Source organism: Sus scrofa, chromosome X, assembly GCF_000003025.6.
Source record: "Sus scrofa isolate TJ Tabasco breed Duroc chromosome X, Sscrofa11.1, whole genome shotgun sequence".
Taxonomy (NCBI): domain Eukaryota; kingdom Metazoa; phylum Chordata; class Mammalia; order Artiodactyla; family Suidae; genus Sus; species Sus scrofa.
In genome coordinates, this window is record NC_010461.5 from 5,865,445 (window position 1) to 5,937,533 (window position 72,089).

The window sequence follows — 72,089 nt, forward strand, 5'->3', positions numbered from 1 at the left end:
TAATATACTCATTTATTTTGTAGAGTTCTAGCTTGTGGAGTAGATGTAATCAGACATGTGCAGTGACCTGGTCCCTTGGAGCACTGTGGTACCCAGGCAGGCCCTTTCCCTGTTTTGTTATTCATTCATTCACTGTGTGTGTAGTGTGTGCCCATGTTACAAGTTGAATTGTGTTCCCCCAAAATTCATATGTTGAGATCCTAACCCCCAGTACTTCAGAATGTGATCTTATTTGGAGATAGGTTTGTTTTAGAAGTGATTAGTTAAGTTAGGATGAGGCGATACTGTGGTAGGGGAAAGGGAGGGGGACTCATTTAATATGACAGGCGTCCTTATGAAATGGGAAATTAAGGAGTTCCCATTGTGGCTCAGTGGGTTAAGAACCCGACATAGTGTCTATAAGGATGCGGGTTCGAACCCTGACCTTCCTCAGTGGGCTAAGGATACAGTGATGACACAAGCTGCCAGTGTAGGTCACAGATGTGGCTTGGATCCGGCATTGCTGTGTCTCTACTGATTCAGCCCCTAGCCTAGGAACTTCCATAGGCTGCAGGTGCAGCCCTAAAAAGAAAACAAACAAAAAGGGAAATTTAGACTCAAAGATGTACACACAGGGAGACAACTCTGTGAAGACTGGAGTTCTGCTGCCACAAGCCAAGGAACTACCAGATGCTAGGAGAAAAGCCTGGAACAGCTCCTTCCCTGGTGCCTTCAGAGGGAGCCTGACCCTGCCAACACCTTCATCTCTTGCTTGCTGTCTTCAGAACCGCAGGACCAATCTGTTGTTAAGTACCCCAGTCTGTGGTATTTGGTGTGACAGCCTCAGCAAACTAATGCAGCCTGCTGAGTGCCAGGACCTCCTTCGACTGCTGAACAAGAGCCTTTAGGTCTGCCCTCAGAGTTTAGGTACTGGGGCAATGAGATGGACGTGAGTGAGATGATTTTAAACGGTGTGTTGTAAGTTCTTTGAATTGCTGATCACAGAAGTGTGAGCACATTAAAACCTTAGAGTACCTGTGGGGCCAGTATGCATTCCCATCCTGAAATGAATGGCCACTTGGCATTCAGAATCTCCCATTACAGAACCCCATACCGACAATTCAGTCTCACTTCCACTTTTCTTCCTCGATGCACATTGTCACTATTCGCTATGATTCCTTTTAATCAGCAGTATGTCTCCTGTATTCCTTCCGTGTAATGTAAATTTATATCTTTACAGTAAAATCTATGAAGCCTCACCTAACATATAACCAAGTTACATAGGTAGATTTAGAAAAATAATTGTGTATCATTGGGCCTTTTTTCAGATGTTACAGAGGAGTAGAGACTCATGTGAATGAAAGATAAAGGGAGAGAGTTGGAATGATTTATGGGCCACTAAGCTGGCAGCCTCTATGGGAATGTACTCAGGTGTGTGCTGTAGTGATTAATGAATGGATGAAAGAATATTGTCAGGAAGGTGGAGAAACGAGCTGCCTAGGTGGAGGTGCTCATGGAGCTCCTCGTGGGTTAATCTGAATATGTAAATTTAAATGTGTATTACAGTGCCAGACTGGAGAAAATTGATAAGGTTGTCAACAATACAGATTTTCCTATTGCCTTCCCGATTCTTTACCAGAAAAAAAAAGTTTTATGCATGTAAATAGATAAATAGATAACAGATGGATGGTTGGATGCATGCATGGATGGATGCATCGATGGACTGGTGGGTAGGAGTAGATGGATAGGTAGGTAGGTGGGTAGATGGATGGATGGATGAATGGATGGATAGATAGATAACTGGCTGGCTGTGGATAACTGTGTCCTAGGAAATAAGGTGAAGATATCATCTGAATTAACTAGTCAGCTTTTCTAGCTGTCCTCCTCTAGTCCTGAATTGTCCTTTTCTTCCTGGTGGGAACTTTGCCATTTCGTCCTGACAGTGACACTGATGCTGTTACTGTAGGTGTTTAGCGTCTTTGGGCTCCATCGAGGGAACCTGCCAAACCTCGGGCATTGGGGTGAGGAAACCCCTCTCGGCACACTTGTGAGTGCCCATCTTGTTCAGAGGTTGCCACCAGGCCAAGCTAAATCCCACCAGCAGGTTTTCCAGTCTGCCCAATGCTGTCCTGCCCCATGTTTCAGGGGAATCTGGGTTGGGTGGCAGTACATAAAAATTAATAGTTTTCCCATCACCCATCCAAATGCCCTCTTGAAAGAGTGGAATAGTAGCTGGACCCACATTTCCATGTGGCCACTGCCTGGGAACTGCCAGCTCTCCTCCACTGCACAGGCTCTCTTCCCTCTTTAAGGCACCTGTTGTGACCCCCTAAATCATCCAGTTCAAAACGTAACCCAGATTCTGCTTTTATCCACTCCCTACCCCCTCAGAAATTCATGATTTTTTGGAGTATAGTGGAATTACAATATTATGTTAGTTTCCAGTGTACAGCATAGTGATTTAGTATTTTTGCAGATTATACTTCACTGTAGATTATTTTAAAATAATGGGTATAATTCCCTGTGCTATACAGTATATTCTTGTTGCTTACCTAATTTTCCTCCCATCGGCAACTTTTATTTTTATTTATTTATTTATTTTTATTACTCAATGACTCTATTACATTTGTAGTTGAACAATGATCATCACAATCCAATTTTATAGGATTTCCATCCCACACAACCCTAGTGCACCTTTCCACTCCCCGAACTGTCTCCTTTGGACACCATAAGTTTTTCAAAGTCTGTGAGTCAGTATCTGTTCTGCAAAGTTTATTGTGTCTTTTTTAAGATTCCACATGTCAGTGAAAGCATTTGATGTTGGTGTCTCATTGTATGGCTGACTTCACTTAACATGATAATTTCTAGGTCCATCCATGTTGCTAAAAATTCTGGTATTTCATTCCTTTTAATGGCTGAGTAATATTCCATTGTGTATATGTACCACATCTTTTTTTTTTTTCTCTCTCTCTCATCTTTGTCTTTTGGCCTTTTTTTCTGAGGCTGCTCCCATGGGATGTGGAGATTCCCAGGCTGTGGGTCTAATCGGAGCTACTGGGCTACTAGGAACCTCATGGCTCCTAGTCAGATTCGTTAACCACTGTGCCACAACGGAAACTCCATGTACCACATCTTCTTGATCCACTCCTCTGTCGATGGACATTTAGGTTGTTTCCCTGTCTTGGCCATTGCAAATAGTGCTGCAGTGAACATTGGAGTACATGTGTCTTTTTGAGTCATGGTTTTCTCTGGATAGATGCCCAGGAGTGGGATTGCTGGATCAAATGGTAGTTCTAGTTTTAGTTTTCTGAGGCATCTCCATACTGTTTTCCACAGTGGTTGCACCAATGTACAATCCCACCAACAGTGTACTAGGGTTCCTTTTTCTCCACACCCTCTCCAACACTTATTGTTTGTAGACTTTTTGATGATGGCCATTCTGGCTGGTACCTAATTTTTTTTTTTAGGGCTGCACCCGTGGCATATGGAGGTTCCCAGGCTAGGGGTCGCATCAGAGCTGTAGCCACCTGCCTATACCACAGCCACATCAACACCAGATCCAAGCCACATCTGCAGCCTACACCATAGCTCACAGCATCACCAGATCATAAACCCACTGAGCAAGGTCAGGGATGGAGCCTGCAAACTCATGGATACTAGTTAGATTTCTTTCCACTGAGCCAGGAGGGGAACTCTGCTTATCTATTTTATATATAGTAGTTTGTATCTGTTAATCTCATAGACCTAACTTATCCCTCACCACACGGTTAACCACAAGATTGTTTGCTGTATCTTTGAGTCTGTTTCTGTTTTGCGTATACATTCATGTTATTTTTTCGGATTCTGTGTGTCAGGGATATCATATGGTATTTGTCTTGTCTGTTTCACTAAGCCTAATATTCTTTAGATCCATCTACCTTGCTGCAAATGGCAATATTTCATTTTTATGGCTGAGTGATATTCCACTGTACATGTACCACATTCTTTTTTTTTTTCTTACCCCCCCCCACTTCATAGGGCCACACCTGCGGCATATGGAGGTTCCCAGGCTAGGAGTCTAATGGAGCTACAGCTGCCGGCCTACACCAGAGCCACAGCAACACCAGATCCAAGCCACGTCTGCGACCTACACCACAGCTCACGGCAACACCAGATCCTTAACCCACTGAGCAAGGTCAGGGATCGAACCTGCAACCTCATGGTTCCTAGTCAGATTTGTTTCCCCTGCTCCACAACAGGAACTCCTGTGTACCACACCTTTATCCATTCATCTCTTAATGAGCACTTGAGTTGCTTCCATGTCTTGGCTATTGTAAATAATGTACCTATGAACATTGGGGTGCATGAATCTTTTTGAATTAATGTTTTTTTTCCAAATACATACCCAGGAGTGGAATTGCTAGGTCATATGATGGTTCTATTTTTAATTTTTTGAGGAACCTGCATACTCTTTTCCACAGTGGCTGCACCAATTGACATTCCCACCAACAGTATACAGGGATCCCTTTCCTCCACATCCTCTCCAACATTTATTATTTGCAGAGTTTTTGATGGTAGCCATTTGACAGATGTGAGGTAATACCTCATTATGGTTTTGATATATATTTCTCTAATAATTAATGACATTGGCATTCCCGTCATGGCTCAGGGGTTAGCAAACCCAGCTAGCATCCATGAAGATGCGGGTTCAATCCCTGCCCTTGCTCAGTGGATTAAGGATCCAGTATTGCCATGGGCTGTGGTGTAGGTCACAGATGCAACTCAGATCCTGTATTGCTGTGGCTGTGGTGTAGGCCAGCAGCTACAGCCCTAATTGGACCCCTAGCCTGGGAACCTCCATATGCCACAGGTGTAGCCCTAAAAAAGAGACCAAGAAAAAACATAATTAATGAGGTTAAGCACCAGATTCTGCCTTAAGAGCTGCAATTGATCAAGTATGTCTGGGTCCCCAGAGATTGCATGGACTACTCTGAGATGGAGCCTGGGCAACAGGACTTTTTAAAGGCCCCCTGGGTGATTGGAAAGTACAGCCAAGGCTGAGAGCCCTGTGCTAAAGCCTCATTATACAGAGTGTGCTCCTTGTCTCTCTTCCTCAGAGCATCAGCATCGCTTGGGATGGTTGGAAATGCGGAGCTCTCTGTCCCTCTCCATATCAGAATTTACTTCGTAACAAGAGCCCTGGGGTATCTGTAATGACCTTGAAACACCACCGACAAGGCCCTTTCTTCTCTCTTTGGTAAAGTGATTGGAGTTCTCTTGTGGCTCAGTGGATTCAGGATCAGGTGGGGTCATCGCAGGGGCTCAGGTCACAGTGTGATGTGGGTTAGATCCCTGACCTGGGAACCTCAACATGCTATGGATATGGCAAAAAATAATAATAATAATAAAGAAAGTGCCTTCAGATACCATAGATGACTCCCAGATTAATCTTCCCTGATACTTTATAATACGGTGTTTGTGCTATGCTGATATAAAACTCCTGTGGCTTTTCCATCAGGCTTCCTGCACGTTGTGACTTTGGGAGCTGGGCTTACAACTCTGAATCTACAGGTTTTCTCTGACTCCCAGGTTTATTGAAAATGTGACTTGCAGGTTGCTGTTTTTCTTGTAGCTTCGTATATTTTCTAGGAGAGACAGTTCAGAACCAAGCTGCCACCATATGCCTGTCAGAAGCAGGATTCACTGTCTTGGGCTTTTTAAAGAATTATTTATGATTTATTCCTTCTGGGTTTTTTTCGTTTTCTCTCTTTCTGGAACTCCCGTTATTTAGATATTGGGCCTCCTGGAGTGGTTTCTAACTTTTATGGTTTCTCTCCTGTCCCCCATCTCCTTGTCTTTTTGCTCTAATTTCTAGTAGGTTTCCTTAATTTCACTTTCAGCCGTTAGCTCTTTCTGCGCTTATCCACATCCCCTTGGCACACATGTATTCACGTCTGCCAGGCTGTCCTCCAACTACCGACACCTACAACTCTTGGCTTGGGACCTTCCTACGGTAACAGATTCCGCTATGCTCTTTCACCAGCAGACCATAAACGCTGAGAATTATTCTAACCTGGGAGCAGCCTTCAGCCAAGGATTGATTGGCTTTTTCACTCAGCACATTTCCTTGGAGATACAGCCAAGTCCTTATATCACTCAATAGCCGTTTCCTTTTTGTTGCCTGGTAGTACTCCATATATGGAAGGAATATGGAGTTGGCTTAACCATTCACCTAGTGAAGAATGCTGGGAGCTGTTTCCCGTTTGGGGATATTGCAGATAAAACTTGTGTGAACATTTGCATATGGATCTTTGTGTGAACATAAATTTTATCTCTCTGGGACCAAAGCCCAAGAAGGCAATTGCTGTGTTATTCAGTCTTTGCATGTATCACGGTGCCAGCTTTTGGATGCATCGTCAGTGCTGACCCAGAAGGGTTTGGACTTTGCTTCATAGCAATGGGAATGTGTTCACAAACTTCAGAGCAGATACGATGCAATCAAAGTATTGCTCTATGACAGGTGATAATCACATGCAATCTGGAAACTAAATTGAACGTGAGGCATCTGAGCCACCGCTGCAATCACGAGTAGAAGGATGAAGGACATGACCCAGATGAGCCTCAGTGCGAGTGGACAGGAGAAACAGATCCAAGGGGCAAAGTTCTTTGGAATCTCATAGAGTTCATTCCCCAGCCGGAAAAGGATACCCTTGGAAAATACAACCTTTGCACTTCCTCAAACCCCCAGAGGATATTCGAGGAGAAATAAAAACAAAGCAGAATGGAAAACGAGTTGTGCTTACATTTATTTTTAATTAATGTGTCCCTATAACATTAAAAACAATTCCTTGTAAACAAAACTCTGCCTTAAATAAGAGCCGAGAGAAAAATCTCCACCTCATTTCCTGTCTGCAGCCTCTGTGTACTGCTTTTAATAAAATAAAACATGATGTGCTTCTGTGGGTAAATTATGATTTTCCCCTAATATATTCTAATTCAGACTATTTTCAGAGAGCCTGATCTGGAAATTGCTCCCATATCTATAAAAAGCACATGTATTTTGAGAAATAAAAGATGAGAAACAAGAAGGAAAAAGATACTTTTAAAAAAGTGCTGCAGCCTGTCTGGTTACAATTTGAGCCAAGAATTTGATGTCCTGAGAAAATAATTCCCTCCAACAGTTTTAGAAAAAGAAGAACCCAGATAAAAATAAGCCTGAAGCAAATGGAGGCTGTACAATAATCCACCCCCCCAAAAAAATCTAATTAAAAATATATATTGTCTCACCTGCACATGTTATTTTTGTTACCTTAAAGACAAATTATTATTAAATCTTTTCAAATAATTATCCCATTGTTCACATAGCTCCCTATCTCTTTGTGGTTTCTTATTTCAGAGGTAAAACTGGGAGTGAGGGGTAGGGGTTTGTTTTGTTTTCTTTCTGGTAAAGTTGTTTTCCACAACAAATTCTTCGAGGTAGAGAGCCAACCCACCATTCTCTTTTTCAAACGTGACTGCTCAGGAAAGCCCGCTTCAATAAAGAATAAAAACCAAGCCAAAGACACAAGGAAACAGAAAACTTAAGATACCTTTGCACTCAGTTTTGAGGAGCTGAAGGGTTAGCACCACTGTTAGCATGTGGTCTTCTAAGACAACCACGATCAGCCCCAGTCAGAGAGACTGTGGACTCTGGAATCTAGGTATTGCCTTCTCTGCATTAATCTTTTTCTGCAGTTGCCTCTCTCTCCAGTCTGTGCCTGTGTTCTGCTCCCCAGGGAACTCAGGCAGGGTTTCTGTTCCAAGGCAGTCTTTGACGAGGCCTTAGGCCATTCTCCGTGTTGTGGAGCCATCCCCACAACTCTGGAGCTGCTTCTCATGAGATGCATAAGATGCATCTCAAAGAGTCTGGGCAGGCATTTGGGGGTTTTCTATCATATTTCCTGACGTTGACATGCGCCTTCCAAGGCTGCCCATGGTAGAGAGGTTTTATGGAATCCGACACACAGCAGGGTCCTTAAGCTTGCGGATTCTGAATGTCCCAAATTCTCTTCCACGTGAATATGTTCATTATGGAATCACAGCACATACTCATGTTTTCTGTGTCTGATGACTTGTCTCCCTGAAGTACCACTACAGGTGTTAAAGTGATCAAGCATGCATAACTTCTACCCAAGCAAAGGGGAACAACGTTAATTCCAAGCTTAAGAATGATTGCATACATAACAGCTTTAGAATTTTTTTTTATCCATTAAAGAGGAAAGTATCTTTAAAACCACTCTTTTGGAGTTCCCGTCGTGGCTCAGCAGAAGCAAATCTTGACTAGCATCCATGTTGACAAGGATTTGATCCCTGACCTCACTCAGTGGGTTAAGGATCCATCCAGCATTGCTACCAGCTGTGGTGTAGGTCGCAGATGCGGCTCATATCCTATGTTGCTGTGGCTGTGGTGTAGGCCAGGGACTACAGCTCTGATTGAACCCCTAGACTAGAAACCTCTGTATGCCGCAAGTGCAGCCCTTAAGAAAAAAAAGAAAAAAAAAAAACAACACAGAAACACTCTTTTGTTCAAAATCACATCACATTCACGTTTCTCATACTTGCTGTTTCTTAACTTTTTTTTTTAACCTTAAATTTTTTTCTTCGTTTAATGTTTACATAGATCATGTCCAGTAGTTTATTGGAAAATTGGTATTTAGCCAAGTGCATTTTCAAATGTCAATAAAAATGTGATGGAAGCATATGCTCCATGGTAGCCAGCCTCCAGGATGGGCCCTCGGTGATGCTCATGGAGTTCATGCCCTTAGGTAGTCTGCTCCCACTTGAACTAGGACTGGCTCTACGTGACCAATAGAATCCAGCAGAAATGATAGTGTGTGCTTTCCCAGACTAAGCCATAAAAGGCATCAAAGCTCTCACCTTGGTCTTTTGGATCAGTCACTCTGGAAAATGCCATCCACCATGCGGTGAGGATACTCAAGCAGCATGTGGAGAGGCCATGTAGAGAGGGACTGATTTGCTAGCCAAGGGAGAGAGCTACCAGAGTCCCAGCCTCCATCAAGCCTTCAGATAATCACGGCCCTGCTCAAGAACCAACTACAATGTCATGAGAGAACCAGGGCCAGAATCACTCAGCTAAGTCACTCTCAAATTCCTGATGCATGGAAGCTTGGAGAGATAAGAACTTATTACCATTATTTTAAGCCACTATATTTGGGGTGTGCTGTTACACAGCCGTAGTAATTGGAACACACACATATATACATACCAAACACAGAATATGCAGGAAAGACTTCAACTCCAACAGGAAAAAAAAATTCTTTCCAGAGTGTCAGCCCTTCCAGCAGGGTACTCAGTGGACCAGATAAAATAAATTTTTTATTGATAGTCTTTATCAAAAATAAAACATGGATACTTGGCGCATCACTTAAAATTTTTCTTCTTAGAACTACTGTACCTCTTCCTACAAAGTTCCTTTTCCTGATTATTTTCTGAAAAAGGGAGCAGAGGTGGTCTTTATGCCTCTCCAAAATTGTTCTAGATATGGGGGGCCACAGTCTTTGTGAATTTTGAAATTTTGTGCTAAATAATCTAATTGACCAAAAATTTTAAATTAATGCTTTGTAGAGCATGATTTTATTTTTCATAAAAGAAAGCTTAATAGCTTAATTGGTTTGAGGGAAAATATTGAGATAAAATTTAAAATGCCAAATCATATATTTGCATTGAAGAAGGGTTAAAGTCATGCTTTTCCTTTTCTCTGTGCATATGAAGTTCTGACTAGTTTAAAAGCTGCAATAGAGATAAAATCATACTGGATATACCAAGCGCTCTGGATTTGTAAGAAACAAATTATTTATCTGTATATAGAGTCCTATGAACCAGACTTGCTATATTTTGCTACATATTTCCAATCTTGCTGGGTCTTTGCCAAGATGAAAGTCTTAACTATGTTATCCAATGTCTTTTTAGCCAAATGTATCGAATTATATTCATGGAACCAAATGTATGAGAGCTGACAGATAAGTGGAATAGCTCAGTTCATGAAATTATATGAGCAAATCCAATATTCAGGAGGCCGCTAAAGAGAACACAGCCTGTCATGCACAATAAAATTTAGAACAGAAATTAAGACGGTTCTCCTACTGTAGCAGGGAGTTTCCCAAGCACAGAAAACTGCCTTCTGTATTCCGGGTAATTACCCAAAATATAAAATGTCTATTCAGTAGTCCTTTCTTCAGCCAGACATTTTCTACCCAGAGATACCACCCTCTCATTCCAAAATCAACTCTAATTTCACAAGGAAATACCCTGTAAAAAATAAGGAAGAAAATATAGTCAGTAGCTATCCTACTTTCTTGTGTGTTTTTTGGATTTTATTTTTTATCCTTTATATCAAGGGAAAATAAATGACACAAATTGTCTTTTTTTCCTGTTCTTATTTAGTGAATACTTTCTATAAGCAGAAGGCTGGATATAAGCATTCAACTAGTACTGGTCATTTAATCCACAGTAGCCAATATAGATTATCCTTTTTCACAGTGAGGCTCAGAGAGAGTAAGAAATTCTGCACAGCTCTTATAACTTGTTTATGGAAAGACAGGATTTGAGCCTGTGATATCCCACTCCTTAACCACTACTCTATATACTAGGTTATTTTAACCACTAAGTTCAGCCACCAAAGACAACTATTCTCAGTGGCTTTAAAATAAGCCGTTTGGGGAGTTCCCACTGTGGCTCAGCAGAAACAAATCATGAGGATTCAGGTTCAATCCCTGGCCTCTCTCAGTGGGTTAAGGATCCATCTGGTATTGCCACCAGCTGTGGTGTAGGTCACAGATGAGGTTCGAATCCTGAGTTGCTGTGGCTGTGGTGTAGGTTGGCAGCTGCAGCTCTGATTCGACCCTAGCCTGGGAACCTCCATATGCTGCAGGTGCAGCCCTAAAAAAAAACCAAAACAAAAACAAGCCATTTCGTCATCTAGCCCCATGGGTCATAATAGAGTAGAAATGCAAGAAACCCAGGAATCCCTGTACAGGGATTTTGTACCTTATAAGTTTCCCTCAGACATGCCAGAAACTTGACAAAGATGGGGTGGCACTGCTACACATGATTAATATGTAAAGAAATACATCAAAAAGGGGTTTTCGTGATTTATGAGACAGTAATTGTAAACACAAGTACTTGTCTAATTCAGTTACAGAAGAGATTCTAAAAGCAAGTGTGCCTTTTGAGGAGATGTTGGTAGCCCAGGATTCAGATTTATCGTTGATGTGGTATCAAGTAGCACTGTTCTAGTTCTCTTATTCCAGCATTATGGGTTGTTACGTGTTCTTGATTAGTGTGTATGTGTTCTTGATGAGTCTTAAGATGAGAGACACGCAGTGGGCAGTTAAAAATTGGAATCAATTTCTAAAATGTATATTTATCTATGGAAATCAGTATCTTATATGTAACTAGGGAAAACATAGCAGTTTGTACATTGGAAGGTGAGCTTACCTGGTGAATGGTAGGCTGTCTGCTAGAAATCTGCATAGGTGTGGAGAGGTAGACAATAAGTTCGATTATCTTGTGCTAGCGACTCAGCAGCCCATTACTAGGAAGATTTATAAAAACTCACCATACAGAGAAAATTATATTGAATGTAAGGAGTTAAGTGATTGCTGAGGAATTGTCAAATTATTGAAATGTCACATGGACGAAGGAATTTTGGGTGAGCTCAGAACACCTAAACATAAAACGGGAATTCTGTAACTGCTTGCCAGAGTAAAGCACCTTAGGAGAATAACAGTACTAATGGTGATGATATTAATTTAAAAAACATGCAGAGTTCCCGTTGTGAATCAGTGGTTAACGAACCCACCAAGTATCCACAAGGACGTGGGTTCGATCCCTGGCCTCACTCAGTGAGTTAAAGGATCCAGCATTGCCATGAGCTGTGATGTAGGTCGCAGACACAGCCTGGATCCTGCATTGCTGTGGCTGTGGCATAGGCTGGCAGCTACTGCTTTCATTGGATCCCTAGCCTGGGAACCTCCATATGCCACAGGGCAGCCTTAAAAAAAAAAAAAAAGATAAAAATTATGCTTGAGCAGCCCTCCTAAGCCCCTGCAAAAGTAATGTCCAGTGAACTGGCTAACGATGGAAACAAATGTCCAACATTGATTGGCTTGGCCTCTTGGATTTTTAAAAGCATTTGGGGGAAACAAATTGATCTTCTGATGCTACAGCAATAAATTATGGCCTCACCCTTGAAAAATAAAATAAAATATATCACCTTGGGTTTATATACATTCCTTGAAAAAATTAATTCCTGATAAATCATCACTGGATAATATTTAACTATAATGTAGCACTGCAGTAGTTTTTTTGAGCTCAGTGAGTTGTTTGTTTATTCTAATATACCATCCAGTATCCAAAAATTTAATTTAGAATCTTTTTTTTAAAGTTAAAGCAGTCTCTAAAGAGCATTAATGCAGTTAAGTCATTTTTTAAATGATGAATCTGAAGTTTAGATAAGTTGACTGAATTACCCAAGGTCCTACCTTTATTTTTTTCCTGTCTTTGTCCATTCATTCAGCAAACATAATGAAAGCCAGCAGTCATGCTGTGCAGTGATGATGCTGACTCTGGACAACCTGCATCCCTGTTAGGTTGATGGCAAAATTAATACTATTAGAGTCAGGTCTTCTGACTTCTAGTCACAGGTGTACAGAAAAAACATCAGAGTACTTATATCCACTTGAGTAGGTAAACAGTCTGTCAGTGGAGACTGTCTTAATACATACAGCAACGTCTCCAGCCAAAGCCCCATCCCCATAGCTGTCATTACAGAAGTCTAAAGGAATATGACAGGCACAGGGACGTCCAGTAGTTTCAGAAACACTTAACGACAAGCTCTAGAAAAATAAAAGCCATGCCTCATTTTCTTCAAACTGATAGCACTTGTCATAAAGCCATCAATTCTAAGACTGGGGTTGGGGATGCGGGTTTAAGGACTCAGGGTTGTCACTGCTGGGGCTTTGGTTACTGCTCTGGTGCCAATTCAATCCCTGGCCCAGGAACTTCTGCATGTTGCAGGTGCAGCCCCCCCCTCCAAAAAAAAGAAGGACTAGAGTACATGCTCCGCAAAGATGGCTTGAATGTAGGGGCTCGATGGTGGTCTACTGGTTAGGACTCAGCGCTTTTACCACTGTGACCTGTGTTCAGTCTCTAGTCTGAGAGATCCCACATCCAGCTGCTGCATGCCACCACAGCCAAAAAACAAAGCAAAGCAAACAGAAAAACATTGTTTTGCATGAGTCAAGCAAGTTTGTTTCTGTTGCAGTCCTGCGTCATTCCTCAGGTGCTTTTCTTATTCTTTTTGACGCTATCTTTGAAAGGGAGGAAATGAGGCTAATAATGGGCAAGAGGAAAGGTAAAATGGCCAATATTTGGAGAGATCTACACCTGTCCCAAAACAGGCAAGTAAGAATTGTTGCTAAAATACAGCCACATTGGTGGAATTAGGGCCATCAACAGGTCAGACGTCAAAGGCCAACAGAAGAGGAAGCCCGCACCAAAGCCCAGATCAGGGATGTCGCTGATCTGTGCATGTTTGGGGCTTCCAGGCTGCAAAAGCTAGACCAACACAGAAAACAGATACTGAAGAAAACAGCTGGCGGGTTCATCCTGCTCATTCCAGCTGGGATGCAGAGCCTCACTACCGTTAATGGCATCCCTACTAAAGACCAAGAGGGAAGACACCAGAAGACAGGAGGCTAAAGGATAGCCCTCACAATAATTCAGTAATGCAGTGGATACATATCATGCTAATGCGTCAATGTTTGCTCCTTGCTAACAGAAGCCACTCCTTCATTGGTGGACATTTGTTTCTTTAGCATCCCTGTACTGAGCATCTGTGTTGGTTTAACTCTTTCAGTTTATAAGCCCCTAATGTGCAGAGATTAGCAGCATCTATCAATGGGAGTGCAGATGTTGGGACTATAGAAAATATCAGGTGGATGAGAAAAATAAATTAGACATTGTGGGGGTGAAAAAAAAAGAAGAAGACAAAAGCTCCTTCATGCTGAACACAGCCAAGAAGGGAATTGTGATTAGAAAATAGCATTTAGGAATCTACTCAAAACAGGGACCCAAAGAGTTAAAAATTAGTTTAAGCAAAGAAATATTGAGGGTGTGCAACCCATACCAAACTGGAGTTCTAATAGAAAAGAATGAAAATGAAACAGTGAAGAAAACCTTCTACAGCCCAGATTGTTCCTGAATCATCCTGGAAATCCTTCATTGCTCAACAAACACCTTGGTCTTTTTTTTTTTTTTTTTTTAGGGCCACACCTGCCGCATATGAAGATTCCCAGGCTAGGGGCCCAGTTGGAACTGTAGCCGCTGGCCTAGGCCCTGTGCCACAGCCACAGCAACCTCGGATCCAAGCCACGTCTGCGGCCTCCACCACAGCTCATGGCAACACCGGATCCTTAACCCACTGAGGGAGGCCAGGGATCAAACCCACATCCTCATGGATCTTAGTTGGGTTCACTAACTGCTGAGCCACGACAGGAACTCCAACAAACACCTTGAACAAAATAAATGGGAACTTTGTGAGGGTGAGGCTCCATGTTTCTCTGCATTTTCCTAAATAACCAACTTCTACACGACTCTTCAGAATTTGCAAAGCTTTCTTCACTTACAGTGTCTCACTTAATGCTGTGAGCAGCCTGTGGTGTGAGTACCATTAACCTTATTTCTCTCATGCGAAAACTAAAACTCACAATCCCACAGCTAGAGAAGAACAGAAGAAGGGTGGGTGCCAGTGCTGTGGTTTTAAAAGATGTCCACACATTCTTTTTTTTTTTTTTTTTTTAATGGCCACAGCTACAGCATATGAAAGTTCCCAGGCTAGGGGTCAAATTGGAGCTGCAGCTGCCGGCCTACACCACAGTCACCACAGCCGTGGCAACACTGGATCTGAGCTGCATCTGCAACTTGTGCCACAGCTTAGGTCAATGCCATATCCTTAACCCACTGATTGAGGCCAGGGACTGAACCAACCTCCGCATGAAAACTATGTTGGGTCCTTAACCCAGTGAGCCACAATGGGAACTCCAGATTTGCACACATTCTTTGATACTTCTCCCTTCAAAAGGTGGAACCCAAGTCCCCTTCCCTTGAGTGTGTGACTTTACCAAAGACTAAGTGAAGTGGAGGTTTGTGACTTTCAAGACTCAGTCATAGGAGGTACTGTGGTTTCTCTCTTGCTTTCTTGGACCCCTCACTCGGGGAAGTCAGCTGCCGTGTTGTGAAGATGCTCAGGCTGTCCACTGGACAGGACCATTTGGTGAGGATGAGGCTTTCCGCCAAAAGCCAGAAAGCAGAGGCCTCCTACCAAAAGCCGTGTGAGTGAGCCATCTTGAAAGCAAGTCCTCCAGCCTCAATAAGGTTTTACATGCCTCCAGCCAGAGTTGAAGACTTAACTGTAGTCTCATGAGTGACTGTGTCAGAACCACCTAGCCTCAGTTGCTCCCAAATTCCTACCCCCAGAAACAAGATAATAAATGTTTGTTGTTTTTAGCTGCTAAGGGATGATTTGTTACCCAGCAGTAAGTAACTGATACACCAGGAAATAAATTCAGATGCCTTGACCCCAAAGTCTGTGCCCTTTTATTTCACACCACTACTTTTTTCTGTGACTTATTGTGCAAACACCAAAATATTTTGGCCCATTTGACTTCCCTTTCCCTAACCATCACTTCAATCTTTGCTAATTATGACACATTTTTCTGCGATTATCTAGTTCTTGCATTTTTTTTTTTGTCTTTTTGCATTTTTTCTAGGGCTGCTCCCACAGCATATGGAGGTTCCCAGGCTAGGGGTCGAATCAGAGCTGTAGCCACTGGCCTACGCCACAGCCACAGCAACGCCAGATCCAAGCCGCGTCTGTGACCTATGCCACAGCTCACGGCAATGACGGATCCTTAACCCACTGAGCAAGGCCAGGGATCGAACCTGCAACCTCATGGTTCCTAGTTAGATTCGTTAACCACGACAGGTACTCCATAGTTTTTACATTCTTGCATCCTTTTGTAAGGGCTATGAGAACAGGAGATACACCAGTTTGGGTGACCACGGCATCCCCAAATTTAAATAAATCCACCAAATTTAGTGTTAGTAATAAGTACTCAATAAATTCTCTTAGATGAATGAATGGCCAAAACACCTATGATACAGCTAGTCTACCTCTGGAACTTTGTTTTCATTTCATGCTGAACCAAAAGGGAATAAATTCCATATCCAAGAAGGAGAAGGGATTCTGTTGGAGTCATGATTTTTATTGATCTGAGCTCCCCAGAAGTTCGTTTTACTCTGATAAAATACCTTGAAGAGCAGAATATATTATTGTTTTTCAACAACATGCGCAAATCTCCAAGGCATGCAAAAATAACGAGTATCTTTCTAATCGAAGGGCTCTCGTTCAATCTTCTGTAAGTACTTTTGCTTCCTGTCCTGGACCCAAGTGGAGGTGTGGGGCAGCCGGCTCTCAGGAAGGAGTGGCCAGGCCTGTGGCTGACCTCATCCTACCCCCAGCTGCAGAGGGGGCCAGGAGGCCTCGGTTACAGACAGCATTTTTCTAGGCTAGTTATTTGTTCGCACACGAACTGTAAATCAACACGCATTACTAAGTCGTGACGGCTTTTGACTTTGTGGGAAATGCCTAACCACCCAGATTTTATTTCAAGCCAGAAAAAAAATTAATAATAATGTGTGAGAGAAACAGAATGCAGGAAACATCTATGAGACATGACCAAATTTTTTTAAAAACGCAGGAGTAAATAATGTTGCTGCAGCAATGCCACTTTGATGAAAGAACAAACATTTTTATAGTAACCACCAAAAGGGGATGTGACAGCACATGTGCATTTTTAACCCAATCCGCACTCCTTCCCTCAGCACTGTACCATCTCGTCCAGTGCCCACGAGAACCGTTGGCAGTGATGGAAGTGTTCTGAGGTCACACAGTAGCCACCAGCCCGTGTGGTTACTGAGCACTAGACATGCGGTTAGCATGACAGAGAACTGAATAATTATTGATGTATTGGAGTTCCCGCTATGGCACAACAGCTTCAGGACCTGGTGTTGTCACTGTGGCAGCTCAGGTCACTGCGGAGGTGTGGGTTCAACCCCTGGCCCAGCTTAGTGGGTTTAGGATCTGACATTAGCTACAGCTGTGGCATAGGTCGCAGCCGCAGCTTGGATTCAGTCCCTGGCCTGGCAACTTCCGTATGCCAAGGGTACAGTCAAAAAAATATTAATATATTATTAATGATTGTATTAACTTTAATTAATTTAAATTCAAATTGCCACAAGTGGCTAAAAGCTGTGGTATTGGGCAGAATTATACTGAAAACACTTCCCAGAGAGTCTTGAGATGTGGGCACTCTCAAGCTCAGGGAGTACTTTAGGTTAAGCCAGGCTGAAAATTATTATATTTTGCCAAAGAGAAATAGCAGGAAGCTCCAAAGTCAAAAATCCCAAGCTATTTTTAAAAGCTGTTAGAGAACCCTGTTGTACAGTTTTCTGGAGTCTTGTGGTCAGGTCTCCTCAAGCGAGAAATGCGACAAGAAAGAAAGCCCACCCCCAGGCAGGCCTTCAGCCCAAGTTCCTGTCCAGTCAGACGAGGAGGTCTCCATTCTGCAGTGGGGACCAATGGCACCCACCTTTGGGGCGAAACAGGCAGCAGAGTGAAGCAAAGAACTGCAGCGTGGGAATCATGTTTAATTCACAAGGGGGTTCTGCCTGGAACACAGCAAGCCCTCAGAGGCCCTGACTGAGAGGCCCAGCATGCAGCTTGGCTGTTCTCGCTGTCTCCTTCTGCTCTGGGAGCAAGCCCAACTCGATGCCGTCAAGGAGGCAGCCACCAGCACCTCCCCACCTCTACCTGGCTGCCTGATTTCTCACTGCCGCTCACCGGATCTGACCACCGTTCCTGTGCATGACGTCCATGTCCCGCAGACTTCGCTGGCTCTCTCTGCGTCCCCCTGACTGCTCACACCGCCCAGGGCGAGGCTGGGGAGCGCCTGGGACATTGCCCTCTGCTGGCGGGAGTGTGAACTGACACAACCACCTGGGGAAACCCATCTCTAGGTACCTACCAAAACCAGCCATTCCTACTCCTGGGTAGATACGTACCCAACAGAAACGTGTCCGTGTTTTCACCAAAAGACATGCACTTTAATATCCACCACAGCATTGTTCACAATTCCCTCACACTGAAAACACCACAAACCCCAGCACCAATGGAACTGGGTAAATGGAGTGTAGTTATACAGCAGACCATTACACAGCAGTGAAAACAAATGATCTGCGACCACACGCAGTAACAGCAGTGTGTCTGACATCATGAGGCCTCCAGACACAAAACAGCAGCACCGCTTCCTGTCTGATCGATGCTTCCTGCATTTTGCACCATTTGATGTGTAGAAAGTACAGAAATGAGCACGAGTAAGTCATGCTGTTGAAAGAAGTGGGGGTGGGTAGTGACAGAAGGGGACGGGGGTGGGGGGACTTCCAAGCTGCCAGGAATGTTCTTTTGTTGATCTGGGTGCTGATTAGATGGGTGTGCTCCATTGTAAAAAGTCACTAAGCTGTACCTGAAGATAGAGACACACACTTTTTTTCTGTATGTATTCTCTAATACACACAGAAACTTAGTTTAAACTTATTAAACTAAGTTTAAGAGTTTTTTTGAGTTTAATATTTTTTTAAAATCTCTATCCATCCTCAAAAGTACAACTCAAAACTTACCACTTCCATGATCCAAGAAACTATCCTATAGCAGTCTTCCATTTTTCTCAACATTAAAAAAAAGAAAAACAAATTTCATATTTTTTCAGACATATCCATCTCATTGTATCAATCAGAAAAACCCCACTTTTTAAACCTCCCTAATTTTGGCACAGTACTGGTCACAAAATACATATTTCATAAACTCTTTTAAGCCAAATATATCTTTTCTGCTATTACTTAAAATTGCTTAAATGGCAAAGGCATTTATTATCTCATACTTTCTGTAAATTTTCAAACAGCTGAGTTCAGTTAAGCACACATTTCCTTGCATGTATAAAAATGGAAAACATTGCAACAAAAAAGACTCTGGAATTTTCCATCCATGCAGCTGTTGCTACACAGCGTCTGTGGTGAAACATTCTCTTAATGGCACTCCCGCAATCCCACACAAGAGAGATGATTTCATTCCACTGCAGTCCCATCACTGTACTGGGAAAGGTGTCAGAAGTAATTGACGGGGGAAAAAAAAAAGACTCCCCCAAAATGTGAGGAGAAGCATGAAAACTGTTGCAGCATACTAAATCCAGAATTTGAAGTTTCATGGTAAAGCCTCTATTTGTGAATTTCCAAATGACTAATCAATGTGCTTATTCTTTTTGTTGTTGTTGTTGTTAATGTGCTTATTCTTTCACTCATAGATTTTGAGAATAGAGGATGAGAAAAGTGTGACTCCACCGCAAGTCCTAAGTTTGTGGAGGTTGTTCACAGGAGTCCTCATTGTGATCTAAGTGCAGAGTATGGAGGATTTTCTTTGACATTCGCTGCCAGCAGAGACACAGTGGTGAGGGACTCTTTCCTTCCAACCAAATGATTGCCACAAACAGGGTTGGCCTCGAAATGTTCTTCTGTTTGCTTGATTTCATCAGCCCTGCAGAAAGAGGGCAAAGGAATCTCTGGTTTGCAGAAGTGAGAAAGAGACAGGAGACTGAGGGTTTTCTTAGAACTTTTCCCTTTGCTGTAAATAAACAGTTGCAGGAGTTCCCATTGCGGCGCAGTGGAAATGAATCCAACTAGGAACCATGAGGTTTCGAGTTTGATCCCTGGCCTTGCTCAGTGGGTTAAGATCTAGCCTTGCCGTGAGCTGTGGTGTAGGTTGCAGACATGACTCGGATCCTGCGATCCTGCATGGCTGTGGCTGTGGTGTAGGCCGGCAGCTGTAGCTCTAATTGGACCCCTAGCCTGGGAACCTCCCTATGCCGTGGGTGCAGCCCTAAAAAGCAAAAAATAAATAAACAGTTGCAGATACTCTCCCCATTCCTACAGTCTCATAGCAAAGTTAGGTACCATTGGACATGGAGTAGTCTGACATATTTATACATGTCCAAAGGGAAACCAAAGCAGGACATCAAGTATGTGTCTTCCTCAAAAAGACCCCTCTCGGAGTTCCCATCGTGGCGCAGTGGTTAACGAATCCAACTAGTAACCATGAGGTTCCAGGTTCGATCCCTGGCCTTGCTCAGTAGGTTAAGGATCCAGCATTGCCATGAGCTGTGGTGTAGGTCGCAGACGCGGCTCGGATCCCGAGTTGCTGTGCCTCTGACGTAGGCCATTGGCTACAGCTCTGATTAAACCCCTAGCTTGGGAACCTCCATATGCCGTGGGAGCAGCCCTAGAAAAGGCAAAAAGACAAAAACAAAACAAAAACAAAAACAAAAAAAACCCTCTCGATCTTCTATAGAGTCCTGAGGGCCCTGTAAGAGAGTAAACTCCACGAAATCTAAGAACCTGCCCAGCTAATGCTGTTTGGGGCCGTGTATGTCAGGTTGACCTCTGACTTTTCACTTGGTAGCAGCTACAAAATTCTTTGCTCTTGGATTAATGAACTTCCCAGAAATAGTCATATTTATCCTCTCTGTTCTAAGGAGTGAACCAAAAGCCACACAGACACTCCCTTCCTCTTTCCCTCTCTCTCTTTCTCTCTGAACCAGATATTTCCCTTCAAACAAGTGCATAAAATCACTCAATGTCAAACCTCCTTGCAGCCCAGCAATTCCACTTACATTTACTCAAGAAAACTGAAAGCATATGTCCACAGAAAAACTCGTACACAAATGAATGTTCATAGCAGCCAGAATGTCCAAGCGTCCATCAGCAGATAAATGGATAAATGAAATGCAGCTTAGCCACTTCACGGGGCACATAATTCAGCTGTAAAAAGTCATGAGGTACTGGGATTATGTGGCTGCATGGGTAAACCTTCAGAACGTTATGCTCAGGTAGATACACCAGACGCAGAAGCCACATGTTGTATGATTCCATTTATATGAAATATTTACAATAAGCAAATCTAGAGACAGTATCTTTGTGGTTGCCAGGGGCTGAAGGCAGAGGGAAACAGGAAGTGAGCACTAGTGCATTTGGGGTTTCTTTGGGGGAAGGGTGATGAAAATGTTCTAAAATTGATAGTTGTGATAGTTGCACAACATTGTCAATACAATTGACCCTTGAGCAACACAGGGGTTAGCCGTGCCAGACCTCCACCCAGTCGAAAACCAGGGGATCAACCATGGATCCTATAGCACTGGCGTGCTTCTTTATTGAAAAAAATCCGGGAGTTCCCATTGTGGCTCAGTGGTTAACAAATGCAAGTAGGAACCATGAAGTTTCGGGTTTGATCCCTGGCCTTGCTCAGTGGGTTAAGGATCCAGCATTGCCGTGAGCTGTGGTATAGGTCGCAGACGCAGCTGGGATCCCGCATTGCTGTGGCTCTGGCGTAGGCTGGCGGCTACAGCTCCGATTCGACCCCTAGCCTGGGAACCTCCATATGCCGCAGGAGTGGCCCTAGAAAACATGCAAAAAGACCGAAAAAAAAGAAAAGAAAAAAATCCACATGTAAGTGGACCTGTGCATTTCAAACCCATGTAGTCGAGGATAAACTGTATACTCAGAACTGCTGAAGGGTACATTTTAGAAGGATGCATTTTCTGGTAGGTTTATTATATCTCAGTTTTTCACACTTCATTCAGACAGCCCCTCTGCTGCCAGTTTTCCAGGACCCCCATCCCACCCCGACCCCCGAGGCGAGGGGTGAGGCACCCTCTTCACATCTCTGCAGGCCACCTCTTTCTCAACATGTACTCAGAAATCATTGGCTCACTTCATCTGCCTCTCCCAACAAGACACCTGTCCCTTGAGAGTAGAGGTGGCATTTTCATGGACTCTTGGCCAGGGAAGGCACTCCCTAAGCACGGGTGCAGTGGAGCACTTGAACTAGGAGTCCGTTCATTATATTTTGAGCAAAGAATAACAAGGATGTATGGCTTTGGTGCAAACCCATGGAGTCTCCAAAATGTGAATTCTCCCCCTTGGACAGGCATTCCCTCGGAGCTCCTCTTCACTGGGCTTAGAACAGCCCTGCAGGTTTCCCCCACAAAGCTAGAGGCTTGATCCTCAGTGCATTTTGCTGCGTTTACAGTGACACAGGGCTTGGGACTTTGCACATCTTTCATGCGACATTTTCAGAAGATATCAAAGCAAACAACTGGCAGTTCACACTTGAGATCAGAGATGTGACTTCTTAGGTGGCAGGTTCAGGAGAAAGGCACAGGGTAGGAAGTCCTTGGGCTCCCTTCTGTCATCAGCTGTGTGGCCACAGGGAACAGGATGACTTGTGCTAGAACTCCCAACCTGCACTGGCCACGCAGCCGTACATCTGGGAACCCACACCCAGGTGGCCCCAACTGATAAATCTGTGTCCCCCGACTTGAGCAGCGCCCAAAACTCCTCCTTCCCCAAGAGCGATCCCCTCGCTTGCCACAGTGTCTTCGATTAACCCGAAAGGCATCCAGCCCATTGGTTAAGACGTTTGTTTCCCTTAATACTCCTTTCCAAGTGCTTGTTTTGCTGCCGGTGGTTCCACACTGAGCCGTTAGCCCTGAGCCCTCAGAGTTTCTCTCTTCCCTCATCTTCACCGCCCCCCCTGTACCCCCCCAACACACACACCCTTGTCACCCTTGTTGGCCAAACCAGCATGTCCCTGTCCAGGGCTTTGCACTTGCTGTTCTCTCCGCCTAGAACATGCTCCCCCCCGCCAGCCACAAGCGGGTACCCTTGCTTTATTCAGTGCTCTGCTCGAATGTTGCCTCCCCAGGGAGACCTTCTCTGGCCACCTCTGTGAAGTCCTACCATCCCACCTTCCATGTTTCTCCATCACACTCGGGGCTACCAAACTCGTACAGGGTTTGGGGCTGTAAACTCACTGGGACGCTCCCTTCCTCAAAGGAAAGATAGTGTCCATTGTGAACACGATGAGGTCTCCTGCCCCATCGCAGTTCCCCAATAAATGGTAGGTGAAGGACAGATTGAATGAGAATTTGACTGAGATTAGAAATTACAAGGCCCAAGCTCTGTTCCCAGAAAGCTACGTAGTATTACAAAATCTTCAACTCTAGCATAGATACGTGTTTTTATAATCCCATGAGTGTTACATCATAGGCATCAATTAGAGCTCATTTTGTTGCAAATAGCAGAGATCCCTTGTCCAGGCAGCTTCCACGCTCAAGGGAATTTACGCTCAAGGCTAGTGGGAGGCAAGACTTGAATCTCAGCTCGAAAAGTCAACAGGACAAGGATCTGGTTTTTCTCTCTACTTCTCAGCTCTGCCCAGTCAGCCCTGGTTTCACTTCCACACCAAACCTCTGTCATGGGCCCCACTGCGGGTCGGGCATCCAGGATGCTTCCTCATTCAAGTCCAACAGCAAAGACTCTCCTCTGGCAGTACGCAAGGGCAAGTAAGACTTCCCCTCAAGTCAGGCTAACACCCTTGTGTCCTGTGGACTCTGTCATATATACCAGTCCCTGGATGCATTGCTGGGACCAGCAAGCATAAAAGGAGCTTCAGCTGGAATCCAGCCCACCCACACAGCAGACACAAAAGCAGCGGAGAGCTAAATTCCTCAACAGGAAATCAGGTTTCTGTTGGGCAGAGAAGTGGGAAATCACTGCTGGAAAGACGAACCACAAATGTCCAACACATCATGTATCCATCATGATTTAAAATGTTAAAAACCTAAAGTCGGTGTTAAATGTAGAAGAACAATTTTACTTCTCCAAAATGATTCCTTACCTCAAATTGTAGCTTCCTCAATATTTAAAGGCAGTGGCAATTTTTTATATCTTGATTGTGGTGGCAATTACATGACTGATAAATTGATCAACATGTATAGAACTGTAGCCAAGATTATAGATGTTATGTAAAGATCTGGAGAACAAACATATTTGGCTTTGCCTGAGAAGACTGTGGCGACGCCTCAGGTCTGCCACTGCAGCATGAAAGCAGCCAAAGACAGTATGCAAATGGGTTGGCATGGACATGTTCCAATAAAACTTTATTTACAAAAATAAGCAGTGGGCCACATTGGACCCTACGTATAGTTTAAAGATTCCTGAACTACACACTTGTAAAGGAATGAATTTTATTGCATGTAAATTATACCTCAATAAACAGATAAAGCAGGAAAAAAAATGTGTTGGGGGAAAGCTATAGTCCCTTCAACTTACTTAAAGTAAGATTTTATCAAGAAAACAGAGGTATTTTTATTGTTTGGAAGAGGGATCTGCTGATGGTAGTTGTGCAACAGATGAGCCAGAAGGTTTTCAGAAAGCTACACAAGGAATTTAAACTTGACTTTTGAAGATGATTTTACAGGCTCTCTTGAAAAGTTCCCCAGGAAGTCAGAGTCCTTAACTCTGTCCTTGACGAAGAAAAGCACCTGCAGGCCGCTGTGGCCCGTGTCAGCAGCCCAGAACTGAGCTGCTTTGTTTGGGTTTTATTTAGTGTGATGACTTTAAGACCCACTGTCTTATACATCTCATTTTTTATTGCCTGCTTTTTTTATGGCAAAGCAATCTTTACCAGACAGAGATTGTAAATAAGATCCAGTCGTTTTCTCCCCTTCTCTAAATAATGGCACAAACAAAGCATCTCTGAGGCTGGTAGCCCACCAGAATTGAAAGAGAAATCAAACTCTTGGGAGCCAGAACATGAACGTTCTCAAGAACAAAAAAAACAACAACAAAAAAAAAAAAACACATGTTTTTCAAGCTGGAGAGTTCAAAATCAGCCCTCCTCATCTGGCATTCAAACCCCCAAGGTTGATGTAGGCAAAGTGATGTGCGGTGTTACTGTACGTGTGGAAATGCAGGTTGGGTAGAAGACACACAGACTCGAGCATCTGCATTCTGGTAAGATGTGGAATAGACACAAATCAAAACGTTCATGTCTTCCTTAAGCAGGAGAAACACCCTTTTCAATCAAAGGTAGCTAACGGGCAGATCACCGGAATTTTCCAGAGATGTTCCTCCCTCCAAGCAAATATCAGGCCTTCAGAGGATGGATTTTAAGGGACAGATCAGTCCAAGACTTGACTCCAGAAAGACAAATAAGACACAAGCTGCCCTCTGACAGCTGAGAGCCCAATTAGGAAGACAGATGGACACAAAAGTATTTAAGAAAATGTGTTATGTTATCGCAGAGTCTCTAAATACTTTAACAACTCCAGGCCAATCTCATTTACACGAGGTGGCATTAAACATGCAAGCAATATGATTTCCCTTTGAAGCAATACTAAGAAAATATGATCAAAAGAGTCATGCAAGAGAAAAAAAATGATGCACATAATTCATTTTCCCCCTCGCCTAAGTCTGGTGCTATCATGGAGAGTGGTGTAGAATTTTCTTTATTTATTAAAAAAAAAAAAGCCAATTTAAAACTATTTATTTTTGCTTGTTTTCAATTTGTTTTTGTTGTGTTTTTGCTGAAATATTAGGTTACTATGACCAAAAGGGGTTAGAAGTAAAATAAAAATATTGCAGACTGTCAGAGTTCATTTTAGTAACAGTCCTGGTCTGAGTAACCATCAGAACATTTTACACACAGAATTTCGATACGGTTGTAACAACGAAACCAGGAAGATAGGCTTAAGTTGAAAACATAAAGTCACTTTTTCCGTTGAGTCATTTCCTACAGTCAGACATAAATATCCTCAACATTCTCTGCCCTGGACAGAAAATGGATACATTGAATGAAGAGCTCCTACAATTGACTAGACTCACTGCCAGTTAACTGTGGGACATGACCGCTTTGTGAGGGGCTCTCACGTAGCCAAGATGCCTCAGAAGGTTCTGATCTCAGTGCAGGTCCCCAGGCACCACTGCCCAGAGAGTTTGACTCAGGCGACCCACAGGGCACCAGGAATTGATGCATTTGACGAACGGCACAGTACCCCCTCGTAAGCCAGGAGGGAGCCAGGAGCTGCAGAAGGAGTTTCTGCATGGGTAGCTTAAGACTTGAGGTGACGCTTCACCCAAGGTTCCCAAGCCTCAGCATCAGTGACCCCCTCACAATCCAAGAAGGGCTCCCCTCACAATCCAAGAAGGATCGGGAAAGGACCAGGGTCTGAGAACGTAGACACGGGCAGGAGAGGTGCTGCATGCTGTCTAGTCCGTTTGTCCCCGTTCAGGGAGCAAATCAAAATTTTTAAGAGAAGAGGGTGCATTTGTAGTGAAATTTCAACCATTCTATAACTGCCTTTCCATTAATTGTGTCACTAAGATGTTTCTTTCCTAAAACAACAGCCAGCCGCCTTTATCTGAAGCCATCAGTTTTCCCAAGTCAGCAGAATAAGCGCATCAGTGTTTCTTTTTCTTTGCAAACTAGAATCTCAGCCAGCATGAGGCATGTAGAAGCCCCCTGGCACTGCAGTCATCCATTGTCTCTTGACAGATGAGGGGATCTCAGACCCAGATGCCTAAAAGGAAACAGGACTTAGATATAGTCACTTAACTATGTTATTTGTTGAGTCCATTTATGTGAAACACTATTTTGAAGCAAGCCTTTAATTGTGGTCCATTTGATTTTGAGTGTTCACTCCTAAGTAAAGGACCCTAACGTGCCTAAATAACCTGGCCCAAATAGGAGGTTTGCCAGTTGTCTAGTCCACAAGTTGGCACATTACTGCCTGCTGCCTGCTTTTGTAAAATAATAATACATTTGATTATAACACAGACACGCTCATCCATTCAGGTTTTGTCTGCAGTTGCTTTCCAGCTACAACAGCAGAGTTAGGTAGTTGCCACAGAGACCATATTGCCCTCAAAACCTAACGTGTTTACCATCAGGCCCTTTTCAGAAAAAGTTTGCAAAACCCTTATCTTGTCACCCAAGACCACCACAGTTAGCTGGAACTCAGAGAGATGAAAATGCTGGATGTTGACAACAAAGCCGTGTAAACCTGTGGGAAGAATTGCTGTGCGTGAAAGCAGCAGAGAAATCATGCAGGGAAGATCGATGGAGTTTACTCTCTTTTCAGTATCTTTAGCTTAAAATGAAAAGCACAGTAAACAATGCAAAAATACTGAAGTTCCTGTGCTCGCTATCTCAAGAATTGTCACAGCGTTCTGGGAAAGCACTCACAACTCAACAGAACTGAAATGGAGTGGATACAAATTGCAGGAAATAGACAAAGGAGATAAAGATGGGAAAAGATGTGCAACCTAACTAGTAACTGGTAACAATGTAAATGGTAAAATTAAAAATGTAATGAAATACCACTTCAGTTTGGGAAAAATTGACAGTCATATCCTGTCTTGGTGAAAACATGTGGACCAGGTACCCTTGAGCCCTGATCATTTGAGGGGTGGGAGGAAGGGGTGAATTCTGAAAGGCAGTTGGTAACATCTATTGAAGTGTTCAGGACACAGAACCTTTGACCCCACAATTAAAATTCTTTTTTTTTTTTTTTTTTTTGTCTTTTGTCCTTTTAGGGCCCCACCCGCGGCATACAATTAAAATTCCTGATGTTCACCCTAGCAAAATATTTGCACTTAATCATAAGACTGTACATCAAAAGCCACACTATAGAAATGGCAGCAATTATATAGGATGAAGCAGAAGTAAATGTATCGATGCAGACAGCCCTCCAAGATGATTTTTCACCCCAGAAAAGCAAGTTGCAAGGCAACAGATACACGAAGTTACCACTAAGTTGTAGAAAAATCATATTTTCACATTGCTACAGATTGAATTTTGTCTCCCAAAAAGACATGTTGAAGTCCTAACCCCCCAGTAAGTGTGATCTTATTTGAAAATACTTTTTATCGAGGTCACCGAGTTAAATTGAAGTGACGAGGACGCTCCTCATCCAGTATGACGAGTGTCCTTATGGAAAGGAAAAATTCAGACAGCGAGACAGAGGCGCACAGACGGAAGAAGATGCAAAAACACAAGGAGAAGATGGCCTTGTGGCTGGAGTGGTGCATCCCCCAGCCAGGGAGCACCAAAGGGTGGCAGCAGACCCCAGAAACTGGCAGAGCCAAGGCGAGATCCTCCCCTAGAAGCTTCAGAGGGAGCACAGCGCTGCCAACACCCTGATTTCAGACTTCTGGCTTCCAGAATTTCGAGACAAGAAATGTCTGTTGTTGTAAGCACTCAGATCATGGTACGTTGTTACGACAGGGGCAGGAAACTAATCCCTCATCCAGCACATCTCCCCCAAAACACCTGGTCATACCTGGAGGGTTTCTACACATGGATACTCACATGTGTAAATGGACAGAGAAAGGACTGACAAAGGTATGCGCCAACCAGTGAGGGCTCCCTCTGGGAGGCATCTGCAGGGGACACATCAGGTGGACTTCACAATTCCATACATTATTTGAAAATCTGGCAGCTCATATATGTTAATGTCGTACTTGTTTAAGTGAAAAATTCTTTCTTATAACATGAAGTGGTAAAGGGCCTGCCTGGTGCCTGTCCTTTCTCGTGGATCAGGCCCCCCTTTTCTGGTACTCGCCTCTCCCGTTCCAACCATTTGGCTCCAACAAGGCATCTGCCATTGATTGGTAGGTGGTCTTTGGGACCGAGCCAGGTACACTGGGGCTGATTGGAATCCCTCCCTCTTGGCACAGCTAAAGACGTAGGTCTGGGACACGCTGGCTTCTGTGTCCACTGCTGGGCAGGAGAAGCAGCTTCAGTGGGAGAGAACAAAGCCAGCCTCAGAAGGGAAGCAGAGGTGATGGACAGGGCATGTCTGTGACAACTGGTGGCCTAAAATCCCTCTTTCCAGCTGCTCCAGGAACCAGCTGCACCTCTGTCCTCACTTACTGAGCCAATGCCTTTTGTCACCAATGCAACTAGGAGTTGAGTTCCTGTCACTTGCACTTAGAATAGCCCTACACAGAAAGGAATGAACAAAGCAAAATAAATATACACGATTCTAAACATCTGGTGGGAAAATGTTCAACCTTTCTCATAATCACAGGAATACAAATTCCCTTAAAATGGGCTCTATTTTTTGTTTAATTCAGTGGTATCTGTGCTGGAGGAAGGGGAGGTGTTTGTCCCCTGAACTGCTGTTCTCAACTTCAGGGTGGTGACATGATAGCATACTTTATTCTTTTTAAATATTTTTATATATTTCCTAAATTCTTAACAATGAAAATCTATTACTTCTATGTTGAAAAATTAGTGCCCCCTCCTTCTAGAAAAACTCTTAAAGAAAACAAGTGTGAATCATTTAGGACCCAGACTCTAAGAGAGAGAGAGAGAGATATATATATATATATATATATATATATATATATATTCAAAGAATTCCAGGTATGTGTTCCCTCACAGAGAAAAAATGAGCAAAGGCAAAGGTGACGTCATGGTTCAGAGCATGTTATGTTTGGCTTCTTGGCACACCTTAAATAGAGCATATTTATGAATAGTCTGTATTGAATCTGGCATGCCGTTAGCATGGTTGTCATATATTTCAAGCCCTTTCCTGTATTTGATCCTGAGAGCTTGTGTGGTATCTGCTGTGTTGCTCACCAATATTCAAGGACCCTCCCTGAGGAGGGATTAAACATCCCCACCCAGTTGAGCTCAGGTGTGGCCCTGTGACTTGTTTCCCCCACGAAGAGGAAAAACAGGACATCTCAGGGGGATGCTTGCCCGTGGGGTCTTCCTCGCCCACTTCCCCACCCTCAGTCCCCACGTGACTAGCAGCCACAGAGGCCTCTGGCCAACCGTCAGTAGAAGAGCAAGGAGGCAGCTGGGGCCGTTCCACAGCCTTCCCGCACTAACGCAGTGGAAACCAGGAACGCCACCACGGAGGCTCTTTGGAAAGAAAAGGGAGATTGCGCATACTGGATTGCAAAACATACTGTAACTCTTTGACCTACTGTGCTCTTCTCGTGCTATTTTTACACACGGTAATTACTCTTCTTGATATTTCACTAACTTCGCAAAAGGTCCTAGTGCTCTTGGAGCCTGATGAACAAGCAGGCTAAGGGAAAATCTTGGCTGGATCAGAAGCGTTAACATTTCTAGCACAGCTCACACTAGGCAGTAAATTACACTGCTCTCATCCTCATCGAGCACGAACAAGGCCACATTTCTGTAATGCGTTACCCACCTCACGCCTCCTTCCAGCGCCCGCTCGCAGAAGTAGAGGAGCGTATAATGGGAACCACGCAGGCAGCTCTACGTAATTTTCCCCAGATTCATTTTACTCCAGTTCTAAGAGGAGTTTATAGAATGAAGACTTTTGCCTAATAAAAGCTAACTGAAATCATTTCATTAGATTCAGGCTCAGCTTGCGCCATGTGCCTGTCGGGGCCGGAATGCCTCTGTTGCATCAGGGATAGGCCACTAGAAAGAAACAGTCCCTCAAATGACAGGAAAGGAAGAACATTTTTTCAGTAAAGTCTGATGGAAATCATCTTCAGTGACCTTGTGCGTGAAAGGAATGCACGAAAGAGTGAAATTACTTTCACAAAGTGGGTTGACATCATCGTCATCCAGAGCCAAGGAGTTTTTCATGAGCTGAATTACCTTACAATGAAGCGCACAAACAGACACTCACACACACACGCCCACACACACTCTGACATGCCACTTCAAATGGAGCCCTGTCCACATGCACGGCCACGGCCACAGAGGGACACGGATGAAGAACCGGACGCTCACAAGCATGCACACTTTCTTCATTGGAGCTGCGCACACACCACCTACCGTGGAGTAATACACACACACAGAGGAAATAGCACAAATTTGTGTCATATTGACATGAAATTTGTATATTTTTAAAAATGGCCTGTCTTCCCAAACCGCTAACAGTTGGGGCTGTATTCTACATGTTAATACAAATATGGTGGGGCTGGTCAGTACATTTCTGCTGTCGTATAAAGTTTTCAGCAAACGCAAGTCTTAAATAGGTAAGCCACAGTGTTTTATTGAAACAAAATTTTTCGGTGGTCAGGTCAACCTCATTTAGCACAGTACTGCCATGAAATGCCAACATTGCCTGCGGGGTTAATCTTTGACATGTTAAATGCTATAAATCCCAATTATAGCATGAGATTAGGCAAAACATAGTTACTATCAAAAACATCAAGCCCCCATGTAGATTTTGTAAACCATGTCACATGTGAGAGATTTTGGGGGGTGGTAGGGAATTTGCCTTTTAGTGGTGATGGTAACCAAAAGAGCCCCACTGGCCCATTTGTGGACCATTTGAGCATCCAAAAGAATAATAATGCTGATCAATTATTACGTATGTAACAAGGAAAAAACAACACTTACCAAAAGCAAGCCATGAGGTGATGACCATGCTCAAAAGTTGGGGGCGCAGAGTCAAGCTCCTCTTCCTAGAAGAACTTCAAGAAGACCTCACACACAGTGTCCATGTGTCAACTCAATCTCAATAAAGCTGAGGGGAAAATGAAAAAAATAACTTACAGAAGAAAATATCAAATTAGTCATTCACCATTCTGTAACCACCAACACAATACTTCAAACAGGAATAGTTAGAGGATGCGTGTGCACAGATCTTCCCAGTGAAAACGCTGCCCCCTGCCACCACTGTCTCTCTCCTTACACAGGAAAGAAGGAGCCTACATGACAAAGATATTGTGGTCACAGCTCTCACAACCCACCAAGTTCAGCAAAAGCAACCAAAGGACAACATGACTATTGAATCCCCCTGGGATAACTCCGTGAAAGGGACACACTAACACCTCTGCAGTGTTCTTACCCAAAAAGAGTCCAGCTTGTATGGAATCATGAAGAAGCAAGCAAGTACAGGCCATGGCATGTTTTACAAGACAACCAGTCAGGATCCTTCAGAAACATCAGTGGCATGGAGTTCCCATCGTGGCTCAGTGGAAACAAATCCGACTAGGAACCATGAGGTTGCAGGTTCGATCCCTGGCCTTGCTTAGGGGGTTAAGGATCTGGTGTTGCCGTGAATTGTGGTGTAGGTCGCAGATGCAGCTCGGATCCCACGTTGCTGTGGCTCTGGTGTAGGCTGGCAGCAATAGCTCTGATTCGACCCCTAGCCTGGGAACCTCCATATGCCATGAGTGTGGCCCTAAAAAGACAAAAAAGTAATAATAATAAGATTAAAAAAAGAAACATCAATGGCATAAAAGGAAAACTAAAGGCAGACAGACTGTTCCAGATTAAAGGAAATTACTGCATCATAGCCAAATGCCGGGCATGGTTCTTAACTGGACCTCAGACTCTTTCACAGGTTCTGAAAGCACATTCTGTGCTGACATTGGAAGCCCCTGGCAGCTACTGAAAGGACACAGGTATCAGTGGCCAACAGGTGCGGTGGCCACCTGCTGCTCTGGAGTCTCCCTACGTTAGAGGGACACAGAGCAGGTCTGAGGGCAGGCTACCTTTGTGGTGACATTTGGACAAGGCTGAGACAACCTGTCCAGGAGAGCCCCCTGGCAGTGACCTGCAGGCAACCTCCCCACCCAAAGTGCAGCCGAAACACAGCCCCCAGGCCTGGGACCCATTAGGGTCTATCATTTTAAGGGGAAGTCCTTTGTCTTAGTCCCTTTGGGCTCGTCTAACAACGTACCATAGACTGGGTGGCTTGTAAACAACAGGCATGTATCTCTGTCGGTTCTGGGGGCTGGGATGTCCAAGGTCAAGGGCCAGCAGATTGAGTATCTGAGGAAGGCCTTTCCTGGTTGACAGAAGGCACCTTCTCCCTGTTCCTCATGGGACAGAAGGGGAGAGGAACTCTCTAGACTCTCTCTTATAAGGGCTCTAATCCTGCTCGTGAGGGCTTCACCTTCATGACCTAATTACCTCTCAGAGGCACCAGCTGCAAACACCATTCCCTTGGGAGTGAGAGGTCAGCATAGGAATTTTGGAGGGGGACCCCAATATTCAGCAGAGAGCTTCCCCAGAAGAGCTTAATGCCGTTGCCTCTATGGGATCCTGATAGTGTTTTCTTAGTGGCAGCTGTCTTTAAAATCCCACCAGCAACTTCTAAAAGGCAACAAATGATCTAGAATTTATTAGACTGATAATTTGTACCTCAATTGATATCATTTGCAAAGCAGTTTAATGAGACATGGATTTTTTTTTTTTTTGGTCTTTTTGCCATTTCTTGGGCCGATCCCTTGGCATATGGAGGTTCCCAGGCTAGGGGTGCAATCGGAGCTGTAGCTGCCAGCCTACGCCAGAGCCACAGCAACGCAGGATCCAAGCCGTGTCTGCGACTTACACCACAGCTCACGGCAACGCTGGATTGTTAACCCACTGAGCAAGGGCAGGGATCGAACCTGCAACCCATGGTTCCTAGTTGGATTCGTTAACCACTGCGCCACGACGGGAACTCCAACATGGAATATTTTTAAAGTTCCATATACTTATATTACAAAGTATTTTGTATGTTTTATAATACATATTAAGTATAATTACTATTTATATTGTCATTAATATAATAGAGTTTGTATTTTAGTACTAGTCAAAGGGTAATTTTGGAGTTCCTGTCATAGCTCAGCAGTAGTGAACCTGACTAGTATCCATGAGAACATGGGTTCGATCCCTGACCTCGCTCAGTGGGTTAAGGATCTGGCGTTGCCATGAGCTACTGATGTAGGTGGGAGACTTGGCTCAGATCTGGTGTTACTGTGGCATAGGTGGCGGCTACAGCTCCAATTCAACCCCTAGCCCAGGAACTTCCATATGCCCAGTGTGGCCCTAAAAAGACAAAAAAAAAAAAAGGTAATTTTGATAATGAAATAAAATATGTTGGGAGTTCCTACTGTGGTGCAGCAGGTTAAGGATCTGGCATTGCCACAGCTGTGGCATAGGTTGCAGCTGCAGCTCAGATTCAGTCCCCGGCCCAGGAACTTCCATGTGCCTTGGGTGCAGCCAAAAAAGAAAAATAATATATGTGAAGTTGTAAATTAAGTGTGTATTACATAGTCGAATCCCCTAAATTTCACTTACTTTTCTTCTAGGAGACAGTATAGACTTCGGACAAAGTAGTGAAAAGCAGGAGATGGAATAGGTGCCCCCAAATATGCGTCCTTGAAGGAACCATTCACTGCAATCCCCAAAGGCTGTAAACTCTTAGATCTGAAGTGCACCCCATCGCCAGCCCTAACCTGATCCCCCAGGAATTCCCGGCCACGTAAGCAAGTACTTCACTTGCAGCAAAATGACTTTTACATGCCAGGACCAGAAGGAAAAAGAACAATGAAAATTGAAATTCACCCCAAACAGCGACACTCAGGCCCGATTCACGGATCACACAAGTGAAGGGACATAAACTGTTTCCAGTTTCCCTCAACACTGAAAAGAAGAGCATGAAAGAGGTAATAAACTTCAGTTTATACATTTCCTGGGATTACACTTTCATGGATGATCATTTTATTTCAGAAATACTTCTTTTTTTTTTTTCTTTTTTTTTTTTTTGTCTTTTTGCCATTTTTTTGGGCCACTCCCGCTGCATATGGAGATTCCCAGGCTAGGGGTCGAATCGGAGCTATAGCTGCTGGCCTATGCCACAGCCACAGCAACACGGGATCCGAGCCACGTCTGCTACCTATAGCACAGCTCATGGCAACGCCGGATCGTTAACCCACTGAGCAAGGCCAGGGATCGAACCTGCAACCTCATAGTTCCTAGTCAGATTCATTAACCACTGAGCCACGATGGGAACTCCCAGAAATACTTCTAAGCCTCCCCTGTCAGTAAAAAAAAATATAAACACCTCATTGATGTACCAAACATGGCTGATGGCTCAAAGACCCCAGCCCACCTCCCAAAAAACATGTCTGCACCTGTCACTGGTATTTTTTTGTTTTTAATGTGATCCTGAAAGCTTTTACATTTCGGGGTATTTCCCGATCATATGGAAGTCCATTCTTCTAAATTACATCATACCCTGCTCTCCGTAGAGACAACATTTTAATGGAGTGAGAAAAGCAAATTACTGCTTGTGCATCTCTTGTAAAAAACTCCTTTCGCTTTACCCCCACTTCTGCTCTTTCATGTCTTTAACGTCTGCTGGAGGGAGTCGCTGTTCTTCAGGTGGCCTGGGGGTGAAGGATGTCCTCACACTTGTATTGTGTATCCCAGGTCCTCACTGCCTCTGCAGGAGACATGACTTCCACTTGCTGAGGTCCATGCGGGTACCGCCAGGATGTCCCTGGCGGTACCCAGGAGGCTTTGACACAAGAAGGGCCCCACACATGAGTGGCTATATCTGGGCTTTTTCTTCTCCTTTATTTAAAAAAAAAAAAAAAAGCAAGAAACCCCATAATTTCCAGTTTAGAAATGAGACCACCTTAAGAAAGGTGAATTGTCTCCCTACAAATATTTTCTCCCTCTGTCCAAATCATGAGGCTGAGTCATGGAGCTATTCCACTTAAAAATTAGAAGTCAAGGAGTTCCCGTCGTGGCGAAGTGGTTAACGAATCCGACTAGGAACCATGAGGTTTCGGGTTCGATCCCTGCCCTTGCTCAGTGGGTTAACGATCCGGCGTTGCCGTGAGCTGTGCAGACGCGGCTCGGATCCCGAGTTGCTGTGGCTCTGGCATAGGCTGGCAGCTACAACTCCGATTAGACCCCTAGCCTGGGAACCTCCATATGCCGCGGGAGCGGCCCAAGAAATAGCAAAAAGACAAAAAAAAAAAAAATTATAAGTAAAAACCCCAAGTTACTCAAGCAGGAATCAGCAAACTACACCCATGGGCCAAATCAGCCACACTTGTTTTTGTAAATAAAGTTTTATGGGTATTCAGCCACACCCAATTGTCGTACATAGCCTCAGTGCCTGCAAGGACCAAGTTGAGAATTTTCAGCAGAGATCCTACAGAGCCTACAGTCGTCCGTGTCTGGCCCAGGAAACACTTGCCAAGCCCACCTTTAAAGCCCTATTATCTAACAGAAATATCATGCAAAGCACACATGTAGTTCTAAATGATTTAGTAGCCATATTAAAAATTAAGTGGGAGTTCCCGTCGTGGCGCAGTGGTTAACGAATCCGACTAGGAACCATGAGGTTGCAGGTTCGGGCCCTGGCCTTGCTCAGTGGGTTAATGATCCGGCGTTGCCGTGAGCTGGTGTAGGTGGCAGACGCGGCTCGGATCCTGCGTTGCTGTGGCTCTGGCGTAGGCCGGTGGCTACAGCTCTGATTGGACCCCTAGCCGGGGAACCTCCATATGCCACGAGAGCGGCCCAAGAAATAGCAAAAAGGACAAAAAAAAAAAAAAAAAGAATGGAGTTAAGTTGTAGGACCCAGCTGGCATCACAAAGGATTACTTGGTGTGGGAGAGAAAAAACCTCCTCACATTTGGCAACAGAATGAAGTGTTTGTATGAATAATAAAGGAGACTCATAGGAAAGGAAAAACCAAGGTTTTAAAAAAAAAAAAATTAAGTGAAGTTTTATTGATATGTTATAGCCCAATAGATGCGAAATAGTTTGGTTTCAGCAGATGATCTAATACTAAAGTTAGGAATGAGACGCTTTCCTTTTTTTTCTTTTTCTTTTTTTTTTTTTTTTTTTTTTGTCCATACAAAGTTCTACTTCACGTGATAGTTGAGACTCACCGCAGTTCAGTAGCTTGGTAGTCAGTTGTGACGAGTAGTCACTACCGTTGGTCCCTGGGGGTTAAAGGGCATGCCCCATGAGAGGAGAAAAAGAAGACGACAGTGAGTTGTTCAGTGAAGGCTCCAGCTTGACTCAAAAGACGTGTGTGATAATAGATGTTTGGCTCATTCTAAGTATATCCCCAGTGGTAGTTAGGATACACTTAAATCATCATTTGCTGTGTGTCCAACTTTCTAATATATCTGGCTGTCCTGTATGTTATCTGGCCACCCATGTCTCAGCCCCCTAAATTTCCTGTTTAGTAAAAATTCAAGTGGGCAAAGGAGAGGATTCTGTCCAGTGCCCTTCTACTCTACTCAGGGACCCCAACTCATTATTTCATTGGTTCTGGAAATTGCTGATGTGCACACACTCCCTGGCCTCGGAAACCAACGAATGCTCAATTCATCCTGCCCAGGGGCTGCCAGGGGTCACGCAGAAGGCCAGCCTCCACCCCTCAGCATGAGTCAGCAGTGCCATCACCAACCAGTAGGTCTGCAGGCTGAAACAAGAAGCATTCTTCCTCTTAAGAAGGTTTTGCTTTTAAAAAAAAAAAAAAAAAAAAAAAGTTCCTACAAGGCTCTAGGAACACATGACACAGAAAAGAAAGAGGCCGCACAATGAAGAGTCAAAATAAAAGTGGACTACAGGAGTTCCCGTCATCGCACAGTAGAAATGAATCCGACTAGGAACCGTGAGGTTGCGTGTTCAGTCCCTGGCCTCACTCAGTGGGTTAAGGATCCAGCGCTGCCATGAGCTGTGGTGAAGGTCGCAGACGCGGCTCGGATCTGGCATTGCTGTGGCTGTGGTGTAGGCCGGCAGCTGTAGCTCCGATTTGACCCCTAGCCTGGGAACCTCCATATGCTGCACCCACGACCCTAAAAAGCAAAAAAAAAAAAGTTGACTACAAATAACCTCTGATTTTGGGGGGAAGGCGGGTGGGGAATGGTGACCATCCCCTTTCTGCTCTCGGGAAGGAAGGCCAGCCCTCTGGAAGCACTGAAGTGCAGAACTAAGGAACACAGAGCGAGGTGACCAGAGAGTACTATTAGAACATGAGAGCTGTCTGGGAACCCACACGAAAATCCACGTTGTGAAAGCCAAGCCTCATGTGTTCTGCTGTTTCTACAGTCAAAAAATGTAAAAATTGTTCGCTGCTCTTGAGGCCGTGCTAACAGAGCACAGGGTGAAAACGGGATCGTGTGGAACAGGGTGTCGTCTGGTGAGAGAACGGCTGGGTTTGGCAGCCGGGGACGCCACAGATGAGAGAGTCGCCTAGCAACGATCAGCAGCATGATCAAAGCTGTCTCCACAATTCCAACGAGTAAGCATAGACCCCCAAAAATGAAGGGGAAATGATCTCGTGACGGCCGCAATTATGCATTCTTTCCCTTGCTCATCTTGAAAAATCATTTGGGAGAAACCTTCCCACAGAAAGAACAGAGACCCTTTATGTCATACTTTTTCAATTTCATTTCCTTGCCGAGCTCAAGATTCAAAGCACTTCATCGATCCGCTATTTAAGGACTGCCCAAAAGAAATTTCTATGCAGAATGAAGCTTACCTTTTGGTTGGAACATTTTGTTTAATTGTGTGCACTTTAATGCATCCAAATGAACACTAAAATCCAGGAGAAGACTGAAATAACTCCACTCTGTCTGGAGACCCCAGGATTTTCAGAGTTCTCTGTGTTTCTCCTGTGATTTCAGCTTCCGGCCTCCGTTGCAAGAGAAGGCCTTAGGAGGACTTGAAGGGCATCCAGGATTCTGTGGACACTCATCAGCTTCTCACAGCCTCTCCATTTGGGTCCGTACCATGATCTAGTCTTATTTTCCTGACAGCGTGCCCACTTTATCTTGAGATTCTTTTATCCTACAAACCAGAAATCTCACTCCCAAAGAGAGAGCCCAGAATGCACCGAAAAAAGACAATAGCCTGGATCATGTCCATAGGCTTATAAACTAGTTCTCTCTGTACAGGGAAGACACTAAGTATATAGTTCATCAAATTCTCAAATGTGTAACTGAACATAAAGATTTCTTTCTCTCGTAGGTTAAAAAAAAAAAATAGACTGCCAAGTGTCTGTACTTTCAAGCCAATTTTAAGTTGTGCTCTATGCATTCTAGAATTCCTCAGGAAAGTGAAATACAATCATTACAGAAGTACTGACTGCCTCTGAACTGCACAGTTAAAGATGGTGAAAATGGTCAGTTTCGAGTTATGTATATTTTACTATAATAAAATTTAAAATTGAGGGAGTTCTCATCATGGCGCAGTGGTTAACGAATCCGACTAGAACCATGAGGTTGTGGGTTCGATCCCTGGCCTCCCTCAGTGGGTTAAGGATCTGGCCTTTCCGTGAGCTGCGGTGTAGGTCTCGGACACGGCTCAGATCTCGAATTGCTGTGGCTGTGGCATAGGCCAGCAGCTGCAGCTCCAATTCGACCCCTAGCCTGGGAACCTTCATATGCTGTGGGTGCGGCCCTAGAAAAGACAAAAAGACTAAATAAATAAAAATGAAAAATGAAAATAGAAATAGAAAAAAATAAAATAGAACCAAATAGCCATAGAATGTCACCCGTTACGTTGTGTTGATGGCAAGTCTTGTTCCTGCATTCCTGGCAGCTACCTGACGCCAAATCGGCGTTTCCTCCACGACCTTAAGTTCCAGAAATTGTTCTCTATGCTAAGTACATTTTTTGGCCCAACTGGCCATTCAGTCCTATATGTGAACAGGGCTATAAACTACATATGCTGTTAAAATACAAGATTCTCTAGACTCTTCACATCATAGGCCAGTTATTTTGCCCTTCACTGTGGCCAAACAGAATTCCATCTAAATATTGCCATACTAATATAGTTACATCTTTGAATTCCATGCCCACACTCATATTTCCCCTTCTTTATGGATAATCGTCAATAATTTCTGTGACGGGAAATTGCAGTTGTTATTTTCATAACCAAAATTTTTGGGGGGAGGTGCTTTTTAGGGCTTCACCTGCAGCACATGGAAGTTCCCAGGCTAGGGGTCGAATCAGAGCTACAGCTGCCAGCCTACACCACAGCCACAGCAAGATAGGATCTGAGATGGATCTGTGACCTACACCACAGCTCAAGGCAGAGCTGGATCCTTCACCCACTGAGCGAGGCCAGAGATCAAATCTGCATCCTCATGGATCCTAGTCGGGTTCATTAAATGCTGAGCCATGAGGGAATTCCCCAGTCAAATTCTTTAGTGAAGTTTTTGAGTCCCCCCACCCCCACCCCAGTGAGAGGTCACTTATGAGTAGGTATATTTTGACTTTTTTTAGGTTAGACATTCCATAAAAAGTTTCACTCATTTCCCATCTACGGCAGTGAATGGCTTTGGAGATAGTTTTCAGCTGTGTGCTCTCTTAGGCGGGGTCTGCACAGAGCAGTCTGTGGACTTGGGAGAAAGATGGCGGAGTCCAGAGAGGGTAGGGCGTTGCTGAGCAGAGACCTAATGAGACATGGGGGTGCAGGGGACTAGGACAGGCAGATCCATTCCTGGGGAGGGATGTGGGTCCTCAGCAGACCAGGGAAGAGGGCTTAGCTGGAGAGAGGGGTGCAGGCCGAGGGCCTTAGGTGATACCCAGATGAGAAGTGAGCTGCCACTAGAGGCTTTTAAGCAAGGAGACGTATGGCAGGGTACATAGCAGCCCTAAATACCTGTCCAAGTCCTTACTCCTGGCATCTCAGAAGGTAGCCTTGTTTGATAGAGTTCCCTGGTGGATTATCAGGTTAAGGATCCGGCATTGTCACCACTGTGGCTCTGGTGATTCCTGGCCTGGGAACAGCCACATGCCGCAGGTGCAGCCAAACCAAAAAAAAAAAAAAAAAAAAAAAGGCAAACTTATTTGAAATAAGGCGTTTTGCAGACATAATTAAGTTTGCAGATCTTGAGATGCGATCATCCCTGATTCACGGTAGGCCCTAAGTCCAATGGCTGGGGTCCCTTTGAGAGAGAGAGAGAGAGAGAGAGATTAGAAACAGACCAAAAAATCTCCGTGGAGATGGAGGCAGAGATCAGAGTGGTGGGTCCACAGGCCGGGGTGGCTGGCATCCAGCAGAGCCCAGAGAGGGCCGTGGGAAGGGGTCCCTTCCCAGAACATCCAGAGGAGCCAGTCTCGCCACACTTTAATCCCAGAGCTGTGGGAGAAGGCGTTTCTGCCATTACTACCCTCCTGCCCCTACCCCGGCTTCTGGTCATTTGTTAGGCGGCCCTTGGAAATGAACACAGATTCAGATCATCAGGTTTGCATTTCAGAAACTGCACTGTGGCTTCAGGGGAGGAAAAGAGCTTGAAGTAAAAGGGAGACAAGCTGGGAAGACTCATCATCCAGATGAAAATTGAGAAGACCCAGCCAGCCTGGCTGGGACGTGGAAGCGGAGGTTATGGAGGCAAAGGCCTTCCACAGACTCTCCACCTCGGGATGGGTGATGAGAATCGAGGACTGACCTACCCAGGAGGAGAGAGGGCCCAGAGGGAGATGTTTCCTGGAAAGAAGGGCAGCTGGGCCCCAGAGGTGGCAGCAAAGATGGGTGTGGATGCTGAGAAGACTCCTCATGGCCAAGTTCAGAAATGAATGACTTTCTCCCCCCCTCCGGCAACCATTAGGCAAGGTCATCTTTGGGAGTGTGCAGAGAAGGGGCTGGGGGCCGGCTGGGAGGTTGTGGCCCAGCTGGGACTGGAAGGTGGAGCAGAAAGCTGAAGGGGCTCGCAGCGTTGCTTGCTCTCAGGAGGGCCCAGTCGGGGTTGACGATCGTGATGTGTAATAACGTGAATTCACTTGGTTGTGCAATTTTTCTTTAGCAGCCATCAGCAGCTTGGACATGGACCAAGGACGGCAGATGGCTGGCCTGATTCAAGATCGGGCTTCCGCAAAGAGCAGTACATAACATTTCAGTTTGTTTCCAATATGAGTTGGACTGATCCGACTTCAATAAGTTCTCTACTGTAAACATCGGGTACAAAAAATACTCCCTAATGGATACACTGTGGCACTGTCGTCTGCTGAGCACTGTGATAGCCTGGAGAATGAATGTGTTATAGCCACGCCAAGAGGATCACCGGGCCAGCAATGGTGAGTGACAGATGCAAGACACCCCCCACCACGCCCCCTGCCCCCCCCTCCCATGTACAAGCAGTATGATTCCATGAACACAAAATCCATTCTGCCCAAGGGTGCACATGTGGAGTAAAACTATAGAGAAAAGCAAGGAGATGATTCTCCCTCAAGTCAAAAAGTGGTAACTTCTGATGGGGAAAGGTGGGTGGTGCTGAAGAGGCGGCATTCTCTCTCGGGACTTGAGTGATTACTGGTGGTTCCTTTTCTGCTATTCAGTAAAATACATGTATCTTGAATGCATTTGTAAGTCATAGGTCGTACATCATAATGAAAGAAGGGGAAAATCTCTGGGACTGCAATAGCATTCAACATCATTTTAATTCTCTATAAAATAAAGTTTCCTTAGTATTCTCCTCCCCCCCCACCCCACCCCCGTGGCAAGCATTAGCAATCCAAATCAAATTTTGCTAAAAAAATAAAATAAAATAAGTGAATTATTCATTTGTGGCCTTCAGGCCTGGCTAGGTCCAGGTGCTGAAATGCTACCTAATGGCATCTGTCTCTTTCACAACTTGGCTCCATGTTTCTCAGTGCCTCAGTGCTGTCTTCAGTCTCAAGAACTGATGAAGATGGATTTCTAAACAAACAAATCTCTTTGTTAGGAACTCTAGCCAAAGCCACATCTGGCTATCATCATGGGTCACAGACTCTTACCTAACCACTCACTGTAGCCAAGGAAGGGATATGAAATGCTCTCTGACCAGGCCTGGTCCCCAAGGCTCCCCTTGAAGTTTGCTATCACAGGGCCTGAAAGTGATAGTTGGGTGTTCCCTAAAGAAAATTTGTAAGACAGGGTGGACTTAGGAGCAGACAAAACCCATCACTGTCCACTGCATGCCTTTCCACCTTCGGTGCTCTCACCAAACAGTAATTTCCTTTCACTGCCTGCTCCTGTATTTCAAGCACCTCACACTTCCTTTCCAGCCCTTTCCCAAATAAAAACCAAAGGCAAACAAAATAAACAGAATAGTTCAAGCAAGATCCAAGAAGTTTCCGTTGTGGCACACAGTAGGTCACGGACCCGACGTTGTCTCTGTGAGGATTTGGGTTCGATCCCTGGCCTCACTCAGTGGGTTGAGGCATTGCCACAAGCTGCAACATAGCTTGCAGATACAGCTCAGATCCGGTGTTGCCATGGCTGTGGCATAGGCCAGCAGCTGTACCTCCAGTTTGACCCCAGCCCAAGAACTTCCATGTGCCACAAGCGCAGCCTTAAAAAGAAAAAAAGAGAGACCCAAGAATTTAGAAGGAAGCAAAATTTAGAAAGAATGCATGAAAGAAGCTATTTTTCCCAGCCTTCAGCCTCTCATTAATTACCTACTGGAGCTTTGGGTCAAAGCTTTTTATCAGCCCAGATATATAACTGCTAGCAGCTTATGGACAGTAGATTCCTGCTGGCATGATGCAGTAGATTAGAATGTGACATTCTGCTTGGCAGGACAGTGAAGGGTGCCAGAATGACCAGGCTCCCTCAGCTTTGCCCATCGACCAGCCCTTCTGTCTCAGAGCCTCAGGGGGACAAACAGAGCTCCCTGTGCTCCTTAAAGTGAATAAAGGAGAAGGGTCACTAGTGCCCTGGGAGTGTGCTGCACAAAAAAGATTTCCCCCAGAGGGAAAAGGCAAGCTGCCTACCAGTGACCAAGCCCTCTGGGGCTCCAAGCACCACTCCAAGATAATCACAACCAAGCAGGTCTCCAGAATCACGCCTGTGCTGCCGACACCGCCAAACTGCAAGGTGGATCTGTGCACATTTAAAAGCATCCTGAGAACACTCACTCCTTCCCGCCACCCTCCACTGGAACCAAGTGTTAATAAAAATCCACTGAAACGGAAGCTTCAGCCTCAGGACCTCTTCTTCCTCAGGAAGCCCGTGAGAGCAGAACCTCCACAGCCGGGATAGTTCTTGCCAATTAAAGCAACCAAGAAAGAGAAAAGTCTGTCTCTTTTTAATAATTACCAGTCATCATTTCACAGCAAAAGGCTTTGTGGTTTCTGTCACAGATGATCAGATTAAATTAACATCTTGAAAACCCACATGATTATTCCACAGATACACCTTAGGCTCCCTCGGAGGTGCCAAGCACTCTGACAGTCTCTGGGGGCCCCCCAGAGATACTGCTCCCGCCAAAAAAAAGGTATTCCCAGGAACCGTCGTCTCTAGCAGCATTTTCAGGTGACACGCAGGCGGTGGTGAAGATGGAATATTGGAGTAATCTCTTTTTTAAAATCGCTCATCTCCCGGAAAAGAGAATTAAAAATGCAGCTGTCCCATGGGCACAGGGCCCAGGACTGGCAGTTAACAGCCGCCCTTGCACCACATGGGGAGCTCCCTCCACTCCTCCCCCCACTCCTCAGCGGCGGCGGTGTCCATAGCCCAGGTGCCAAGAGGGCACCGGGCGCCCAGGCCAGGCTGCGGGAGGGAGGTGAGCTCCTTTCCTACCCTCTCTCCCTCTTCCCTCAACCTGTTAGGCCCTCAGAGGCATCGTTCCCCCCCACCCCCCCACCCCCGGACCTCCATTGAAATCCTCACTCCCAGGCACAGGACTCCCCAGCACAGGGCTGTATTTGGAACCTTGGAACCGGAGCCGTTAAAGAGGTGATTAAGTTAAAATGAAGTCATTAGGGTGGCCCTAATCCAACAGGACTAATGTCCTTATAAGAGGAGATGAGGACACAGATGCAGGCATAGGAGAGAGCATGTGAGGACACGCGGAAAAAAAGGCCAGGAACCAGCCAAGGAGAGGCCTCTGGAGAAACCCCTGCTGCTGACACCTTGATCTTGGACCCTGGCCTCTGGGACCCTGAGGAGATAAATTCCTGTTGTTTAAGCCACCTGGCTGTGCTCCTCGGATGTGGCAGTCCTAGCAAAGCCGGTCCACCAGCCTGCGGGCCGAATGCAGGCACTCTCAGGGCTTTAGGAGCACCCCTTTTTACCTCCCAGTTTGCACAGCCTAGGCAGGTACAGTGCAGGAGACGTCCCGCTCTTCAGACTGCAGTGATAGACTCTACTAAACCCAAGCATGTGCAGTGCCCCCCCACCGCACCTCCCCCCAAAAAGCTTACACAGGGCCACCAATCCTGTCTTCTCCCTCTTGGCTCCCCCTTCTCCCTCCCACAGACAAGTCCCCAGAGGGTTGGAAGGATTTTGAGATGTTGCATAACCTGGCTTGGAGGAGCCCATGGAGCTTTTGCTGAATCTGGCTTCACGTGATGCTAACAGATTGTGAACTATACATGTGCCAGTTTCCCCCTCTGCCAGACCATTTTTAAGTTACGTGTGCACAGAATGGCATTTAAAGGCCTTACATTTCTCTCAAAGGAAAGAAAAGAATGAAAAATAGCCCACGAGGCTCACAAAATGTGAGCCAGAGCAGCTGATGCAAAGTTTGGGGTGGGTTTTGTTTGGTTTTTGTTGGGGGGGCAGGGCTTTGCTCCTGGGTTTTGTTGTTTGCTTTGGGCCTGAAAGAAGGGAGCAGGGAAGAGAAGAGAACCAGGTTACAGGCGGGGATTCAAGAAAGTCATTTCTGAACTAGACAGGGAGGGCTCAGGCCTCCTGGAGGCCAACAAGGGTGAGCAAGTTTCCAGGGTCCCCTGAGCAAGCTTTGGGGGTCCCTACTCGATGACCCTGCAGGCAGCACAGCTGCTGGGGCTCAGGACACCCAGCCTCCACCTCAAAACCACCCTCTCTCAGTCTGTGGACATGTGGTTGCTTTTAAAAAAAAAAAAAATGTTTTCTTAAGAAGACTTCCTGTTATGTTCAAGGAAGGCTTGGGCCGTTTTATTATTAAGCAATTTTCTTTTTAAGTTTAAAAAAAAAAAAGCCACATTTCCCCCAGACTAAAATCTGCCTTACTCAAGCATCCATGTCTTAAATCTCCTATTTTCTTAAGCCCTTAATTAAACCTTCCAAGAGCTCGCCCATGTTTAATTTGCATTCTGAAACAGAAAATCTAATGTGTTTTAACGTTGTCTGCTTCAGCCGAAAAGGAAACTGTAAATTTATACAGTCTGGTTTTTAAAAAAAAATTGGCAATTGCATCCTAATGAGTCAATGGGGTTCCAACGCCCAGGTCCTTAGCCTCCCATTCCCCCCCCTTCCTGCCCTCCTCGCCTCCCTTCTCCCTCACCGCCTACTTTTCATCCTCTCCACCCTCCGAGCCCCCCTCCAGCTCTACTTCCCCCCTCCCCCTCCGCCTCCCTTCCCCCTCCCCCTCCGCCTCCTCTTTCAACTCCCTTTCCTCACCGCCCTCTGCTCCCTTCGCCTTCCGCCCCCTTCCCCCTCCGCTCCCTCCCCCTTGCCCTCGCCACCTTCCCGCCGCAACCCCAAGTTCCCGCTTCCTCCTTCCAACTCCCTCCCCCACTCCCACCCCCTTCTCCCCTCTTCCCCTCCCTCCTCCCATCCCCCCTCCCCCAGCCCCTCGCGGGGGGGGGGGGAAACAAGCCAGGAAAGGTCACGTGGCCTCTTCGGCCCGGGGCCTGGGGAGGGGCGGCGGCCGAACCTGTTCTTTGTTAAGAGGTCAGCACCAGCTTCCAGCGCCGCCGGGAAGGAGTTACCGACGACCTTCCAAGAGCGGCGCACTCGCAACCCCGGCCCCTCCCCCACGCCTGACTGCCCGATGCTCTCTAAAGGCTCAGTTCCCAAAACTCTGCTCCGGCTGAACGTTTCCTCCCAGGGATCCTAGGGCCCTCGGGAGGGCGGCGGCTGCGGAGAAACGGGAAAGGGGGGCCGAGGCGTTGGGCTTTGGAGGTGTGGCAGGAAGGTCCGGGGATAGATGGAGGGGGAGCGACAGAGGTAAAGAAAGGGGGAGCTTCTCAGAGGCGGAGAGGCCTGTGGGAGCCCTTGGAGACGGAGGTGGAGGATCTAGGGAAGGGAAAATCAGGCCCCAAATTCCAGGGCTCTCTGTCCTGCGGGTGGATACCACACGGCTTCTCTGCATTTCTGTTGAATGTCAAAAGGATGAAGTTCCCGCCACCCCGTTTGAGAGCCACGCCCGCTACCCAGCCCTATAATTAAACTTCCAGTAGGGCCACGGCGGTGTCTGGGCCCTGGAACCGCGTGCGCTGCGTACCAGACCGGTGAATGGAACCTCCGAAACCGCCGGTACAGTGTAATCTTGATGAGAGAGGATCGCAAAGTTCATTCTTAAGCCACCTGATGAAATCTTGGTCACTTTACTGAGGCTTTACCGCTTACAGTGTTAAAGAATGTTCATGCTTCCTACTATTAAACCCAGCATAGCCAATTTTCTGTCCGAGCAAATAAAAACTCCCAGACAAAACCAAGGGTAACATTTGCGTGCATAACATGTTTTTCTCTGCAGAAAGAAATGTTCCATCCACACATGGGAGGGGAGAGGAGAGGTGCAAAAAAAGTGGGACTCGCGCTGTCCACATAGCTTAGCGCGCTGATTTTGTTACTTAGCTTTAAAAATATTTTTCTAGGTCACTAAATATTTTTCAAAGGCATACTTTTAATGATGGCTTGAAGTTCCCCTGTATGGGATTTTAAATGCCTGAATGTATTAACCCTTCCCCTGTTGCAGAGCATTCTTCTTGTTTAACCCTGAAGAAATACAGCCTCAATTACCTTGTGTGTCATTACACACCTTACCTCCTCAGTGCAAAAACATGAGTACAGTTTCGTCCTGCCATGAATAAGTGTGCTGGCTGCTTGCTTTGGGGTTGTCTGGAATTCCTGTTTGAAGCTTTCCAGTGTTACAGGCAGAAAAAACATTGACCAAGTTTCCAAGCCAAGAGCCGCTTCCGGTCCTCTGAGATCTCAGATCCGAGACGAGGTTGGCCTGAAGGGGGATCAGGGATGCTCCAGATGCCTGAAGCGTCTGAAAATACCCGGGAAGCCCAGTCTTGGAGAAGGAGCCCCGATGGGAAGCTCTCTCTCTCTCAGAACACTGTTTGCCACGTTCCCTGGGATATCCAGCAAAGCTGAAAGGTTCGTGGTGAGGACTGGCAGTTTCCCCTCTGTTGTTTTCCTGTTAAATAGGTAGTTTTTGTGTTTACAGACACATGCACTTGTGTGTGTAAGTGCCTTTTTAGGACCTGCAGCATATGGAGGTTCCCAGGCTAGGGGTCTAATCAGAGCTACAGCTGCCAGCCACAGCCACAGTCACAGCAACTCCAGATCCGAATGGCATCTGCAAAACCTACACCATAGCTCACGGCAGTGCCAGATCCTTAACCCACTGAGGGAAGCCAGGGATCGAACCGGCCTCGTGATAGATGCTAGTCAGTTTCATTTCCGCTGAGCCACAGTGGGAACTCCACGTGCACATTTTAGAGAGAGGGTGGATATCACTGATACTGTATGAATTGAGTGACTTTAAAGACACAAAACTGTGTGGCAGGACAAGGAGGCATCACAGTGAAAAGACATCAGTCCCTGCCTGTTAACGACAGACTTCACACCTGGGAGCCCTCAGGATAACGGGCTGGAATGAGTCCTTCTTTTTGAGCCCATCATCATAAGCTACCTCTTCCCACACTTCAGCGTGGACTCAGAAGAGATGTGAGAACAGTGCACAGCCTTTCATATCACAAAGCAGGATCCCTCCACGTCTGTCTGCATGTGGAGAACTCATTTCAGAGCCATTCTTGTATCTCTACAGAACACACACCTAGTGAGATTTTTGTTCTTTTAATCAACAGTTCTGATATTACAGTGACCAGTCGTGTATATCTATCCGAGAGAAGAGAAGAAATATCTCCGCACAGACTCCTGGATGAATAAAAGCCAAAACTTGGAAACAACCCAAGTGTCCATCAGCAGATAAAAGGATGAACAAGACATGACCCGTCCATACAATGGAATATGAGTCAGCCTTAAAAAGACACGAAGTACTGATTCAAGCTAAAATGTGATGGCACCTCAGAAACAGTATGCTGGGACACAAAAGGCCACCTGTTATTTCTATCAAATAGAAATGTCCAGGAAAGGTTAACCTATAGAGGAGTTTCTGTTGTGGCTCAGTGGTGTCAAACCTGACTGGCATTCATGAGGATGCAGGTTCAATCCCCGGCCTCGCCCAGTGGGTTAAGGATCTGGCTTTGCCATGAGCTGTGGTGTAGGTCCCAGACGCGGCTCAGATCCCACATGGCTGTGGCTGTGATGTAGGCTGGCAGCTACAGCTCCAAATTGACCCCTAGCCTAGGAACTTGGATGTGCCGTGGGTACAGCCCTAAAAGAAAAGATTAACCTATAGAGACCTAAAGAGGCAGGAGGTGGCTTAGAGGTTGTTGCCAGCTGTAGGAGGGGAGGAAGGGGGAGTGGCGGCTAGTGACAACCACGTTTCTTTTGAAGCTGATGGAAATGTTTGAAAACTGAATTTGTAGTGGGAGTTTCCATTTTGCCTCAGCGAGGTACAAACGCAACTAGTATCCATGAGGATGTGGTTTGATCCCTGGCCTCACTCAGTGGGTTAAAGATCTCACATTGAGCTGTGGTGTAGGTCACAGACACAGCTCGGTTCCGGTGTGGCTGTGGCTGTGGCATAGGCTGGCAGCGTCAGCTCTGATTTGACCCCTAGCCTGGGATCGTCCATATGCCTCGGGTGCAGCCCTAAATAAATAATAAAAATAAAAAATAAAACTAGATTTGTAGCCATGGTTTCAAAACTAAATATACTAGGAAATAACGACACTCAATTGTACATTTATCGTGATGGATTTACGTAAGTTGTATCTCATAAAACCATTTTTTAATGCAATGGTACAAGGCAGTTTTTGCAGGTACAGTCTCTAAGTGAAAAGAGGTCTCTAAACACAGACCTTTTAAAGACAGAATACCTTCAAAATAAGCCACCCTGGAGTTCCCTCGTGGTGCAACAGGTTAAGGATCTGGCATTATCACTGCAGTGACTTGGATTTGGTCCCTGGCCGAGCAACTTCCATGTGCTGTGAGCGCAGCAAAATAGTAATGATAAGCCACCCCAACCCTAGCCCTAGCACTTGGTAGATAATCAGCGGCAGACGCTGGCCTTTTCTTGGAGACGTTTCTCTGCCACCCTGCTCCTCGATGGAATCTGGGCCCTCCTCGCTGTGTGAGTACACGTGGGCTCAGTCCTCCTCGTCTTCCGTGCCGGCCTGCGTCCTGCCCTGTGGTGCTGTGCTTGGCCGCCTTTCCCAAACACCCTGCAAGATACCCCAGGAATTGATCTCATTGGCGATTTATGCAGTTAACTCCCACTCCTGAGGCTCAGGTCTTCCTCCGAGGAGACTCACACACTTAGCTGAACTCGTTTGTTCCCTTCTTTCTGGATAAGCCAGCATCACAGTCAGAAGCACGCTGTCCGTGGAACCCAGGACCCACCCACATATTTATGTGTGGGACCAAAGCGCGAGACCAGCCTTACGCTTACATAAGGCCTTTCCTTGTTCCACGCTTTTTTTTTTTTTTTTTTTTTCAGTGCTTGTATTCACAACCAGCTAATTATCTGAGCAACTCTTTGTCCTCTTTCTGGAAAATATTGATCCACGGGGGTCTTAGGCGGTATGTGGAGACCTGTTGGTTGTCACAAATGGATGGGACTCATGGATAGAGACCTCTCAGGCCCCCAGTGGCCCAGGTGCCAGGGCTGAGGAACTCTGATCTCCAGGCTCCAAGTTCCTAGCCGGTGAGGATCCACTAACCAGGTCTTGAGGTTAAAGCAGAAACAGGCTGAAGGAAAGCTCTCCATAAATGATGAACGCGGCCTTGTTCCTGGCTCTTCTTTCTGCTTCTTGACGTGCTCACCTTCTGTCCTCTGAATCCAGTGCAGGCGCTTTAGGTCCCCCGCCAACCTAGCTCATGACTCGAGGCTCGACCATGTTGTCAATATTTGCACTCAGTGGATTTGCACAGGCGTCCATCCGCGGAACTCAGGTTCAAGGGTATTTGTGGTTGCCTGAGAACACCACTCAGTCCCCCTGATTTCAACCAGCTTCCTCCGCAGGGGGGCTGGTCCCCAGGGGAGTGGGGGTCTTTGTTTTGGGGGCCTGAGGTTGCTTCCTTTGGCTTTGGGTTCAAACTGTTCTGAATGAAGGCCCACTCTGCCCACACGCCGTCCATGGCCTGAGGGACAAGGGCCTAGCTCCCCACTCTGCCCGGTGAGTATGCCCGTGTTGTCCCTCTTCCTGCCACTTGGCTCCCATCCGCCCCTGGGCCTCCCTCATGCGGCTCCCTCCTGCCCTGCCTTCTGCTCCTTTGGAAAGTTCCTCATCTCCAGCCCTGCTCCAACTCTCTTGAGAACCCAGAAACTGTCCAAGAGGCAGCACATGGGGCTGCTTCTACTTCTGGCCCCACTCACCCCACACCTAAATCACACATCCCCTGAGCTTTAAAAACACCTACTGCCTGAATCCTACCACAGGGATCGGGTCTTTTTTTGGTCTGGGATGTGACTCAGAATTTTTAAAAGCTCCTTGGGGATTGTCACATCCAAGGCTGGGGTCCCTTTCACCCCCTTGTTCGTTCCCAGTGCACCACTGCTGCATTTCTTTGCTCTGCTCCCTTTGGAACCACTCGCAGAACTCTGGGTTTCTCTCTCTTTTACCTTGTAGGTGACTCTTTGCGGAGGCATTTTCCTAGAAATTAATATTCTAGATTTTGATTCATGGAGGCTTCTCCTAGGGAAGAAATAGTGCCTGATTCTTGCTGGGGGAATGGATTTCGGGAACATTTCCTTTAAAATATGTGTTTGATTAGGTCAGCTCTGCACTGTTGGCATCTGAGACTGGCCCATGCCCTGTGTGCCATAGGTTGATGAGCAGCTTCTCTGGTCTCCACCATCAGATGCCAGCTGCATCCCCAGCCCCGAGCTGTGCAGTCCCAATGTCTGCAGACACTGCCTGTGAACCTGGGGGAGCAAAATCACCCCGGTTGAGAACCGCTGACTTACAAGTATACAGAAGTATGTTTCTGCTCTGCTGATCTTGAACTTCCTTTAAGAAGGTGCTTTTTCAGAGTACCCATTGTGGCTCAGCAGGTTAAGGATCCAACGTTGTCGTCACTGTGAGGATATGGATTCGATGCCTGGCTTTGCCCAGTGGGTTAAGGACCTGGCGTTGCCACAAGCTGCAGCATAGGTCACAGACACAGCTCAGATCTGGCGTTGCTGTGGCTGTGGTGGAGGCCGGCAGCCGCAGCTCCGATTCAACCCCTAGCCCAGGGAGTTGATATGCCGCGGCTGTGGCCCTAAAAAGAAAAAAAATCTTTTTTTTTTTCAAAATGTTTTTCAGTCTTATTTAATTCCAAAACAACTGCGTTTTGCTGAGGTGGGAAAGAGGGGGCCATAGCAGACCCACTGGAAGAGGAACAACCGGGAACAGGGCACACAGTTGAGTGAAATCAGCAGAAGCACGATCTGGGGGTTGTCTCCCCGCCACCCACCAAGGCTCAGGCCTTGCTTTGCAGGAATCCACAGGGCTGGTCATGGGCCCGGGCACCTCCCGAGTTCACTTCTGCCTCCCAGCCAGGCCAAGGCGAGTTCCTCTCTCTGGGCGGCATGTGGTCCTTCCCTCACCAACCCTCGGCTTCCACACACCCTCAGACACCCGAGGGACGCGATGTGGCCAGGTCAGGAACAGTTTGTCACTTCTGCGTGACGGGGCACCATCAGGCACAGTGCCCTCTGAGCTGGTCTCTGTGCAAAGCTGTACCAGGAAAACCAGATAACGACGAAGCGTTTTAAAAAATAAACGGAGCGTCAGTGGCATTTTAAACATTTGCAACATTTCTGGAACTATGTTAGGAATTTCAGAAGCGACTCTGGCCCTTGGCTTCTTCCTCCTGAATTGTTGGCGGGGACGTGCGCCAACCTCGCTCCCTTTCTCGGACTCGTGTGCAGCACCCTGCCGTGTGGACATGTGTCCATGTGTGACTTACACAGAGACTCGCTGCATGAGCCGCAGAATGCAAACGCAGGGGCCTTTGTTCTAAAGCAGGACAAAGGCGGTTTCCTTGCTCCTGCAGTCTCTCTTGACCTGTCTTGGTGTTTCTGCCTCCGGTGTCCCACTTCTCTGGGCACAGCATACTCACAGGGGGGCCCTCACAGGTGCCAGGGCACCGTGACTCAGCAAATGGCACTCAAGCCTGATGACCCCAACCACGCCCCCCCAGCCCACCCCCACCCCCCACCCCCTGGGCAGAGGTAGCAGCTGTCCTGGGCGTGGGCAGGAAGTGGGCGCCACCGAGGGCCCATCCTGAGGAGCCTCCCAGCCCCAGGTCCACACTCCGTTATCCTCAGACTTCACTTCAAAAACACACACTCAGAGATAAAATTATGATGGCTTTCCATATGGCAGCTTCGGGGTATTAGACCCCAAGGCAGGGCCCCATGTAAGCATGGGACCTTGTGCCACTGAAATGTCACATGGCCACATACCTGGCTCTGATTACTCCTAAAGCAGCAGCCAATCTTTTTTAGAACTAAATAAAGGATGAAGAAGACATTTTCCAAGTCACAAGATGATGCAATAACCAGTTGCCCAAATAAGTTTTTTATGAACAGAATTAGCATTGCAAGCACTTTTGTTTTTCTCAGCTGCCAGATTCTTCTCTCACATTGCTAGTCTCTATACAGTGAAAGCGTGCAGGATACATTTAAAAAAAAAAAACAGCTTCCTTTTTTTGTAGTTCCTGCCATGTATTTCTTGATTGATTTGTAAAGCAGCCAAAAAAGAAGGAGGAGTTGTAGTTTGTATTGAGACTGGAATATAGACACTTCACAAAAGCAAGTTATCCGTTGCTCAAAATACAATGAACTCGCTTGCAGGGAGTCTGAAAGGGCCTCCGCAGTGCTGATGAAAGGGGAAAGGGTGACGGTAACAGATTGTCACCAGGCTCAGCCCCTTCTCATCCAGTGTTTTGGTGTTGGAACCTTGAACCTGCTGCGCTGGAATCTGCCCAGCCTCGAGGACCAGAGCCCCAGGGCTGCTGTCTTGGGCATCTGCCTTTGTAACAAACACCCCAGATGGCCTGACACACTCACCCTGGGACAAGAAGCACAGCCCAGCCACAGCGACTGGACTGTCACTACACCCAGAAGCGGGAGGAGCCCCTTGAGCTCGGGCTGCTGGGTGGGGTACCAGGCCACGGACACACTCGTCTGAAGGTGTCCCCACCCGCCATGGAGGCGTGGAGTCACAGAGCAAAATGCCAAGGGCGTGGGCACCCAGCTCCTGGCCCTAAACTCACACCTCCCCGGCCCCCCTGGGTTCAAGGCACACATTCCAGAAGCTCCACCCCAGCGTCACCTCCTGAGCCAGTGCTGAGAAACACAAAGGCTCTTGGTGCTTGCCTGTTTACCGTCCCTACGTGCCACAAGCGAGGAAATGCCAAATGCAAAGACCGTGTGCTCGGGAAAGGCCCTCCTGTCGTCTTAGCAGGTGCCCTTCCTAACTTTAAAAAACCTTCCACCTGCGAAATGTTTGTGTTGGATTTTGGAGACCAGAAACTGCCAATTTGGTCAGTTTTCTTCACTCTTTCTTAGACACGACTCTCTGTAGTTGCAAACATCTTTCGCTGGGGGAGGGGTGGATAATTTGCCCTGGACTCAATGGACATTTGCTTCTGACCGGCCTGAACACCATCTCCCCATCGCGTCGGTTCACCCAGCTTGCGCCCATCGCCTCCAGGACACACACGGGAAGGAGCTGCTCCCTGTTCTGTCAGCACGTTTGTTTGTCAAAGGATCCCATCTAGCGACACTTGGCTCTCATTCCCTGAAATTTTTTGCCCCAGGTGGTGGGTTGCTTTCATTTAAACTTCCAATACACTTTTAAAATACAAGGGCACCAAGAAGTCCTAAATGCAAGCGAGAAAAAGATAGGTGTAGGGCAAAAGAGGAAGAAAATTAGAAGACGGTGCCAATAACTGCTGAGAAGCTTTCATCAATTCTGCAAGACGATGACAACGGTGAACAACCCGGCAAGTGTTTCGGAGAAACGCACAGGAAGCAAAACCCACTGCGAGCCGGTCGGAGCTGGTCTTTCACAGTGTAAACTCCTTCAGGCAGGGGAGTTGTCAGAGCCCTTCTGTAACCCACACACTCCGCACAGACGATGCCTCCATCCCACCCTCCAGCAAAAGACTTCCAGGCAGGTGTAAGGGGACAACACTGCTTTGAAGCAAACCAAACACCCAGGCCGTGCGTGCGGGGAAGGGCAGGAACAAACCGGGCTCTTCCCCAGGGTGGCTGGTCTTCGTTTGTGTCTTTCATCCCCCTGGCTTCTGGTTCTCCATCTTTGAGTCAGCAAAGAGGAAATGTCAGGGAACTCTGCAGGGACACTGCGATAGGGGCAGAGGCAAAAACGCAACATCTCTCCTGCTCTTTACTCAGAAATCTTTGCTTGATGTAAGGAGGCCCCGTTCAAAGCGAAGGACTCTTTGGAGATCCTCCAGATAAGCAAGAGACACAGAGTAAACCAATTCAAGGTCAGGCGGACGGGGTTCTGCTGGGCTGGGTTTGGCAGCACAGCCCCCAGCTCTTGGGTACACGCGGGCGTCTGGTAGCTGGGTGTCTCTGCCCAAGAGTCACTTTGCATAAGGATCGAAGGTGCAGGGGAGCGTCAGCCAAGGACAGCTGCCAAAAATAGCTGGCTTCCAGGGCTGCAGAGGATCTGCAAGAGCAGCGTAAAAGGACCCACGTCACATCAGTCAACCCATCCATGCCAGGCAGGGGGCTAGGTTCTAAAACACCCCTCAGGAAGCGTTTTAGGACGCGTGTTCATCTACTGGAATGCAAAGTGCAGCTGCAGTTCAACCAGCTGAAAGAAAGAAAGGTGCATTTCAGAAACTCAGCATCTCTAGTTGAGAACCACTAGGGTAAGATGACTAGTAGAGCAAACCAGCCCAGTTAGCATCCTGAGACAGCCTGCTCAGAGTCTCTGGGGTGGAGGTGGGGTGCGCGTCACTCAGCCCGGTAGGGACCTGGATCTCTTCCATCTTGGGCTCTGCCGTCCACCAGCCTCTGCATCCTCAAGTCTAACAGGGGAGATGAGAGGCGGTGGCAGGCGAGGGAGCTTCCGGAAGAGCCAGAGAGCACGCCTCTTCCCCCGTTCCCTGGCCAAGACTGTCAGGAGGCCTCTTGCAACTGCAAGGGAGGGGGGAATGCCAGCCGGCTTCATGCCCAGCAGAAACCAGAAACAGTAATGGGGTTTGACGAGGGCACGTATGCTCTGTCACACATAAATGCTTGTAAATGTCCCCTCTCCCTCGAAAGAAATCTCTGGAAAGATACACACCGATCCAGGCATGCAAACAGTTGGGGAGGGCAGCTGGGCGTCTGACAGATGGGAGAGGGCAGGACGGTTGCTTTTCCCTCTCAGACCTCTGAGTTTTATACCACAAGCGTGCATCCCTGTTAAAGAAGAATGGATTCTCACTTCACGTCTCAATAATGAAAATAATGAAAGCTCAATGCACACAACCCCCCAAGTGGACGTAAGTACTTTCGCAGGTGAAGGTAACATGACGTGTGTTCTGGAAGGCCAGACTGTTGTCTTCTGAGGGGATCAAAGACAGAACACTGCAGATGCAGGCAGTGTTCTGAAGAGGTTTTCACCAAAATGGACCGTACCTGCCTTTTCAGCCAGTCTCCCATCTCTTCCAAAGGAAACAGAACCACCTTCTGAAAACTGGGACCAAATCGAGTCTCTGTGAAAACATAGTATTAAAACAGCTCGGAAAGATGTTAGCAGAATTCACGATTGTAAAAACGTCTATTTCACATGAGTTTCCTCTCTTCCAGTTTGAAAGGTTCTTGCTATAATAGGCATTCTTATTAGGATTGCTAAGCATGTCTTGCTTCATGTTCACAAACAGATAAACAATATAGAAAGGTTGTTTTGGAGATTTGCAATTCTTGCTGAAGGAAAATCCCCCACTAGAACTTTCGCACACTTTGTTTCTGGTAGAATCCTAGGAGATAACAGACGTTGTTTATAGATGTGATGTTTTGCTGCTTTTTGCCTTCTTTCCTGATCATCAAAGTCCTTGCCAGAGGTCTCCCCTCCCCCTCCTCCTCAGTGTTTCCAACTCAGTTGCTGGCTACAAAGGAGAAATGCATGGGCTTGTGTTCTCATGGGGCAGAGATGAACAATTCTGTTTGCTCCACCAACAAGACTACTGAAATTGACAAAGTCAGACTTTTCAGTTAAGATTTTTTTTTTTTAAGTTTTTAAATCTCTGAAAACACTGCTGTTTTTGGAGTCAGAAAATAAATTTCAGGGGACTCCTCTTGTGTTCACACTAGATTAAAATTTTAGATCCTTTAGAATATTTCTATCCGTCGACTCTTTCTGCATAACAAACATCTCCAAAATTTAACAACTTAAAACAACCAGTCTTTACTTAGATCGTGATTCTGTGGGTCAGACATTTGAGCTGGATTCAGCTGAGTGGCTGGACCCAGTCTTGGTTGAGCTCAGTCACGAATCTGTTGTTCATTTCCAGACAGGTGAAGACTGGTGCCTCATCAGATGGCTTGTCTCTGCCCCACGTGGTCTGCCCCCCTCCCACAGGCCAGTCAGGGTTCTGAGAGAGAAGCGGAGCCCAAGGCCTTTTAATATCTAGGCCCGGGCCTCACACATTGTCCGTGCTATCACATCTGATTGTCAAAGCAAGTGGCAAGGCCAGGCCAGATTCAGAGGAAGTGAAAGTGACCTATTGATGGGGGCCATTCCAAAGTCATGCTGAGAAGAGGCATGCATACAGGTAGCCGTGAAGGATCAGGGCCATTCTTCTCTTCTGCAATATTATTTGTCTCTACCGTCCTAATCACCTTCTCCTAAACGGATGTTTTTAAAAGTCAACCCTGTAAAGAAGAATGGGGCAAAAGAGCTGAAAAACAGAAATCTCCACTGGATTCCGATGTGACACAAGCTCTGATATCTGAATGGACATTGTTTGTTTTTCGGTTGTGCCCTCGGCCTGCACATTTTCCTGGACAAGGGATCACACCCATGCCACAGCAGCAACCCAAGCCCCTGTCGTGATAATGCCAGATCCTTAACTTACTGTGCCACAGGAGAACGCCTGGGCATTGTTTTTAAACTTTGAAAAGTCCAGCTGTATATCTGTCCTCAAAATATAACCTTGACCATCAGATTCTTTCGTTGCTCCCAAAGCTACCCGTTTCGTTGCTTGGTAAGATAACTACCTGTCTCCTGCAGCCATGGGAAAGTACATCGATGGTTATAGAGATAGTGCTGTTGTGGCAATGGAAAAAAATGTTGATTCGATATAAGGTTTCCATAGCTAAAGCTCATGGATGTTGAACAAAACAGCCTCATTGTTTTTGTATTCCATTCAAAATGGAAAGAGGGGGGAGAGACTTTATTAAATGGAAAAAGAAAAAAAAAAAAGCAGTAAAAGAGAATCCTCAATGCCTTGTTCATGAGTAGGAGGTATTAACCAAGAATAATGAAAGGGAACATAGGCAGCACTGCCCCGGTGAAAACTGAGTGCTTCTGCGACAACTGAAACTGACCCACGCCTAAGAGCCGCTTCCGCCTCCCCCGTCCCACCCCCACCACCCCAGTCCCGCCACTTCTCGGGCTCTCGGATTCACTAGCCACACGTGGTATGATTTTCTAAAGCATCACAGGGGGATAGGAGAGCATTGCAAAAGGATTTCCTTATGTTTGTTTATATTGGCAGCACATTTCCAAGAGGTAAAAATACCCAACCCCCTTCATCCCCAATATGTTTGGTGTTAAAAGAAAAAAAGAAGAAATGCTTTTGGAGGTTGGGAGGGACGATTACACGTGACCAAACCTGTCTTAAAGGCATCACCCATGGAGTAGACTCCAAATGTCTGAGGGAAAGCCAGATACAATGGAGAAATGACATTATGAACCTCTGAACCAGTATGTACTTCCTCCTTTTTCTTTTAATTAATTTAATAAATAATGTATTGCGCACTTAAACTGAAAAAGACATTGGGCTCCTTGCGAGGGAACCATAGAGATTAATAAAACATAGCCCTTTCTCTCGCGATTATAATTTATCAGGAAAGAGAAGCAGTTGCTAAAGAACAGTAACGCAAGTTGAAATAAATAGAGTCCAACCTCATTATTCATGGATTCCCAATAGAATTATTTGTTTAAATCAATACTCGTGGTGTCCTCGCAGTCATTCGAAGACACATACGCAACGGTAAAAATTTTTTAGTTGCTTGACAAGCGTGTTCCCAGCTGAGGCTTTTTTCACAACCTGTTTAGTGCCGGCGTTTTTTTGCCTTTTGTGTTTTGTTGATTTCATCATTTACTATGACTCCCTAGGGCGTTCCTGTTGTGGCTCAGTGGAAACAGATCTGACTAGCATCCATGAGGACACAGATTCGATCCCTGGCCTTGCTCCGTGGATTAAGGATCTGGCATTGCCGTGAGCAGTGGTGTAGGTCGCAGACGCAGCTCAGATCCCACATTGCTGTGGCTGTGGCACAGGGCAGCAGCTGCAGCTCCGGTTCAACCTCTAGCCTGGGAACCTTCATATGCCCCAGGTGCAGCCCTAAAAAGACAAAAAAATATATACGTATATATATAACTCACTAATGTTAATGTGCTGTCTCGTGTCTTAAGTACAAGATGGCTGTGATGTGCCTTACTGGGAAAATACATGTGTTAGATGGGCTTCCTCCACTATAAGCTCTAGTGTTGGCCATGAGTTCAGGGTGAATCCATCAGTGACATTTATTTAATAAGGTATCTCTGTACAGGAAAACGCACAAACCAAGCTTGTGTGCTGATTGGTTGGTGTGATGTTGTGACCGGAGGCTCACAGGAACCTAACCCTGTTTTGCTCCTAGGAGCAGTGGTTCCGTTGTCACTAATTTGATGTTCATGGCCGCCTTGTAGAACATCACCTCTGCAGAGAATGAGAGTCACTGGATTTGTCACAAGAATGCATGAAAGGGTGTGTGTCACGGGGGGACAGCTAAGATGCTCTGGATGTTCAGAGACAGCTTCTGGTTGAAGGAAACTGGAAGGATTCACTGCATGAGGAAACACACGAGCAGACTGAGTCACTTGGGGATTAAAAAATTCGGTTATGCCTGCCTGCAGGGTAGACCAGCAGGAGCAAAATCAGAGGCCGTGGAGAACCCTGGTTTGCGTCCTGCTGAAGAGCATTAGTCCCAAGACCAGACCCTCTATATCCTCATTGCAGGTCTATGACTTGAGGGATCCGTGGTGTGATCTCAGGTAAGTTACTCAGTTTCCAGTGAAGTGGGTGAATAATCGCATCTCTCTCACAAGCTTGCTGTCAGGATTAAAAGCTATTACACCTTAGAGCTCCCATTGTGGCTTCGCGGGCTAAGGACCTGACATAGTCTTTGTGAGGATGTGGGATCGATCCCTGGCCTCACTCAGTTGAGGATCCAGCATTGCTGTGGCTGTGGTATAGGCCTCAGCTGCAGTTCCAATTTGACCTCTAGCCCTAGGCCACAAGCGTGGTCCTAAAACAGAAAAACAACGTCTGTCACACCTTAGTAAATAGCCTGGTGCGTGTTAAGTAGCTATAGCAAATCACTGTTATTGCCGTTATCAGCACTGGGGAGCAAGCGTGGGTTTTTGAACAGGGAACAGACCACATTCAGGTTGTGCTGTAGCCTGAGGCTGGAAGTGGGAAGCAGAAAAGATAGGAAAGGGCGCACGTGGGGACAGAGAGACCAAGAAGAAGGTGGGCCAGAGGGAGGTGAGGGTTCCAGGAGGAAACGGAGCAGAGAGAGTTCATGAGAGCTGGAAGGCGTCAACTCCAAAGAGTCAGAAAGCAGGCCCAGGGCTCTAGCTTTGGTTTCCTCCTCCATCGGGCCTTGGTTCCGTGAGAGCATTTAGATGGTGAAAATTCTGGGAGCCCTTGACTGACCAGGTGAGCACTTTCCGTCTGAGTACTGGCTGTGATGCAATCATTGAAAAGTGATATAACACTTCGGCAGGGTGGACATGGACCCGTTTCAGTAAAGAAGAGGGAAAGGGGGCCGTTGCGTGGGGATGATGCAGTTCTGGCTGGGGCCTGGGGAGTTTGCGAAGCTTCAGGAAGAGGGGTGACTTTGATGGAGAGCCCACAGCCCCGTAGTCCCATCTGAAAACTTCCATTGCAGAATCAGGAATCTTGAAGAAAGACGGTGGTTCTCTTGATTCTGAAGTGAAGCACATGAAAAAGAAGGGAGAGACCGAAGAAGAAAGGAAAGGAGCGGGGGACCCTGGCCTTGGGTCGTGAAAATGTCGGATATTCCTTGACACTCAGGCGGACATGTTTGTCTTCTCGCGAGCAAATACCCGGTGCTTGGATGCGGGTGTCCAGGCCCTGTAAAAATCCGGCCCCCAGTTTTTCCTATGAAATAGGAATGTACCAAGGCAGATTAAAATTCTAATATAACTCTAAAAAGCTTTGGGGAGTTCCTGTCGTGGCTCAGGGGTTAACGAATCCGACTAGAAACCATGAGGTTTCAGGTTCGATCCCTGGCCTCGCTCAGTGGGTTGGGGATCCAGCATTGCCGTGAGCTGTGGTGTAGGTCGCAGACACGCTCGGATCCCACATGGCTGTGGCTGTGGTGTAGGCCAGCAGCTACAGCTCCAATTAGACCCCTAGCCTGGGAACCTCCATGTGCCATGGGTGCTGCCCTAAAGACAAAAATGCAGAAAAAATAAAAAGCGTTGGCACTGTCTTATCTGAAACACCAGTTCTGCCATGGGGAGTAAATAGGGGCCCATAAAGTAGTTTTTAATGTCTTCATTCTTCTTCTATGAATTCAGCTCCTTTTTCTTTGGGAAATAGGCTGGGTTGGGAGTCAGGGGTTAACACCTAAAAGGTGAAATTCTGTTTCTCATGTAAAAACAAGCCTCTTTTCTACGTTCAGGTGCGAAAGTGAGTCATCAAAGATGGCAGCTGGGACACACATCCTTGTCCCCGTTAACCCTTGTGTGCTCAGTAACCAGCAGGGGGTACACGGGGCGTTTCGTTCCACAAAAACAATTACGCATATACATTTTGTCTGCTCAGGGCTGCAGGCAGGGTGCTTCTTGAGTTTCAAAGCAAGATTATTAGACAGAAATGACTGGCAAGTCTTATAAGTTGGGTAACTGCCAGACGGACCAAGGATAAAAATCACGAAAAGAAGCAAAAAAAGAGACAGACTGATTACCTGCAGCAATCCCCCCCCCCTTTTTTTATGTTACTGAAAGAATTACCTTTTGAGACCCCACTGTGTAACCTGCTCAAGCCACGCAACTTCCAAACTGGCCTGCCCGCCGTCATACCCAAGTGGAACTCTACCGTCTCCGTAAGCCTGGAAACCACTTCTGAAATGCCTCTGGGTCATCAAGGCCAAGATGAAGGACTAATGAGGGTAAATGTATAAAGTAGAAGAAAAATCATCAAGGGCCCCCTTTCCCACAGTGCTTGGGCTAGAGTTCAAGGGATTCACGCCCTTTGGGCATCCGTATTTGATTTTCATAATCCCACCAAAAAAGAGGTAGCCTTTGTCCTAAACGAGAAAAAGCGTTTGAAATTCTCTATGTTCTCCATGAGTCCGCACATACCCCACCCCAAAGTTTGCTTTCCAAAACCTGGTTTCATAGCAGAAGTGCATGAAGAGGAGGGCAAAATCTCTGTGACCTCACCGAAAATGCAGCTTCCATAGTGTATACTGGGGCCATCAGATGGAAAGTGCAGGGCTCGTTAAGGTGCAAGGGACGATGACGAAGTCAGAGCTGCAGGCTGCACTCCCTTCAGGAGGGACCAGGAATGAAATATTCTGTGTATGCTGCAGCAAGATGACATCTAAGGTCTTTCGATGAAACTCGAAGAACCCAGAAAATTCACAACCCCCTCACTCCCGAAGGGTTAACTCCGCGTTGAAACCGAACATTGTGCATTCGTCACAGTCAAGGTAGATCTCAATCAAATACTGGGCCCTGTAAAAATCTGGCTCCCAGGTCTTCCTGCAAAACGGGAATGTCAACAGGCGCCCATAAAGAAGGTAAGAAAAGAATGTACGAAAAAAATGTCGATTAAGTATTCCAAATTATACGTAGAAGGCGTTATCATTTGATGAACAGGAAACCAAAAGTCTGCTGTAATGTTTCTGTCCTGTGAATGGGGACCCTCCTGACAGCAGACTGGGGTCCAGTGTGTGTCTGTGGCCATGAGATGGGCTGAATGTGGAGCCCTCCATGGGTGTCAGTTGCCAGCAAAATTCACTGCATGGAATGGTCTTTGGGGCATTGATTCTTTGCTTGGCCATTGATCCCAACGTGTGGCTCTGGTTAGCCCAGAATTTCACCCTCAGCACGATGACATTTGGGACCAGATCCTTCCTTCTTGCTGGGGGCTGTCCTGTGTGCTGTAGAAGGGGGAGCAGCCTCTACTCCCCAGGCTGGAATGCAACCCCACCCTGTCGTGACAACCAAAAAATGCCTGCAGATAGTCCTAAATGCTTCAGAGGGGAAGTGGGGACACAGTCCCTCCAAGGTGAGACGCCTCAGGCTTAGACACCGGGAAGCGGTCCTGGCTTCCGAACTCCTCCCATCATCCCCTCGCGCCCTGCCAGCCCACCCACAGACCCACGCCGACTGCCTCAGAAAAGCAAGTGCTAAGGGCTGCTCACAGCTATAGCCCAGCGGCCCGCACCCACAGCATATGGAGGTTCCCAGGCTAGGGGTCTAATTGGAGCTGCAGCTGCCGGCCTACACCACAGCCACAGCAACACCAGGTCCAAGCCATGTCTGCAACCTACACCACAGCTCACAGCAACGTAGGATCCTTAACCCACTGAGGGAGGCCAGGGATTGAACCCACAACCTCGTGGTTCCTACTCGGATTCGTTTCTGCTGCGCCACTATGAGAACTCCTCCACAGCCTGACTCTTGGATTTCTTTCTGCCTCTAGTCCTGGCTGTGAGACCTACATCTGACCCGCTTGCCAGAATCGTCGCCCCCCTCCCACTCAGCTCTTTCTTCCAGGCCCCCCGTCTCCAGCACTCGGGTCTCCAAGAGGGAGACAGTCTCGTCAGACCAGAAGGATCGAGAGTTGGTGAACACACAGGTCTGCCGTATTTAACTCCATATCCTGTCTCATCTGCTGCCTTGGGCAACTCTTTCTTTCTCTCAAGGAAGAACTAATCATGAAAAGTCAGCCATCAGTGAATGTTCATTGCACGAGAAGCCAGGCCCAGGAGGCCCACCGGCTAGCCTGGGAAGTCTGTCACCCCCTAGAGCAAGCCGCTGCTCTGGCAGCTCACCACTTTGTCTTCCACCCCTAGAAAAGTGTCTGAAATAGTAGTTGATGCTCCATATTTGCAGAATGATTTAATTTACTTTTCAAAAACGCCAGGTCAGTGAATGTTACTTGCGGTTATCTCGCATGTTCTGCGCTGGTCTAAGCCAAATGAATGTATGACTCAATCAATGGATCAATTCTTGATTCCTTCATGTGGTGGCTTTCTAGTGGCGGGAATACCATTTTCTTCTTTTTTAAAAAATGGTATTTATGTATTTTTTTTCTTCGGCCATCATGATGACATGTGGAAATTCCCGGGCCAGGGATCGAACCCACACCACGGCAGAGACAATGCCAGATCCTTAACCCACTGGACCACCAGGGAGCTCTCAGGAGAGCATTTTCCTATTGACGGCTGCGATGGGTAGAATTCTAAGACGACCCTCGACATTCCCGGCCGCTGTTAGACACACACCTTCTCCAGGTTACTCAGTCACATACAAAAGCCCGGGTGCTTCCGTGAGGGGAGTTTGCTGGTGGAATTAAACCCCCAATCAGCTGACCTCATGAAGGGGAGATTATCCTCAGAGGGCCTGACCTAATTAGGCGAGACCTTACAGGTGTCAGGGTTTTTCCTGGAAAGAGAGATTTGAAACATGAAGGGGAATCGGGTGAGGCAGAGTCTCTACTCCCAGATTAGAAGATGAAGGGACCCCAAGACAAAGAATGTGGGTGGCTTCTGGGAGCTGAGAGCGACCCCCAGCTGACAGCCAGCAAGAAAACCAAGACCTCCCCATGCATAGAGCTGAGTTCCACCAGACCTGCGGAAGGGCCAGCCTCCCGAGGAGAAGCACAGCACCACCGCCCCAGCCAGGCCACCACCTGGGCCACAGCCCTGGCCCAGCTGACCGAGGACACAGCCACATGTCCCCAAGCTTATGACCTCCGAGCTGTGACTCAGAACTCAGAACCCACGCCTCTGACCTCCCAGCTACCGGCTGAGACAGGGGTGATTTTAAGTGTGTGGCGACTGGTGAGGTAGCAAAGGGGAGAAAGCCAGAGGGACATGCGGGGAGGGAGCAGGGCCAGGAGTCCGTGAGGAAAGCCGGCAGGAGAGCACGCTGGGGAGACGTCCACGCCTGGGGAGGAGGAGGCTCCGAGGGTATCTGCTGCGGGTGTGTGATGCTAAGAGCAAGAAGGGAAGAAAAAGCCTCGAACAAGCCCTAGTACGCTGGACCACGAATGAAGACCCACCTGAGGCCTTTTCTTCATGCAACACAGACTTAAGTTACTTTGAGTTGACAGCTGGTGCCGTTTCCCAACCCTGCTCGGCCCCCAGCTCTCCTAGCTCCCACTTTCAGGCCTCAGGTCTGGGAAAATCCCCAGAAGATGCATCAGTACAAGTCCCCAGGACGAAGGCCTGTCTCCCTCTTGCAGCTTGCAGTCTTGTGATTTCCACCTTCCCTGGTAGCATGTAGAGGCTGAGAACAGCGGTCTTACCGCAGGTTCGATCCCCCGCCCAGCACAGTGGGTTGAGGATCTGGCGTTGCAATTGTGGCTCAGATCTGATCCTGGCCCAGGAATTCCATGTGCCACCGGGCAGCCAACAGAGAAAAAGAAAGAAGAAAAGAAAATGGGTCTTACATGGGAGAGGCAGGTGTGTCCATGCTTTTCGTAAAGCTCTGCAACTGAAATAACCACTTTAAGGCAGCAATTCTTGCCCCAAGGCTCCCAGCCTCTTTCCTCTACAGCAGCAATTTTCATCTGGAGCGATTTTGCTCCCAGAACTGTTCGGTGATGTCAGGAGACACACCTGGGAGAGGAGGGTGCTCCTGGCATCAAGTGGGTGGAGAGCAGAGGTGCTGCCAAACGTCCTACAACCAGCAGAACAGCCCCATGACAAAGGGTTACCCCGCCCCAAAGGTCAACAGTGCCGAGGCTGAGAAACTCGGATTCACAACCTTTGATGGCCAAGGACTGACGATCAAAGATGCCAAAGAAAGGGATGGAAGCCCAGCATGTCAGCTCGCACTGACAGGTTCCTGCGTTTAGTGTGTTTGGTGTTAGTGGAAAAATGGAAACGAAAAAGAAAAAGAGTTCTCACTGTGGCGAGGTGGGTTAAGAATCCTACAGCAGCAGGTTCGGGTTCAATCCCGGCCCTGCACAGTGGGTTAAAGGATCTAAATTGCCACACAGCTCAAGTTCGATCCCTGGCCGGGGAACTTCCATGTGCCATGGGTGCGGCCATGAGAAAGAAAGAAGGAAAGGAAAGAGGGAAGGAAGGATGGTAGGATGGAAGGGGAAAGAAACACAGCATTATTTCTCAGGCTAAAAAAAATTGCTGAGTTCCCTGGTGGCTCAATGGGTTAAGGATTTGGTGTTTTCATTGCTGTGGCTCAGGTCACTACTGTGGCATGGCTTCGATCCCTGACCCAAGAGCTGCCCATGCCACCGATGCGGCCAAAATTTGATTTTAAATCACTTCGATCTATGTGAGGATAGTGTTCTCTTGCTTAGCTGCCCTCAGAAAAAGTACAGCAGGATGCAGGCCAGTTTCAGAACCGCCACCAAGTTGCCCCAAGATGAGAAGATTCTCCGTGACTCTCCCTCCCGGCTGCCTTTCCACACTGGGTGGGGCTCCCTGCATGTGGCCAGCCTGGTTTCACGCTTGGAGGAAGGATTGGAGGCTGAAGCTCTGCCAGTGGGCCAAGGCCCTGGGATTGGACACCAAGATAAGGCTGAGATGAATTCTTCTTCTAGGGGGTTCCACAGCAAGAACAGGTGTCATTGGTGGGGCAGGGTGGCCTGAAGACACAGCACAGAGGGGGCTGGTCGTTGTTTCAGGTCCCAACCGAGACACCCTGTTTCTCTAAGCAGCTTCATGGGTCCGCAGGGGGAGGAGAAGGTGAGCAGGTCCCAGGGGAGCACCTCTTCCGGCAGATCAGCAGCTCCTGAGGAGTGGCAGCCGGGCACCTCAGCCTATGCTGGCGTCCTGCTGACTCAGATGGGACATGTGGGCATTGCATCAGCGACCCCCCAAGGGACCCGGGGAGCTAGAGAGACCCAAGGGAGATGATGGCCGAGGCCTCTTTCTGGCGGGAGATAGAAAATGAAAGCAGGTGCCATGATCAGAGAAAGAATTCCCTCCATCCGCCTTGAAATTTCCTGGGCTTCCTTTGTTATGCGCTGAATTTATAAATGCATACATGTTAAGTTGCTCTCCAACGGGATCAATGCAAGCATATAAAGAGGCAGTAAAGAATCATTAATTTCATCGTGTCTGTTCCTTTTGTTGTGACAGAAGCAACCAGCCTTTCGACAGATCCCCAGAAATGGGAGGGCTCCCAGGACGCTGATTCATTCCATATTTACATGCTCCAGTACTTGTCACCCGAGCTCCATCGTTGGCAGTCGTTTGCATAGCTTAATAATGCTCGGAGTGAAACAGCCCTTCCCAAAGTCCAAAAGCAGCCTCTTCTTTTTCTTAATGTTAGCTCAGTGCCCATAATTTTGATGTAATGCTGGAGTGTAGCCTTTATTTTCAGGGATTTCGCCATAGCCATGAACCGATGATGCCCCCTCCACCTTTCTGATTCAATGAAATTGCACACCTATTGAGGTTCTACCATGTACCCAGCTCTGAGCGAGGCCGATGGGGGTTGGGGGTGGGGGTAAAGTTGAACCAAGCAGACATCCCTCTGTTCCTGAAGAGCTTTTATATCATGTTCTCGCTGCTGCATTCCAGTGAAGTCCGAGAAGCCTTTCAGAGAACAAATCACCTGCGTGCCTGCCATGAGCAGAAACATAGTAAAACCCATCTAGGAGACAGAGTCGGATGAAAAATGAGAGGAAAGAGGAGATGAGGCCAGAGGTAACACCAGCTCTCAGAATTCATCCTATGGACTCTCTGTCAGAGGAGGACTCTGTATTTGGCTCCGAGCTTCCCAGCAGCCAGGGTGAAAGGAGAAACACGATCACTCATGTATCCACAGAATGCAAACAAGCAGAGCAAGTGTAGCAGCACAAACACTGCTATTCTTCCTGAAAGAAGGTTCCTTCTCACCCCTCTTCTCCTAACAGGACTCTTCATGCTGTGAGGCTAACAGGGTAACCCCAGACACGCCAGAGACACAGCACCTGTGACGACCAGCCAGAGGGTGCAGGGAGGAGTCAGGGCAGGGGGCGGTGGATAGAACACGGCCTAGAGGGGGACAGAGGCCAGGCACTTGGAAAGGCCTTGGGGGGCAGAACCCTGAAGGTGGGTCGGATTCCTAAAAAGGCCGAAAGAGCGGCATTCCGAGTCGAGGGCACAGCCCGGGCAAGGGCTTGGAGTTAGACGGAAAGGAAACATCTTTTGAAAGAGGCAGATCGGCCAGGTGTTTTTGGTTCGTTTGTTTGTTTGGGGCCGCACCTGCGGCATATGGAGGCTCCCAGGCTGGGGGTGGAATCAGCTATAACTGCTGGCCTACACCACAGCCACAGCCATGCAGGATCCGAGCCATGTCTGAGACCTACCCTGCAGCACATGGCAACGCCAGATCCTTAGTCCACTGAGAGAGGCCAGGGATCGAACCTGCATCCTCATGGATACTAGTCAGGTTCGTTTATGCTGAGCCACAATGGGGACTCCTGGCCAGCTGTTAAAGTCTCACGGAAAGACAGTCTGGAGCCAAGATCACGACCGACTAAGGGCTGGAGACATTATTTTGTGTGTTGTGGCTGGTGTCGAATGGGGACATGTATTGAAAGAGAAAGTGATCTGAGTTCCCGTTTTGGCTCAGTAGTAATGAACCCGACTAGTATCCCTGCAGATGAGGGTTTGATCCCTGGCCTTGCTCAATGGGTTAAGGATCCAGCGTTGCCATGAGCTGTGGTGTAGGTCACAGACGTGGCTTGGATCTGATGTTGCTGTGGCTCTGGCGTAGGCCAGCGGCTGCAGCTCCGATTAGACACCTAGCCTGGGAACTTCCATATGCTGCAGGTGCGGCCCTAAAAAGAAAAACAAAAACAAAAAAGACAAAGAAAGGAAAAGAAAGACGAGGTGGTAAGAGCCAGCCCATATCTGGGGAGTCACAATGTGTAGCTGAGGAGGCCGCGAGCTGGGCAGTGGACAGAAGGATGAAGGAAGAGCTGTGGGAGGGTGATGACAGCTGGTTCTGGCCAAGGACTCAGTCCTTGGCAAGAAGCCTTTTTTTTTTTTCCTGGCCATGCCTGGGGCATGTGGAAGTTCCCGGGCCAGGGATCAAATCCGTGCCACAGCAGCAACCTGGGCTGCTGTAATAACAACACCAGATCCTTAGCAGACTGCACCACAAGGGAACTCCACATGGAGCTTTTTTTCTTTTTTGATGATTTTTGCTTTTGCCATTATAGTTGGTTTACAGTATTCTGTCAGTTTTCTACTGTACAGCAAAGGGATCCAGTCATACACACATATGTGTATATATATATATATCCTTTTCCTCACATGATCCTCCATCACACGTTGAGATTTTTAAAGTGACATTTCCAGCAGGCCAACCAAGGCAGAGAGGTGTTGGGTCTACCGTAAATGAGCTCATAGAAGCAGACTAACACAGAGGAGCCCAATAATAGGGAGAAAGATGTGATGCGGAATCGAAAGCCCAGAGCAGAGTTCTGGCTGCCGTTTGGGGAAAGCTTCTCACAGCCGCTGAGATCTGAACTGGGTTTTGAAGAATACATATGTTGGGAATAAAGCTGTCTGAAAAGAAACACAGGGATTCTTGTTTGCGGAGGACTCACTGCCTGATCAAATTCAGACATACCTACTGCCGTGCATTGTAAGGTGCTACACAAATATGCGTAAGTTGGAGTTCCCGTCATGGCTCAGCAGGTTACGAACCTGACTAGTGTCCATGAAGATGCCGGTTCGATCCCTGGCCTCGCTCAGGGGGTTAAGGATCTCGCGTTGCTGTGAGCTGTGGGGTAGGTCACAGACGCAGCTCGGATCCTGCGTTGTTGTGGCTGTGGTGTAGGCTGGCAGGTGTAGCTCTGTTTTGACCCTTTGCCTGGGAACTTCTAGATGCTGCGGGTGCAGCCCTAAAAAGAAAAAAAAAGAAGAAGAAGAAAGCAAATATGCATAAGTCTGTGCCTCTAACAGGGATAGCACCAGGCAGGGGGAGGACCTGGGTCTGGAGGTGGCCTGGCCCCACCTTTCCTGCTTGTGTGCCCTGGGCAGCCTCCATCCTGTCTCTGAGAGAATTAGGTGAGGCGGCGAAGGTGAAGAGCTTAGTTCATGATTCGTGTCCACGAGCGAAAACTCTTGACTTGGTTACGTGGCAGGGGCCTCTACTTGGTATTCAAATGCCTGTTAAAATCACACACCAGATGATTCCCTTCGTTATAGGCTTATGTTCAAGTGTTTCAGATCTGAATGTTTTCCGTTTGGTTTTCCTACCTTGCACACCTCTGGGGACCTCCTGAATTTAATTTTCTTCTGTTGGTTCTTCTGTTAAGTCCCAGATGTGTTAAACATTTATCACGGTGCTGTGTAGCTAAAACACAGAACATTCTAACCAGATGTGGGAGGGGGTGTGTACATCCCGTGTGCTATACTCTGTGTGTTTTTTTTCCCCTTCTCCAGTGAAAAGAACACCCGTGGATGTCCCATGTCCCCGATGGTGGTGTGTGAGGCAGAGAACCACGCTGCACATTCTAGAGCTGTCCTAGACCCTTGCTGAGTCTTTGAGGCTGAAAAAGTCACAGACAGGATAATCTATTTATTTAAACTCCTTCTTCCAGAGCTATCCAGCCCCTGACTGATGATGTGGCCAAGACTGATCTTTCGCCACCCTCATCTCTTGAATCAAGGAGATCCCCTCTCAGCCTGTCTCTGGACCCCTGAGCAATTCCCGCTTCCAAATGGTGTTTCAAAGGGGAACTTTCTTCCTGTGTGTTGGTAGCACCTCTTTTGAGATACACCCACTGCAACATCTCGGAATGATCACCGACAGAGAGAGGTGAGTGGCGAGGGAGTGAGTCGAGTGATGAATGCTTTCTAAAGGGTTGTGTTTAGAAGAATCTGCCTCTCCAGTGGCCAGAATCCTTGCCAAGGCTGTCAGGTTTCCACACTGGAGGGCTGACATTGGTTTGCTATTATTGGGGTTCTCTTATCTTTCCTTTGGGTGTGTGTTGGGGGGGGGAGAGGGTGGTCTCTTCGTGTTTCCACGTTGTCTTTAGTTGATGGCATGACAAGCACTGCCTCGTACGTGGAAATTGTGACCATGCCAGGAGCCAGTCAGGGACAGATTGACTTCAGTGAAGCGAAGGATCAGTTAAAATGGAAGGTGGACCTTGGAAAGCTTCTTTGCAGGCAACACGCATGACTGAATCACAGCTCTTTCCGAGGGTGGGATGCGCAGCCTGCAGATGGGAAAGCCGCGTGTAAAAGGGAGCTGTTGGCCGTCTCGTCGACTGGGAGGCAGTCTATTGTAGGGTCCCAGCGCCTTCACTGCAGACGCTCTGCGAGTGTTGCGGTTCTCTGAGCAACTGTGGCTTGGAAACATTCAGTGTCGTAAGCTGCAGACAGTCTCATAAGGTTCCTTTCCTATTTCACATCTGCTGCGCCATGACTCCTGGGCACCCGGCAAGCAATTTCTTTTACCGGCTCCTGAGCCCGTGTCTTTGCTCCCACGCAGCGTGGTATCAGACCGCTCTGGGTTAGAGGTTTCAGCCTTCAAGTTCAGACTTCAGCTCTGCTACTGAGCACTGGGGGTGTCTCCAGCACCGAGGGAAGGCTGTGTAGAAGCTGTCCAAGGCTGCATACTAAACCCTGCCCCCCGCCCCCCGCCCCGTCCTGACTTCAAACAACCAGAACCATTTATTCCATTTCACAGTTTCTTCAAGTAGAGAATCCAGACAGAGCACAAAAGGGACAGCTTGTCCTGGATTCACAGCGTTTGGCCTTCTGTGGAAAGACCTAAAGACTGGGAGTTCCTGTTATGGCCTAGTGGTAACGAACCTGACTAGTATCCATGAGGGTATGGGTTTGTTCCCTGGCCCCGCTCAGCGGGTGAAG

The 72,089-nt window shown here is 46.9% G+C and overlaps 1 long non-coding RNA gene across 2 annotated transcripts; it reads right to left on the reverse strand.

The window, feature by feature from the left end:
• LOC106506885 lies at window positions 15,955-47,197 on the reverse strand. 2 transcript variants are annotated; one of them, XR_001302523.2, is made up of 3 exons: window positions 46,338-47,197; window positions 31,367-31,493; window positions 15,955-19,666 (listed from the first exon to the last, which is right to left on the reverse strand). It is a non-coding gene; the product is annotated as an uncharacterized LOC106506885 (long non-coding RNA). The 2 variants fall into 2 exon arrangements; XR_001302522.2 differs by lacking the exon at window positions 46,338-47,197 and adding an exon at window positions 36,649-37,430.